Source organism: Oncorhynchus tshawytscha, linkage group LG24 (assembly GCF_018296145.1).
Source record: "Oncorhynchus tshawytscha isolate Ot180627B linkage group LG24, Otsh_v2.0, whole genome shotgun sequence".
Taxonomy (NCBI): Eukaryota; Metazoa; Chordata; class Actinopteri; order Salmoniformes; family Salmonidae; genus Oncorhynchus; species Oncorhynchus tshawytscha.
This window is the reverse complement of record NC_056452.1, coordinates 8,022,937-8,095,025: the sequence shown is the minus strand read 5'-3', so window position 1 is coordinate 8,095,025 and position 72,089 is coordinate 8,022,937. Positions and strand designations below refer to the sequence as shown.

At 43.9% G+C, this 72,089-nt stretch overlaps 2 protein-coding genes across 2 annotated transcripts; both read left to right on the top strand.

Annotated features, from left to right (window-relative positions):
- The first annotated feature begins 7,394 nt into the window (after positions 1 to 7,394).
- Positions 7,395 to 11,106, top strand: neurod2 (neuronal differentiation 2). Its single transcript, XM_024386965.1, has 2 exons — positions 7,395 to 7,636; positions 9,666 to 11,106. Exons 1-2 carry the CDS (start codon positions 7,410 to 7,412, stop codon positions 10,753 to 10,755), a joined length of 1,317 nt encoding a protein of 438 aa, XP_024242733.1. The 5' UTR covers positions 7,395 to 7,409; the 3' UTR covers positions 10,756 to 11,106.
- Positions 11,107 to 39,804: 28,698 nt separating this feature from the next.
- Positions 39,805 to 62,245, top strand: med1 (mediator complex subunit 1). The gene is made up of 16 exons (XM_024386966.2): positions 39,805 to 39,988; positions 41,228 to 41,334; positions 41,654 to 41,732; positions 41,907 to 41,961; positions 42,275 to 42,407; positions 47,556 to 47,584; positions 47,736 to 47,807; positions 47,903 to 47,977; positions 48,176 to 48,339; positions 49,976 to 50,087; positions 50,294 to 50,418; positions 54,630 to 54,754; positions 55,989 to 56,190; positions 56,531 to 56,626; positions 56,965 to 57,070; positions 57,361 to 62,245. Exons 1-16 carry the CDS (start codon positions 39,871 to 39,873, stop codon positions 61,136 to 61,138), a joined length of 5,376 nt encoding a protein of 1,791 aa, XP_024242734.1. The 5' UTR covers positions 39,805 to 39,870; the 3' UTR covers positions 61,139 to 62,245.
- Positions 62,246 to 72,089: the final 9,844 nt, after the last annotated feature.

The window sequence follows — 72,089 nt, the reverse complement described above, 5'->3', positions numbered from 1 at the left end:
TCCCTTATACACACAGCATAGTAATAAAAAAAATGGAATTGCAATGGAAAAACCTATTGCCATGGCAACTATTACTGTACACACTGTGTTGTGTATTAGTGTTACAGCGGCCAGTCCTAATGCCCAGAGGGAGGGATGGAGGGAGGAAGGGAGATGGGGGGTATGGAGAGAGGGAGGAAGGGAGAGAGGCGGGGGTGGAAAGGAGAGAGGGAGGGAATGGGGAAAACAGGGAGGGATGTATAGGAGACAGGGCGAAAGGATTGGAGGGCAGGTTGTGAGAGGGAGAACGGAAGGAGGAGGAGAGGAATCACAGCTCACATGTAAACACAAACAGCTGTGTGCAGTTGGAGTGGCCTCGCACTGTCTGTCTGTCTGTCTGTCTGTCTGTCTGTGTCTGTGTCTGTCTGTCTGTCTGAGCCTAGTGCCAGCCGGAGCTGGACAGGGCAGGGGGTCAGCAGGGCACTGGGCTGCTTACTGACGCGCAGCACTAGCTACACATAAAGTGAGTGAGGGAGGGAGTGGGAGGGAGGGACAGAGAGGTAAATGGAGGGAGGGAGGCGGAGAGTAGAAGAGAGAAGCAGGAAGGAGGGAGGAAAGAGAGGGGTGAAGAGAGGGAGGGATGGATGCAAAAAGGGAAAGAGAGGTGAAAAAATAAATGAGGGGGAGAGAGAGAGGGTGAGTGGGTGAGAGAGAAATAGTAATTATATGGGGGAGGGGTGATAAATTGTTAATACACTTGTAATTTAATGCAAATTAAAGCAGAATCTAGTGTTTTGACCTGCACTACATGCTGATAAATCACACAGGTAAAGATGCAGATGTGAACAGTTCTTTGCTGGTGGAGGCTCCACCTGGGAAATAGGGTGTGAACACAGCCAGTGGACTTAACTGGGGCACCAGAGACTCCAAGAATGTACAATACTGTATTATTCCATCTGCAGTTTTCGGCTTCATCCGCTATAGGCTCTGGTCAAAAGTAATGCACTATGTAGGGGATAGGGCTCCATTTGGGACATAGCCATCTTCTGCATCTCTTCCAACGGCAGGTGATGGTAGCTGGGAGCAGCCTTCTGGTTGCCAGTTCACATAACAGTACTATTGCCAGGCCCGGGATTCAAACTACTCCCATGGGATTGAGATGCACTGTGATTATTGCAGTTGCAAACACGTTTCAAGGTGTCTTCATTTCTACAGTAAATGTGGAACAGACTGCCATGGGAAAAGCTGAAGAATTTGAGAGGATCGTGAAGCTATGCTACTGTAATATAGATGGCGCCCTCTACCTTTCAAGAGTAGAGGTTTGCCATTTTCATAACTAAGATTGGCACAACACACATGCCAGGGCTAGGGGGGGGGGAAAGGTGTGTACACCCAAACAATATGTAATAAGCATGCACACACACACACACACACACACAACCCCCTCCCCCTCCCTCCAAAGAGCCCCTCCCCACCCCTCCTCCCTTAACACACACCCAGGATATGACATAAGCTGATAAGAGCAGGCACCGAGGTTAACGTGGGGGCACGATGAGCAGGTCTCTCTCATCACTCTAAACTAATGGCCAAATACAGAGATTACCCCACTGCTGCCACTGCTCCTCCTCCTCCGTCAGTCCTGTGATTATGATGGGTTACGTCCCAAATGGCACCCTATTCCCCATGAAGTGTTCTACTTCTGACCAGGTCCCATAGGGCTCAAGTCAAATTCAGTGCACTACATAGGGAATAGGGTGCCATTTGGGATGCAAACCATGGTGATCTTCACAGATTCACAGACTCTGCTGAATGAGGACAGGAGAGGAGAGAGGCCACAAATTGATGGGATTAATCCACAGAGAGAAGGGGGGGATAGGGAGAGATGGTGAGAGATGGAAAGGGGGTGAAAGATAAGGGTTGGGAGAGAGAGGGGAGAGGGAGAGGGAGGGGGAGAGCGAGAGAGAGGAAAAGAGAGGAGAGAGAGAGAGCGAACAATGTTTAAAAATCATGTGTTCGGTTTGTGTTTATGAACATTCAGGCCTATACAATTCACCATGCAGAAAAATTGAACCGCTGTTAGTCACGGTCATGGTTGGGTTCAATTTCATTTCAATTCAGTCAATTCATGAAATAAACCGAAATTCCAATTCCAATTATCCTCAATGCTTCTGTATGACAAAAATGTGGAATTGCAATTTCAGTTAACCCCAACCCTGGTGGTGGTATCAACCAGTCTTGTTGCCAATGTAAAAAGGGCCTCACAGTGATGGGTGTGTAGGTATACTACTAAAGTACCTGTATACGACCACTAGATGTCACCCATGCATCATATACAGAGTCAGTGCTCAAATGTGCTGATTTAAACACTGAGTGTACAAAACATTAAGAACACCTGCTCTTTCCACGACATAGAATGAACTGGTGAATCCAGGTGAAAGCAATACTGCTATATTGATGTCACTTGTTAAATCCACTTCAATCAGTGTAAATGAAGGGGAGACAGGTTAAAGAAGTGTTTTTAAGCCTTGAGACAATTGAGACATGGATTGTGTACGTGTGCCATTCAGAGGGTGAATGGGCAAGACAAAACATTTAAGTGCCTTTGAACGGGGTATGGTTGTAGGTGCCAGCGCACACCGGTTTGTGTCAAGAACTGCAATGCTGCTGGGTTTTTCACACTCTACAATTTCCAGGTGTGTATCAAGAATGGTCCACCACCCAAAGGACATCCAGCCAACTTTATATAACTGTGGGATAGCATTGGAGTCAACATGGGCCAGCATCCCTGTGGAACGGTTTTGACACCTTGTAGACCCCATGCTCTGACGAATTGTGACTGTTTTGAGGGCTAAAGGGGAGGGGCTCTGCAACTCAATATTAGGAAGGTGTTCTTAATGTTTGGTATACTCAGTGAACACCAACTGGCATATTACACTTTAATGCATTCATAGGCTATTAGAGTCATAGACTATTAGCGCCACATACAGTTGAAGTCAGAAGTTTACATACACTTAGATTGCATTCATTAAAACTCGTTTTTTAACCACTCTACACATTTCTTGTTAACAATCTATAGTTTTGGCAAGTCGGTTAGGACATCTACTTTGTGCATGACACAAGTCATTTTTCCAACAATTGTTTACAGACAGATTATTTCACTTATAATTCACTGTATCACAATTCCAGTGGGTCAGAAGTTTGCATACACTAAGTTGACTGTGCCTACAGCTTGGAAAATTCCAGAAAAGTATGTCATGGCTTTAGAAGCTTCAATTGGAGGTGTACCTGTGGATGTATTTCCAGGCCTACCTTCAAATTCTGTGCCTCTTTGCTTAACATCATGGGAAAATCAAAAGAAATCAGCCAAGACCTCAAAAAATATTGGAGACATCCACAAGTCTGGTTCATCCTTGGGCACAATTTCCAAATGCCTGAAGGTACCACGTTCATCTGTACAAACAATAGTACGCAAGTATAAACACCATGGGACCATGCAGCCGTCATACCACTCAGGAAGAAGACGTGTTCTGTCTCCTAGAGATGAACACACTTTGGTGCGAAAAGTGCAAATCAATCCCAGAACAACAGCAAAGGACCTTGTGAAGATGCTGGAGGAAACAGGTTCAAAAGTATCTATATCCACAATAAAACGAGTCCTATATCGACATAACCTGAAAGGCCGCTCAACAAGGAAGAAGCCACTGCTCCAAAACCGCCATAAAAAAAGCCAGACTACGGTTTGCAACTGCACATGGGGACAAAGATCGTACTTTTTGGAAAATGTCCTCTGGTCTGATGAAACAAAAATATAACTATTTGGCCATAATGACCATCGTTACATTTGGAGGGAAAAGGGGGAGGCTTGCAAGCCGAAGAACACCATCCCAACCATGAAACACAGGGATGGGAGCATCCTGTTTTAGGGGTTCTTTGCTGCAGGAGGGACTGGTGCACTTCACAAAATAGATGGCATCATGAGGTAGGAAAATTATGTGGATATTTTGAAGCAACATCTCAAGACATCAGTTAAAGCTTGGTTGCAAATGGTTCATACAAAATTGACAATGACCCCAAGCATACTTCCAAAGTTGTGGAAAATGGCTTAAGGGCAACAAAGTCAAGGTATTGGAGTGGCCATCACAAAGCCCTGACCTCATCCTATAGAAAATTTGTGGGCAGAACTGAAAAAGCGTGTGAAAGCAAGGAGGACTACAAACCTGACTCAGTTACACCAGCTCTGTCAGGAGGAATGGGCCACAATTCACCCAACATATTGTGGGAAGCTTGTGGAAGGCTACCCAAAACATTTGACCCAAGTTAAACAATTTAAAGGCAATGCTACTAAATACTAATTGAGTGTATGTAAACTTCTTGAACTACTGGGAATGTGATGAAAGAAATCAAATCTGAAATAAATCATTCTCTCTTTTATTAATCTGACATTTCACATTCTTAAAATAAAGCGGTGGTCGTAACTGATCTTAAACAGGGAATTTTTACTAGGATTAAATGTCAGGAATTGTGAAAAACTGAGTTTAAATGTATTTGGCTACGGTGTACGTAAACTTCCTACATCAACTGTATCTTATTTTAGCGTTGGTGATAATGGGTTTGCAGGATAGGTTCTCAACTAGGGGGCCTAGGATCCCAAGACGGCCTCAGAGAGCTTTCAGGTGGTCTCTGAAAAGCCAGGTAGAAAACTAACAAGTAGAAAATAACAGCAGTAAGCCTGAAATATCTCACATTTGATAGGAGAGTACTGTTTAACAGGTATAACCAAATTAAAAGCAATGTTCATTTTGATATTTTGAGTATTGACAACGAATACCGATCACAATTTACTCTTACATAAAAATGTCATCTCTGAAGTAGGGGTTCCCCAGATTTTCTGAAAGCATTTTATGAGGGCCTCGGAACAGAAAAGGTTGAGAACCACCTGCCAAGAGGTTAACCGTTGGACTAGTAACCGGAAGGTTGCAAGTTCAAACCCCCGAGCTGACAAGGTACAAATCTGTCGTTCTGCCCCTGAACAGGCAGCTAACCCACTGTTCCTAGGCCGTCATTGAAAATAAGAATTTGTTCTTACTGACTTGCCTAGTTAAATAAATGTAAAATTAAAAATTTAAAAAAATTAAAGGACCGAGCTTAAAAGCTGAACTCTGGGAACCTGAGGGCTGCTGGTCTCAGATACCATGTACCCTCTCCTGCCGTGGTGGACTTGAGCAAGGCACTTAAGCACTGAAACTGCTCTACATCCTTGAGTGCTGCTCTGTGGTTGACCCTGTGCCACCCCATGTGTGTATATTTGAGGAGGTTTGGTTATGCAGAAGACACATTTCTGTTTCTCAAATGGACAAGGAAGTATATATTCTATTCTATTCTATTTTATTCTAAGAAAAAGTATCCTAAAGCTGGCAGCCGCAGAGTAATCCACTTTTGGGCAGACACTCCCCCCCCACACACAATGACAACCAGCAGAAATTGCCTAGAGGTAAATTGCACCTTGGTCATACCAGCATCTTTGCCATCTATTTAACTTTGCTCCCATCTTGCCCAAAACATAGGCTATAACTAAACTTAGTTCAGAATAATGACTAATTCTTCATGAGGTATTTCAATATTCAGCGTCATCTGTTGTAATGGTAATGTAATAAAGCAAAAAGGAAGGTGTTTGGAACTTACAGGCAGACAGGTCTGGAGGATCTACAAAGAGATAACCCAATAAAAACGCAAGTATTGTAGACCCTTAGACATCCATGGTCATCAAGAGCCGGAGTCATTTCCTGCAGGACATGAATCTATACCAGGACAGATATAGGCCTACCCCAAGTATCTAAAACAAGCATTAATCGTTTCATTTGATTTGAGTTATTTAGCCAGGATGGTCCACTCAGTAACAATTGCCACTGTTTTCCAGGGAGTCCTGGAGCATAAGAAATGCTCACTAGTCATAAAAGACGATCAAGCTTGATTTCGCTTTATTTGGTTCTTTCCCCATTGAAGAGTATATATTAACAACATGTCACTTGTTTTCCATACTTAGTGATTCCTGCCGAAACCAGCATCTGGACCTAGACACACTGCTGTGGACAGGTTTCTCATTTTCTTTTCTTTTTTGCTCTGGACTTCCCAGCCTTGTGGTCTGCAGTACTGCTCTGTGTCCTTATTGTCTGGTCGCTAATTGATTGATTGAATGTCTTTGATTGTCCAGGGTCCACTCACCTGGTTTCCCATACAGGCCTGTATCAGTCCCATAATAGAGGGGAAGATTGAAAACCAGCAGTGCTGTGGTCCTCAAAGCCTGTATCTGAGAATATTTGACAATAGCTATAAACCAGATCATTTTGGCATTCATATGATTTCCTTTGAAAATATTTCATGTCAACATTAGCGTAGCACTTCCTGAGTGTCCTGCATTGATGCTACTTATTTATTATGCTCTGTGACATGCTATCATGAAAAGTATATAGGCCATGGCTATTACAACAGAGCATATACAATATTATCACATTGAAATGAATAGAGCTATTGTTGCATTGTTTTTTCACTCACTACGCCATGCATGCTGCCACATATTGGACACCTGGGTCCGTATGTCTCCCTCCCCAATTCAAGATGGATGCCCTGCCCGGTTCAGAGTTTGAACGATCACAAAGAATGCGTGGCTATTGAAGATCTTAATCTTTTCTCAATATATATTCTTCAAATGAACTGCATTGGCGATGAGAAATTAAAGCCACATATCAGTCTCTGAGTGCCCTGTCATTGAGTGACAACGCTAACAGAATGGTCGACTTCTCGCTCTATCTCGGCTCAGTCTTCATTTTGCCCCTCTTTCATTCCACCTTGTCCTCCATCTGCACTCTGGTGAGTCTGTCTGTGTCACCTTGGGCACCACCCATCAGTATCCATGCCCACTAGTCCTGCCAGGCGTGTGGGTATCTCTAAGCTAGGGGGCTCTCTCAGAGCACAGCCCTGATTATCTTGGTTCAATTGACTCATTTAAGTAATTGTACCTTGGTGGTCAATATGGTTTACTCTTTGGTTTGGTGTTCAATTCACATTGATTCTATATTTTATCTGATTTTAAGAAGCAGTGATATATAAAATCCCTGTTATTTAGCCTAAATGCATAGCTAGGCCTAAATAGATTCATAAATGGGTGTCCATTGTTATGCTGTGATAGAAGTGAAATCGGTCTTCAAAACGACATCAAACGAGAACATTTCCTTCCTTCTCTCTCTCCGTTTTTGTTACTCTCTTTCTCCTTCCATTTTCATTGCCTCTCCTTCTCTTTCTGGCTGTGTGAGCGCGAGCGCAGTGACAGATGGCGAATCCCTCTTCCCTCGGGAATGCAATCTCTGTGAATGCGGGCGCATGTCAATCACCCGCGCTCATGTGATGGCTCTTGCCAATGACGTGCCAGCCATATGGCCTGGCATCATAACTGGTATGTAACCCACCCAGCCCTGGTAGAGGATGCCACACTACTGTCTCTGTGCGTTTGGGGTAGGGATAGCACAGCGAAGAAGCATCAAGCTAGGCTACAGCCGCACCTATTGGAGTGTCCGTGCAGGAGGGGTGTGGACTTGGACTGGCCACCCGGAGATGGTGTAAACAAACGCGCTTTCGCCCCTCACCGAGCTCCAAGACGGCGGTAGGTTGCATATTTTGGGATGGTCCGAAACGAATTATGGAATTAACACCAACGAGAGAATTTACACAAATGTCGAATGGAACATTTGTTATTTCATATAATTTATCGTTAGAGAAACAACTGATTATCTTGGGCATTAATCGAATTATATTGTTCAGCGATAAAAGGCTGCTCTCCTCGTTGTTTTATCTCCTATCTAGTGTAGCAGATCTAATCAAAGATACAATTTAATCCTGCTCCCAGCTCTTTATTGGAGCTATCATTTAATGCGAACACGGGAGGGGATTGATCCCACAGCGCGGAAGACTGTATTTAATAACCTAGCTAAGCATTTAATAAACTATCAATTCGACATACATTCTCCTAAAGATCTACACGCATTATTCTACTCATATCGCAGGCGTATCGATGGAGCAGTGTCATTTGCTTTGAGAGGGGGTTGGGACACTTTAAAGACCCTCAAATCTTATCTCCGTTTGAAATGGAGACATTTCGGGACAGAACCTAAAATCGAAATAAAAGGAAATCATGGTGTGTGTGTGTGTGTGTGTGTGTGTGTGTGTGTGTGTGTGTGTGTGTGTGTGTGTGTGTGTGTGTGTGTGTGTGTGTGTGTGTGTGCGTGCGTGTGTGTGTGTCCATGCAGAGCACTATGGGAGTGATTCTCTATAGAGTTACATGTAGGTTAATTGACAGGTATTGGTTTGCGTTAATTACATTGTACTTATATGATTAGAAAAATAAATCCACGCACTAACATGCACAGCTGGGCTCATTAATCTACATTACGTTTTTCTTAACATGATCACAATATTTGGAACTCTAAAAGTGATTTAAGAACTATTTTCTAATATCAAGGTTGAATGATTTATCTAAAATAGATTGATAGATTAATGAATTTATTTGGCATGATGTATTGTGGACTTGGAGCCTGTTGTGCCAAGACCAATAGAATAAATCAGTTGAAATGGAAGCTTCTTGTTTCGAAGTAGAATACTTTTCAGTCTATCAATTCATTAAGGAGCATCGTGATTTTCTATTTATTTCGATCAGTAGAAAATCTGTATTCTTACACATAATTTACCTGTTAGTTGTAATTAGGCCTAACTCTAAGCGTAGTTTTCCCCAGCTGATTTTATCCTCTTTTTCCCAATCCTGATACCCTCCTCCACAAATCTTTTTGAAAACTGAATCTGCTTGATAGTCACATATGCGTGGAAATGGTTCTAACTCAATGCAAATAACAATTAAGTAAAGCGTGACTATTATCAGAAATTAGCTTTCATATATGAGTATATTTGAAAATTCCACAATTTATTCTGCCTGTGTTGGAATGTGGCCAGAAATAGTGGGGGGATGCGGAATGGGGTGAATGGGTCTACCCGACGCCCAATGTGCCCCATGGGACCTTATAATAGGACCAGCACCGCAGAAACATGCTGTGAGAGGGCACGCCAAGGCACGTGCACGGGGAATTGGGGAAGAGCTTTCGTTGGGTCGCGTCTGTCGCCCCTCTATAGCAACAGAAACCCCCCAAATGTGTGAATGTAGGCTACAGCTGTTAGCCTACAACTTTAATTAGCCTACAGGACGAACAAAATTAATTAGGCAACTAAGATTGAAATATTTAATCATATGCTATTTTTGACGAGTAATCAAAGTAATTTTACACTTATGAATGAACAAGATGTCTAAAAGTATTGTTTTTATGCAAATACATTGTATTCTTATTATTACATTGGCATATTATATTACAGGCCTATAGAAGTTGGCTCAAGTGCACACTTAGGTCTAAAGGAATTTAGAACTTTGCATTCAACTATTATAGCTTACATGCCTATAACCCTTATTCTCTCACAGTATTTTTATTCAATCCATTTACTTTTTTTGTTGCATCTCGTCTGTCAATCAAAATCAACATTTGTACAAACAAAAATCTATATTCGGATAATACATAGCCTATACACCTATGCACTGTCTGAAACTGCTTCTCTAGGCCTTTAGTTCTCATCTGTCTTGCGATGTTTTCCAGTGCCACCATGTTGACAAGGCTATTCAGCGAGGTTCTGCCGGATGTCCAGAAGCTCTCGGGTTGGGTGGACGACAGCGAGGGCGAGGACACCAAAACCAAGGAGGACGACCTGGGTCACCTGGAAGACGACGACTTGGATGACGGCGACGCCAGAGAGGGAAGCAGCCGAGATCAGTCCGAGATGGCTGGGGATGACGACGACGACGACGATGACGTCGACGATGAGGACTGCGGGGATGAGAACGAGGGGGGAGACAAACCCAAAAAGCGCGGCCCAAAGAAACGCAAGATGACGCCAGCAAGGATTGAGCGCTCCAAAGTGCGGCGTCAAAAAGCCAATGCACGAGAGAGAACGCGCATGCACGATTTGAACTCTGCACTGGACAATTTGCGTAAAGTAGTCCCATGTTATTCCAAAACGCAAAAACTCTCCAAGATAGAGACGCTGAGACTGGCTAAGAATTACATTTGGGCGCTCGGAGAGATATTGCGCAATGGCAAAAGGCCAGATGTGGTATCCTACGTGCAGACACTGTGCAAGGGCCTATCCCAGCCCACCACGAATCTAGTTGCTGGTTGTCTGCAGCTCAACTCTCGGAACTTCTTGACAGAGCAGTGTCCTGACGGGGCCCGGTTCCATGTCCCCAACTCCTCTTTCTCCGTGCACCCTTACTCCTACCCGTGTCCCCGTCTGTCTAGCCCTCAGTGCCAACCCGGCTCCAGTGGGCATATGAGGACCCATAACTACGGCTATGGTGACGCGGTCTACCCAGGGGCCGTCTCCCCGGAGTACAACAGCCCTGACTACGAGGGCCATCACAGTCCGCCTGTGTGCGTCAACGGCAACTTTTCCGTGAGGCAACAGGAGTCTGTGTCACCGGATGCAGACAGGAACTATCACTATGCTATGCACTATTCTGGACTGTCTGCATCTCGGGCACCTGCTGCCCACGGCCTAGCGTTCGGCCCCTCAGGAGCGCGCAGCGGTTCCGCGCACTCTGAAAACGTGCCGCCGCCGTTTCATGACGTTCACTTACACCATGACAGGGCGCCCGTGTACGAGGAACTGAACGCCTTCTTTCACAACTGAATCCTCCAAAACCCGAACAAACCTAGCGGACCCCTAAATACCCAAATGACAATCCTAATGGTATAATAGTCTACCCATTTTGACACTGGATGAGGTTTTTAGAGGATGGGAGATGAGGTGGCAGGAATTGAGAGAAAAAGCCCTATATTGTCAATGTTGGTCCTCTGTTTTATTGATGTCATTCCTGAACTATCATCATGTACATTTTAAGGTGTGTCAGAAATCAATATCTCCAATCAAATGTCGACCTGTATGCAGAATATGAGTGCAATCAAAACAAATGATGTATAGGCCTACATGAACGAAACATGCTATGATGAAAAAAAAATAAAACGATATTTTATAACTGTCTGACATGCGGTGATTGACCAAAGAAGTTATTTCTGACTTGATACATTGCGGGGTGGGGTAAACTGAAGGGCTCCATAATGGTATCGTCCCAAATAAATTATTTGGGGTACACAGGGTATTCCACGTGAGTAGGCTAATTCATAAGAACTGAGTTAATCAAAACATTATTTCAGTGACAACAACCACTTTCTGCAGCAGATTCGTTTCCAAATCCATTATTGAAACGAATAACAATTTATCATTCAGCTGACCAAACTTGAAATCCATGTTTAAGGAATATGCCTATAGTCTAACCTCGTTTTCATCTAGTTTTTTTCCATCTGTGTTTCCCCCCTCAAATTTAATGAACGAGAGATTCGACCAACCCTTCATGTAAACGTTATTCAGCTAGACACATTTTTGTATACTGTCTGTGGCTTAATCTTTTAATTTGACCACTTACAAGTAAATTGCTCTCAGGCAAATAAGCATTCACAAACATCCCACTTCACGCCTGAACCTATAGCTATGGAGACTGTCCGTGTAACTTTCAATTTTCTTTGAACAAATTTTGGTACCAATTTTGAGCCACTCGCTGCATTCTAAATACGGTTAATCGCCAAATTGTATATGCCTATCCCTCTAAACTAGAGAAGCCATACTAAGTTACTTATAAGTTGACTGATGGAAATTTGACTAATGCTTAATTTATGCTTTGAGTTCCAATATGATCATTATTTTAGAATCAATGTGATCTGGCTACACAATGATGCGACATGGGATATAAATGATAGTAGCCTATTAATCAGATAACACACATTTATGATGGGAACAAAATAGAACAAGTACAATTTTTGGATCATTTAAGGAGTGGAAATTAAATAGGAAACTGATTGAGTCGAGGAAGAAAAATGGCTGATGGGCCTATGATATATACTTGGAGCCTAGTGTTAGACGAGAAATTGCTACACTATTAGACCTACTGCAAAACAAACTCAACCCAATATTTATTTCTAATCATTATCACATTACAAAACTTGATCAGCTGCCTAATGCCCCCCTTCGCCTTTTTCATGTTTATCTTTTCTTTATGACATGTCGCAAATTGCTCTCAGCATACAGATGTGGAGAAATGTTACGGCTTTCCTCTACTATTTTTGGTTTAGGGATAAAAACAACAACATATGTTTAATATATTTCAAACAAACTTATTTCCCCAGTTCATTTAATATATGCAATTCATTGCAGACCTACGTTTATTTGCATATTTGAAAATAAGATGAGTCAAATCTAATCAACGTTTATTTGTCGCGTACACAGATCAGTAGATGTTAAAGCAGGTGCCGCGAAATGCTTGTATTTTATGGATTATATGTATTTTAACACCAGTTGTAACGAATAATTTTATTTGAACAAAATTAAACACTATGCTCAGCTTCTAAAAACGTAGCATTCTCGCCGAGATAACAAATGCAAGACAGATTTATGACAACATGTAGGCAATATCTTTCTTTAGAAATGTGGTGGCCAATGCGAATGATATAATATTGCTTACAATATTCCCATTTTACAGCATAGAACCATGTGTGTTTGTAGATGGTTAGTCCTTTATAAGCATGTTGGATTTAATATTATCAGTGGTGCTGACTTACTGAAAGGACCCGTCACTTTGGACCGCTGCCCCGGGACCCATATGTTCCACCGTCCGTCCGTATGATAAGCAGCGGGCACTGGGGAGCACGAAGAGGGGTCTGGCCCATCAAGGACTGCCCCTTAAACAAAAAGGGAATAATTAGCCTAATAGACTGTGTTGCACAGATATATTTATTTGTAACTTATTTTCTGTTCAAAATCTAGCACCTAAAAGTTTTTATTTTATTTGTTTATATCAAATACAATAGTCCGATTGCTCAGAATATGCAGATAAATAGAGGTGATACATGCTAAAATAATGGCCTACAATAACAGGCAAATGTGGGCCTGTTCAGGCATTAAAACGATCAAATAAGAAGTTCAATAGCCTTTAGTAGCCTATGTGTGAGAGCTCGCCTCGGTCTACCTCTGAAAAATTATATTTGCCTGAAACAAAACATATATTTTTTCGTGCCTAATATTTTAGCGTTTTAACATCAGAGGGGTCAAAGGCACTTTGGCGAGGCAAAGGCCCACCACATTCGAGAAAACAGCTTGCAATGCTACAACTTGGCAGGTCCTCAAATGTAAGTGTCTGGACCAAACAAAAATATCGCACTCCCACCAACAGATATGAATAGTAATTTAATTATATTCATTTACAATGACTTTATAGAATAACCATATTTACAGGCATACTTGTCGTCGATGTGCCTTTCACCTTTCACTATTGAGAAGAATTCACTGAACGTCCTCAACAATGAGAAGGGCGTGCGGCGGGCCACATGTTGCACGCTGATTAGGTCGCGAATGAAAGGGTGTGATTTCAATAGGCCTATCTAAAGTATGTTGTTATCTTTATACATTCCCAAAATAACAGTCGTATAAAGTGAAAAATATCAAACTGCGATGAATTACAACAATATTGCAGCCTAATGACCTGAGCCTCCTTTCCCAGTTGCGATGTAAGCATTATGATGATCGTACCAGTTGCTTCGTTAATTACGAAGAGTTAAATGTCGAAGTGTTTCTCAAACAAGCACGTCGAGAGAGAGAGAGAACGTTCTCTTAAGTGCGTCTTTACACCATGTGTCGATTCTGATAGGATCGAAAGAAAATAAAATATTACCTGAACACTATTGATTCCAGGATACTGACGACGACGACGGATCAGCTCCTAGAGAGACATAACCACCTATGGCTGCAAATATTGAGGCGTCTTATTATGCTTACCTAATATTAGGGCACTAAATCACAGATATGTCATATTTTTACGCAGATATTGTCACACATCATGAAACATATTGATTAAAAAAATGACAGAGTAGCCTACTGGCAAAATCTAACAATATGATTGAAATACACATTCCCATGTTGCCTATTTATCTTTGAAAACAGTCATATCGGCTTTCATTTGAAGCTTCGTTGTATCTTTCACTTGTTTGTAAGATTGGCAAACACTCTGGCCACTTTTTATTTGTTGTCAACTTCCTTGTGAAGTTATCGGCGGTCAGTCACATGAATAACAGCCTAAACATCTCGATTCTACGTTTAGCAGAGATCTTCTGTGAATAAAAAGACGCGGAATGGCAAAAAAAAAACGATGCACTTTGGCTGGTCTAGGACTGGTCTGGATCACTCGTAGATGTGCTAAGGTTTTTAAGAGCAACGTTAATGACGAAAGCTCTGGGAAACAGATCCGCCAGGCCACTAATGATACACCACAAGACGGTTCTAACGATCTTAACGATATGATATGGCTCTGGGAAAAGAGGCCCCGAACAATTTGAATCTAAACTTGAGGCCTATCCTATGGGCTAAATGCTGAACTCAACTATCATTTCGATAGCCACCGCAACCTATAGGCCTATGCCTGGGGCTAGCTGCTAACAAATGCTCTATAACGGTCTCGTCATTTGGAATTCAGTGAAGTGAAGTTTCATTCCACGGTCGAGGGTGAAGGTCGGGCCATATAGGACACATAAGGAAGGAGCGGGGCGTGCACCCCTTTTTGTGCTATCCCTTCACTTTAACTGTAATGGTAGGATACAGTTTTGGGGGCGGGTGGTTGGCATTGGGTGGTGGCGACCGCTGCCAAAACGCTAAATGTCTCAGCACCAGTAGGCTAAGCACGGGAAGAGGAGCCCGCCCTCGCTCTGCCAGCTGTGCCACGTGCCAGCCAGCGCGCCCGGCCAAAGTGGTACTTCTGGGAGGGGCGAGTATTTCTTTCCTAATTCAGCGGCATCTGTTCATTATTCTCAAACGTTATAGGCTTTAAGAATGGTTCATGTGCGGGTTCCCGAACAAAAGTGACCTTAATTTTAATTTTTAATTATATATTTTTTTAAATGACGTCCTTGCACCTTTCACTGTAAACGGCAGAATAGGTGTCTGGGAATTTCTGAAAGGGAGAAAGAGATGTGTTCCGTAGCCATATGGGGTTCTCTCAGTAGGCCTATGGGGCCTGATAAAATACAACCAACCCCATTTTGCTGTGCATAGCCTTCATGACAGGTCAACATAACCAAAATATAAAGTTATTATTTTTAAATACGTAAATTAGACCTACATTAACTGATATTAATGTTAAAGTGATATAAACAAGGAAGCCGGAAGATTTGCAGAGAAACAGATCAAATACGAATAGGATACTCATAATGATTCAAATAATAATACATTATTGCTGTCATCCAATATGTAATATGATTATTATCTTTGCTATTAATTATCAACTATATTGATGTTGGTGTAGATCTAGGCCTACCAATAAAACGTATATGGTCATTATAAAACCATTCATTTGTTTTTAACCAGCCCTTGTGGCACCAAATTAGATGTTATAATTACTTTAAGCAACAGTGTATCGCATCCTGCTTATAACTAAAGGTATGAAATATAATACCAAACCAGTAATATATATATATATAGTTATAAGCAGGGTGCGATACACTTTTGAGAGGAGATAACTAAGAAAATGTGAGTGGACAGACTATAAGGTAACTAAGTGGGCTTACTTTATTCTAGTTCCAGAGAATATTGATTAATGGAATGACAAATCTCTAGTAGCCTAATCCTTATACTAAATAAACGTGTTTTTAGTTTTACACCTGAAGCCAGATGACAGCAAAATAACACAAACGAAAATGCCTATACATGTACAGGCATAAGTAACTGTGTGCTTGTATAATTTCGTTAAAATTGTCATTATCCAGAAACAAAACGTATTCATTTCAGCGAATAGACCTGTTTTAATCTGGCCTAACTAACTATTTTGCAACTGCTGCCAATTTTCACTAATCGGTCACTCTATCCGTGATCCACTGAAATTACGCCACGTGAGGATTGGGACACTGCGTTCCAAATTGGATTTAAAATGCACACTCCCCATCTGTGTAGTTTTATTTCAATTTATCAGATTAAACATTTGTCGGATTAATGTCTTAATTATTTTGGGATTAAATAATCTCTGCGCTAAATTATCACTATGGTTAATCATTTTCATAATACCTTCGAAGCACAAAACATCTATCCCACATTTGGCTTGCTATGTAAAAGAGCAGTCGTCATAATGAAGAGGCATATGCTAGGTTACATATGCAGCACATGCCTCTGGTTTCTAAAACGGATAAATAGTCGAAATCACCATTTCAATAGTAAAAGGTGAGTGACAATATCTTGTCGTGAGACCATAATCACTCAAGCAATGCCTCCTGTGGATACTCCGGCCCATATGCCCCTCCTGTGTGTGACTGACACACACACACACACACACACACACACACACACCACACACACCACACACACCACACACACCACACACACCACACACACACACACACACACACACACACACACACACACACACACACACACACACACACACACACACACACACACACACACACAAATAAACTGTATAAAGTTAGTACGAAGTATTAAACCAATATAAACGACATGGGCACAGCATTGAGACTGACTACACCCACAGAGGTCAGTTTCCTCCGCAGTGGGTACTGGCTGCCACCTCAGCTCTGCCCATCCGCCTGCCCGGCCATCTCACTCTGCCAGACTGTACGCCACGCCCAGTGCCCAGTGCCCAGTGAGGAACAGAATTCCACTGCATCAGTGCACAATGGAGGTGTGTGACTCTCAAATGCTCAAACGCTCACAGGAGACAACGCGGGGAGTTATCTCATGTGTGTGGTCCTGTATGCTACAGTATACCCATACCATGTGTGCTTCAACATTATTGTGCCATTATTGTGCCTCAGTCTGCATATCTCAGATTCCCAATTCAGTCCGATTAAGCTGTCAATATCGTAGACCCATGTAAGTTCATTCTGTCAAGTGTCTTCGTATTGATGAGGTGGACACGTGTGGACCATATCGCAGGTACGTTGCGTGTGCCTGCGATATTTGTGTGTGTTTATACATCAGGAGTGTGTGTATACAGTGTATTATGTGCATGGGAGGGTATAGAATAGAGGTTGTTGCTGGTCTGCACAGATGGTGGGAGTGATTTTTCGGGGGGGGGGCAGCTAGAGGAGAGGGGTGGGCAGCTCTGACGAAGCCATGCCACGGTGGTCACGCAGGCAGCCAGTAATTGGCCCCCATATTGACCAGTTTGTGGTGCTGTGGGGCGGGCAGCCTCCCAGCTGGACCTGTCAGATGGCATCGCATCCAGCTCATTGCCCTCTCCTATCCTCTCTTACTCTCCCCCTCTTCCGTCTCTTCCATCTCTTTCTCTCTTTCTTTCTCGGTCGGCCTCGCTCACACGTGCACGTATGCAGATATGCACATCGTATGCACGCACACACTCCCACACACTTTCTCTCTCGCTGGCTCTTAACTGGAACATTAGCCGATGACATGAATAATATGTTTCAACGCTATTCTTACATCCTCTGATTTGTTATTTTTTCAATCTACTATAAATCTATGTTCATGAGTTTTCATGTATTATCTATGCCAAGGTTTCAGCCTGTAATTATGCAAGGTATCAATAAACATCACATCACAGATTATCATGGCCTCCGACTGAGGCCGTTTGAACTCTTTTGTTGATTTAACCTTTAATTCAAATGGCAAAGCAATTAAGAGTAGATTTTATATTTGCGACGATGAACTGTCGGAGTAGTATGTCCAGATGAGCATATCCTTCGTTTTAATTGTTAAGAAGACTTCCCGAATGTCAGCCAGGAAACATTCCAACCTGGCAACGTGTGGCTCCTAGGAGGAACATTGTGAGACAACATCAGAGGAACATTGCTGAAGTGAAATGAGAGGGGTTAGATAGAATGTGTCAAAAAAGGATCTAATGCATTGTTTTTGTTCTCTGTAAGAGCAGGTGGTTGCCAAGTCAGGGTTCAGCCAAACAGTCTCAGGAATGAATGAATGTGCGTTTGTGTACATGTGTGTATGTGTGCGTGCGTGTATGTGTGTTCGTGGGTGCGCATGTGTGTGCATGCATGTGCATGTGTGTGTGTGCGTGTGTGTGCGCGCGTGTGTGTGTGTGTGTGTGTGTGTGTGTGACAGGGTTGGGGCAGAGTAAGTGTGTATGTGTTGAAATTCAGTGACAGCTGTTCATTAGTACATTACAACCACACTCTGGTTATTTCCGAAACAGGCAGACACACAACCAGATCGCCAGACTGGCCTACTGGCAGCACCACTGGGTATAATGGAATGGCCTGTTTCCTCAATGAATGAAACGAGGAAACAATGGACGCAAAAAGAGGAAGACTGACACTGTCCACTATCCTCTGATTCTGAATGTCCCCAATGCTTTGTTTACTTTAGCATTGGAACTTTTACTCCTGTGACAAAGTCATCTCAAGTACCCCCAGCCCAGAACTACCACACTCAATTCAACTATTAAACAGCTTTAATGATATGTTGATTGGTTGAATCAGGTGTGCTAGTAGTTCTGGGCTAGAACAACAGAGGGATTAGGTCTAATTAATTGAAATTGCCATTTTATTATCATTATCAAGACCTTGGCCCGAGCCAGAATGACCCACAAGGCAGGCAGCTTGATGTACTTGTCCACCCCCTGGAGAGGACGTAAATCTATCGCAAGGCTGCTAGTCTATTTTATCATCATACAATGGCATAGTTGAGATTATTATTGTTATTTGTTATTTTTTTAATGCGGAAACAACAAATTAAAGACCACAGAAGAGCAGAATGGGAACGTCCACACGGTGTATTTGGCATAGCTTTAAGTTTTGAATGTGCACACAGGGTGTTGAGCACATATGGCCCCCGGTGGATGCTTCAATTTCTATGAGCTGTAAGTTAGACTTAAACACCTGGCTGTACCTGCAGTTTCACTAGCACTTCCCTGCAGTGTGTCTTCGGTAGGGTAACGGTTAGCACGCTAGTTCCTGCAGTACCGAGCCGTTGTTGGCAAGGGTTTGCGTCCCGGGTTGGCCCTGGGACGTCAAACTGGTGCATACAGTGCATTCTCCATCTCTCTTGGACCCTCACCTCTCTTTCAGTGCTCTCCTTCTCTATCTTTCCCCTTACCTGCCTGTTGTCATCTCTCTCTTCATTTCTCTCGTGACACCACGAGAGGCGCAAACACACCCATGTGTGTGTGCCTGCCTTCCATTCTCTCTCCGTCTGTCTTTACTCACCACCCCATGTCTCTCTCCCTCCTGGTCTTCCCCTCTCTCATCTCGGTCTTTTCTCGCCTGCATAAGAGGAGTAAACACATCAACGTGTGTGTCCTGATGCGAGGCTTGAGATGCTCGAGATGGAGTGTTGACACAGCAGGCTCTGTTGCTTTTCTCCATCGCCCCCCAGATTAAAAGAGATTAGGACGGGAACGAGCTAGAAGTCTCACGTCAGGAGAGAATCATGGGTCATGCTCAACACGAAACGGAAGAAAATGGGCCGAAACCGAGGAGGCATTATCTGAACTTGTCCAATAAGAAACACTCATTTACGCTTTCCTATCACAACATTTTTTTAAACGTTTTGCGACATTGTGCCCCAATGAATTTACGGCCCAGATTTGAACCTCTGTATTTGATTTCCTCTTCTTCTAAGTAATGCAGACAATTTTCATGATTTCATGTTGTGTTCCCACTTTGTTCGCACACCTGTCTGTGTTTCACACCTGTTTGTCCTAGCTAATCAGCCTCGTAGACAAGGAAACGCCACTCAGCGATGCAAACAACGCATTCTTTATCAGAGCTGTCCGAATATACCCTCCGAAGTGGGAAAAGTGTCACCAAACAGGCAAAGACACAAGTTGGTAAATAAGTTGCACTGTGGGCTAGTTTTATACTGCTAGAAGGAGATCCAATCGAGACACTGTGCTAGTCTTAGAAATCGCCTTCCAAACTTTAATCCTTAGAAGTCAACTAGACTCTTATAAGTCTTTTAGAAAAGTCTCACTTGTATGGCGTTAGAAAACTAGGCCTTTAAACTACTAACTGTTTTCTTGTCACAAATATTCTCTCTACCGCATGCAGTCGAAAATGGCTCCCCCTTACCTGACACACCCACATCCTATATCAACTCAAACCAGTAAGTGACTCAAACCAGGAAGTGAGTGTGTATAGCCCACAGCCTATACACACTCAAGGAATCATGGAACCTTCTTCTTCTTTGGTATCGTGGAATTAGCACATTTTATTTGTTCATGTCGCCTCCTTCTGTGAGGTAGTGTGTTCAATCACATTATATTTGTGATACAAAAATAAAATAGGGTGAAAAAAATCTAAAATTGTACCACCAACACCTACAGTATATACCACTATTTCCCAGAAATACAAATCTCAAAATATCTTATAACACTTTTGTAGTAAAATCTCCTACACCCATGTAGTTCTCTGCAGCTGCCACATACACTCATTAAAAACCCACTACCCCATTCCACTACTTTGACACTATCTGCTCCTGCACCATGCCAACGGCCTGGGAGGACGGGACACCATCCTTCAAGACACCCTGTAACTCTTCTGAAGTCAAATCTGATATACCCAAGTACTTCTCTGCAGCTGCCACCACAACATCTATATTCTGTGATTTTACGTTCCATTTCTGCAGTACAGTTGATAACCATTGTTATGAGCGCTAAGAAGCCAACCTTACTGAAGCATAAATCACTCCCTCAAATATAATGCTCACTGGGATCCTCTCAGCATCCCTCCCCCTTGACCCATCCTCCTCTACTTTCTTCATTGCCTCAGCATACGAAACCTTCAGCACTTCTCTGACTCTGGCCACTTCAACCTGCCTCTCTCGCACCGGACATTTCCGATCCCCAGCAACATGGGCGCCCCTACAGTTGACACACACAACTTTATCCACTGAAACTACACAATCCTCTGTCCCATGCCCTCCTGCACACTTCCGACCACCCCTGCTACACACTTCTGCAACATGACCATTAAAGTCAGCAACAAAAGCTCTAACAGAATAACTAATATATCTTAACACGACGTTGTCGGGTAGAGATTTCTTTATCATGTTTAACGATGCCAAGCTCGGGTTCCGAGCTCTTCACCACACCTTCCACCTCATTTAACTCGCCCTCATTCACTGTCTTCTCATTCCGTTTGCACTCGACACCAATCTTCTTCGACATCCCATCTCCATTTTTAACACCGTCTTTCCTCATTCTCTTCAAACCTCCTCTGCCTCTTTTTCAGCCCCCATTGCCCCTCAGAAATCCACGTTTCTGTGACCCTGTCCCAATATTCCTGCTCTTGTTCCATGATTCCCTCTATGACCTCCTGCATACATGTCTCTCCCTGGGCTTCTCCTCCTGCCTTGCTCTATGATACAGTCATTGCTATTAATTAACGCGAAAGCTTTTTTCTAAAATCTTCCAATCATGGAACCTTGTGGGTTACACTTTTGTTTTATTAGTTACACTGCAGCACTTCTGCAATATGCAGTTGCTAGATACATTTTTTTGACTTTCAAATTAGTGATGTGATTTTTGAAGAATATAACTTACAGATGACTCTCCAATGAGCGAAAACTGGTTGTAATCAATGTCGTTTCGACGTCATTTCAACCAAAACAAGGCATCAACGTATGGGAATTTCATTTCACACAGCTTTTAACCTAAATCCAATGACATTGTGAAATGGTTGGTTGATTTCATGTTGAACTCACGTTAGTTGACAACTCAACCAAATGTAAATCAAAACTAGACGTGTGGTCAGTGGGTCGGTGAGCTAAGTTCATCTGTCATACCCCATCAGAACTCAAATTATAAATAGTTTTACCCCTCTGTTTAAAAACAATGTAATTGTAAACAAACACGGTATATAGCCTCAAAACATGTTTCAAACTATACTTTTGATATCATGGATGGTCAGTCCTTGTATCCATAGCTCTGCCCATGACTTTCAGTGGTTACATTTCTACACCCCCATCCCTCAGCTGTAGACCAAATCAGTGGTGTGGTGTCCCCTTTGTTATTGTTCAAAAGGCAGATTGCCCCTTATAAGGATCACTTTACTTGAAACAAATTTGGGTGCAAATGTCATCATCATCCCAGTTTTTGCTCTGGGCTCTATCTTGAAAACTTGACTGCTGACAATCACCATTTTTGGGGGGGCTAACGAACAAAATAATAAAATATTGTTTTTGAGTGAACTATCACTTTAATTTAAAGGAGGATCACCCCAAAAAATATTGGAAGGACAAACATGAAAAATCACAACTCATAACAGTCAGAATTGATCAGGCGCATCATTGCATTTCCAAACCCACATCACAGTGAATGGGAGAGTGAATCAACATCCACAACAATGAATAAATCACCAGATTCCTGTGAATTAATCTCTCTTAAGTTTGTATTTCATTGCAAATGTGCTCAGACATCTCCATGGTAACAGGAATTCCATGAGCATTCCCAAGTGCATTGGCAACTCACTACAGACGGTCGGTGTGACATGCACTGCGAATATACACCCACACACACACACACTTTGCAAAGATGTGTTCGGACACACACACACACACACACACACGCACACACACACACACACACACATGATTTTAGTATACATAGTGTTGGAATCAACTCTACACAGCCACAGCCCCACCATCCACCAAATACTTCACCAGATTGTCATTTTATGACACACAAACCATCTAGGTCATACTAACCTTGTGTCATTCATACAGACAATATAATATGCAAATTATTTTGTTAACTGTTCAACAGCAGTTTCACAGTATGACAGCATTCCCTGTACCCCTCAAAGAGGGAACCAAAGTGTGATCTACAGTACACACACTTTACACACGTCACACACACTTTACACACGTCACATACACACACACACACACACACACACACACACACACACACACACACACACACACACACACACACACACACACACACACACACACACACACACACACACACACACACACACACGAATACGTAGACCTACAGCACACTATACAATACAGAGGTCTGGGTTTTCCTAGTTTTCCGATTCCTGTATGGCTTTCCACTCGGCAGCTGGCAGACGCGCCAGAGTTGGCACAGTCGGAGCGGCAGTGCCAGGGGGAATGGAGTGCCACATGGCACACCCGTGCAGGGCCAGCTCGGGGAGAGGTAGAAGGGGGGGACTGAGGGGAGGAGGGAGGGGACTTGTGCATCTTAAATTCCACAACATCTGTTCGGTAGGCACTGGCACCATAGTATAGTGAGGATGCTGGTGGGTTTGCAGGCGAGCACTTTCATTGGGGGTTGGTTTATGTGTGTGTGTGTGTGTGTGTGAGAGTGTGTTTGTTGGTGTGTGCATTGAGGGATGGCCGTGTGTGTGAGGAGGGGTGGTTTGAGGATGTAAGGCAAATTTTTTACATTTTTTGGCCTGAAATCTTTACTGTGTTAAAAATGTCTTGAACAAGTGGAAGAAAATCTCTGCATTAGACTTTTTGCATGGAAGGCGTGGCCATTTCTACAGGAATAAGCCTACCAATGAAATCTGACATCAACAGCGCAATTGTTAATGTAATATAACTACTAGGGTGAGAGTGATTTCAATACAAGCTGAGTATGGTTCATTTCCCATAGAAAGTGGCAACATTCTTGCATTGTTGTTTAAGGGGTCATGGTTTTCATCTCTTGTCCACTTGTTCGGATACCGTCAAAGGCCCAAACACTCTTCTTGACTTGAATATATGGAGGGAGGGGAGGGCAGGGCAGGGCAGGGGCATGGGGGCAATGAAGCTTCGACCCTCTCACCCCCCTCCCTTCTCATGCCTGCTGGCACTATGGGGAAAAGTAACCCCCATTTATCTGTGTGCCCCCTACCCCCCTCCGATGCCAGCCGACGGCCCTCGCAGCGTGGTGTGCCATCTGCTGCACCCCCTCCTCTCCCTAAACTCCTCAGCATCCTACCCATAAGCCACCTCTCTAGCCCCGGCTCTGGGCGGCACCAAACAGGAGGCTTTAGTGCGGATCACTTCATCCTCAATACTCCCGCCAGCCAGCACACACGAGCAGGGAGAGAGAGGACCAAATACACACATAGACATAGACGCACACACACACACACACACACACACATACACCTACACACACACACACACACACACACACACACACACACACACACACACACACACACACACACACACACACACACACACGTCTACATGAACACACATGCACATACAATATAATACACAAAGTTGTGTATTAAAGTTGTGCACACACACACAAACACAGCATGACACAAAACTAAGACTTAATACAAGAACATGTATGCCTTCATACACAATGTATGTAGTACACACACACACACACACACACGCACACGCATACGCACAACAGACAACACTGTGTACATTACAACCAAAATGTAAACCGTGCATTTTGACCGTCTACCCCTCTGACTTTGCACACCATCCTATTGTCTTTTAAAACCCACATATGTAATGTATTACAAACCCAGAGTAGAACATGCATGTGGTGTTAGGTGTTGATCAGTCTCATGAATGTTTAATCTGCTAAGCTCTGCTCTAATAAGGGTGCGGTCTTTCAAACCCCCCCCCCAACACCTTGGGGGTAAAAGTGAAGCCGTGCCAAAAGGGTAATTAAATGTTTTTAAACCTGTCCCCTTGGAGGACCCACAGAATGGTGCCGGAGAAATGCATGAGAAATCCAGCTAATGTAAGTGTGAGGGATGTGTTACGTGCGAGGGTTGGGCCTCAAATGTAGCCTTCAAATCAGTCAATTAAGGTGAACTGAAATTCAGAAATAATGTGAAAACCAATCAGGGCGCACGCTCGACATCTGACCAAATAATCGGAATATCTCCCCGTATGTTTCAATGAGAGTAAGCACCAATTGCTTGGCCAGACCACTGGGTACCATACTGTAGCTCGCTTTGTGCGCGTGTGGACGTCTGACAAGGTTGGAAAGGTCATATTCATTTTCCTGCACTAATCCTCAACGCATACAGCATGTGGATGGACTCATCTCGCTGCGTCCTTGTGCTGTGCTGCCTATCCAGCTGTGTTCAGATGGTCATGACAGAAGGGAATGAGGAAAGGAAGCGAAGCAAGACTATTGGGATGGAGCCTCGATTTCCGTGGCAACCAGCACGTTGTCGGGGCGCAAAGGCTCCTGGGAAGACAGGCTGGCTGTGTCGGAAGAGGGGGGGGGTTAGCGAGAGAAAGAGAGATAGAGAAAGAGAGACAGAGAAAGGGAGAGAGAACGAGAGAGAGGGAGAGAGAGACAGAACGAGATCAAGAGAGAGAGCGAGAGAGAGAGAAAGAGAGAGGGGGCAACCCTACAGGACCATTTGTGATGAAGCTCATTTGCACAACAGCACTTAATTGGCTACAACAATTAATTAATGTGTTGGAAAGTTGGCAGAAAAAGTTCATTTAAGAGGGTTTTAATAAGCAATTAGGGGGATATAGCCAGCAAGAGACTAGAGACAATAACCAAAAAGAGCTCACTGAATGAATGCTTGAAGGTTTAGTATTTGAGTATTTTTTGTATTTTTAGGGAATATTTTACTTGGTTGATGTTGTAAATATCAAGTTACTTTGCTGTTGATTAGTATCACTATATACTGTACTATCTATCCCCTATTTTTCCAATCTCCCCTTTCCCAGCCCCCCCCCACCAAAAAATCTCTCTCTCTCTCTCTCTCTCTCTCTCTCTCTCTCTCTCTCTCTCTCTCTCTCTCTCTCTCTCTCTCTCTCTCTCTCTCTCTCTCTCTCTCTCTCTCGGCCTCCCTTTCTCGGCCCCTTTCTCCCTCTTTCCATCCCTCTCTCCCTGCGTATGAAATATCGCATGACTAATGAGCGGAGCAGGTTGGAATCCTGGGGAAGATGTCCTTGGAAGACGAATGCATTTTCAGCAGAATAATTAAGTTAATTAACAAATTCTCATGCATATTCATCAGCCTATTAATGTCTCCTCCGCGCGGCTTGATGAGCAGTGGGGTAATAACCATCTCATTTGCATACGGCATTCACACAACTCTCCGTTAAAAAGAGCGGGGAGAGAGGAAAATGCTAGGGAGAGAAAAAAAAAAACCAAACAAAAACAAAACACGAGGAGACGTGAGAGGAACGCAGCGGGAAAATGACGCTAAGGTGAGGGGGTGATGCCCGTGACACCGTGTGACACGGACCGGTATAAGGCGCGACGGCAATGACGGATGGGTGACATTAGGAGGGACGGTCCACATGAGCCCCCCGACAGATTGACTTTCTGAGACATCTCTGCTGTCGTCTTCTCTCTCCCTCAGTGCTTCTGTCTCTCTCTCTCCTCTCTTTCCTTCTTTCCCCTCCTACACCTCCCACCCACTCGCTGTCTTGTCTCTGTCACATTGGCACACCCACTTTGTCTCCCTCTCTCTCTCTCTCTCTCTGCATGTCATATTTAATTTTTTCTCTCTTTTCTCTGTATGTTTCTCTACCCCTTCCACTGTTCCGGATATGCGTATCGGATGAAAAACATGTAATCACGTGAGGGTGTAGGAGTCGTTTCATTATTCTCTCTCTCTCTCTCTCTCTCTCTCTCTCTCTCTCTCTCTCTCTCTCCCATTTACTATTTTTTCTCTCTTTCTTTCTCTCTTCTGCTCTCCATCCCTCCATCTCTCTCTGGGGACTCTGTTGGCAAACTGGCTCTGCTAGCAACGCCACCTCTCCTTCACACTCCCCTCCTGAACACTAACACACACGCACAGACACACACATGGGCTGAGAAATCCTATCTCACACAGAAACACATCCTCTCACACACACACACACACATGGAGTTCTGGCTGTGGATTGTATAGGCTGCTACCTGGTAGTGTTGTCATTGGTAGTGACTTAGCACCTGGGCAAGTGGGGACCATCGGAGCTGTGCAGTCTGGCGGCGTAGAGTAGTGTTGGCGATCAGGGATGCGGGGACGCAGCGATTGAGATATAGAGCATTAGCCGGTGTCAGGAGGAAATTAAAGGCCAGATCGCTTTCTTAATCAGAGCACAAGCACTGTGTTAGAGGAATTAGGTTGACAGCTGCTGAGTTTCACTCTCTCTCATTCTCTCTCTACCTCTCTTGACTCTCACCACTACACCATCACCTCACTCACTCATCCTCTCTCACCCCCTCCCACTTTTCTCTAATGAGGGAACGACACTCTATGTGTCCCACTGTTTCCGTTACTCTCTTTTATGTTCGGTCAACAACATCCGTTTCTCTCAAACATCATCCCTTACTCTCTATTTCGCTCTCGCCCTCCTGTGTCATCCCCTTTCTTTCTTTCTTTCTTTCTTTCTCCCTCATTGCTGTCCTCCCTCTTTCAACCCTCTCTTCCTCTCATCCCCCCCTCTCTGTATTTCTCTCCCTCTTTGTCTGCCATCCTCTTCCCCCCTCAAGACGATTTGAGGATCCCCCTCTCTCATATTATGTACTTTACAGGTCATTCAAACTTGATACTTTTTTTTTTACCAGGCTTCTTGTTTTTGAGAATGGTTTTATCTCAGAGTTGAGGGTTTCTGTAGCCAAGTCTCATAGCTACAGCTGTAGTGTTTATATTATACATATTTGTCTCTTCAGCTAAGGAAGATTTATGGAAAAGGGGAAAAAAATAATATAATTTTTGAACATTTAGGAAAATCGATGCTGGTGGGTGACAATGTGATGTTTTGTCTTTTATTTTATAGTGGGGGGAGGTGTTATGGTAGGGGGGTTAGTTTAGTGTTAGCACATAGATGGACAGCACACTTTCACTACCACATCCCACCCGCAGACTGCAGCAGACACCGGGTCCAGGTGCTGTGCCAGTGCCTTGATAGGATAATCAGGACGATCGACATTCAGTGAGGGAGAGGAGGCTAGGAGCATGAAACACATTCCAGACACTACAGAGCAGTGTCCCGCACGGACAGTGTTTGTTTTGTGTTAGTTAACCTCTTTAGTTTTGGCATGCCTTTTTGTATTTCCCCTTTTCAATATAATATACACGTATTTGGGTTCGTTACACTAACCCAAACAAATAATAATCCGCTTGGGCTGGCCGACCATAAGGAGTCCTGCCTCAGCTGGCCTGTTGACCCAGGTACGGTTGCTGTCTCCTGGAAACATGCACAGAATATGGTCCGCACACAATTTGACTTCTCATGTAAACACGCACATGAAATCAGGTTACAGACCATTTAGCTAGGCCTTGGTACCCTGTACATAACCGAGTGTGGCTAAATCAGGTTACAGACCATTTAGCTAGGCCTTGGTACCCTGTACATAACCGAGTGTGGCTAAATCAGGTTACAGACCATTTAGCTAGGCCTTGGTACCCTGTACATAACCGAGTGTGGCTAAATCAGGTTACAGACCATTTAGCTAGGCCTTGGTACCCTGTACATAACCGAGTGTGGCTAAATCAGGTTACAGACCATTTAGCTAGGCCTTGGTACCCTGTACATAACCGAGTGTGGCTAAATCAGGTTACAGACCATTTAGCTAGGCCTTGGTACCCTGTACATAACCGAGTGTGGTTAAATCAGTAGGGATAGCTAGTCAGTTTCGTAACACGCCTCTCCCAACGTGATGTTCATCCAATTTCATGACTGTGGGTCAAAAGATTGCTGTAGTTTGCTGTTTCCTTAGTGGGCTGTAACGCGATCAAGTGGCTTGACGCAGCCCGTCTATGAACACAGCGCTTACAGTGACTCATGCTTTGGGGGATGAAATTGATCAGGTATTTGTCTCCTTATTGATGCAAAAGTGACATTGCTAACTGTCAAAATGGAGAGACTTCATTTATGATACCAGGCTGCACCCGCACACACACACACGCACACGCACACACGCACACACACACACACACACACACACACACACACACACACACACACACACACACACACACACACACACACACGCACACACACACGCACACACACACACACAAACACACACACACACACAAACACACACACACACACACACACTGCTGTGTCTAAGTCCTATCTTATCCTATGTTAATAGAGGGATCGCATTGAACAACCCGGAACGCCAGATTTGTCAACACAGAAAAAGACAGAGGGAGGCTAAGAAAGAGCGGGTAATGTGGCAATAACTGGAAAGGAGGGAAGATGGAGGGGTGAATGGTGAATGTGAGGTTTTGGTCTGGCTCCAAGTGTGCAGTGCCACCCATGGCTAATGGATGAGCTGTCAGTGGTTAGACCTCCACATCAACCAGAGATGAATGGAGAAACAGCAGTAGCTCTTTCTCCATCTATCTATCATCCCCCTTTATTTCACACTTTCCCCTTTTCCCCTCTCTCTCTCTCGTTCACTCGCTGTCTCTCTCTCTTATTGAATTTTGCATACGCTCTCTTGCTTTTTCCAACAAAAAAAAATATTTTATTTAGAAATGGTTAACATCACACTCTAGGGCAATGTTTCTCAACATATGGTCCGTGGACTGGTGTCTGTCCGTGAGACACAAACGGACACTAATTGAGTCTACTTTACGGTGAAGTTGTAACAGAGATAAGAAAGTGCTGTAAACTCACTCCACAGCTAGCTTGAAATGGAGCTATAAAATTGAATCCTTTTCCACAGCTCAACTGGTCGGTACGTTGTCAAGGAGGACGGTCACTTGTGTTTGCGAGCAGAGGACCACTAGTTTGAGCCCAGTAAGAGGACAGGTACAGTGGAGGAAGCTATAGTGTTGGCAGCACACGGACGTCAGTTTGACTAGTTATAATGTAAGTGGTCCCCCAAAATAACTTGCCAGTCCCTGGTATAAAACTGTGCTCTAGGATAGCGGGAGGTTTTTATTTCATAAATTGAACCTTTATTTAACTAGGTAAGTCAGTTAAGAACGAATTCTTACTTACAATGACGACCTACCCCGGCCAAACCCTAACAACACTGGGCCAATTGTGCGCCGCCCTACGGGACTCCCTATCACTGCCGGTTGTGATACAGCCTGGAATCGAACCAGGGTCTGTAGTGATGCCTCAAGCACTGAGATGCAGTGCCTTGGACCGCTGCGCCACTCGAGGTTGAGTGGGTCACGGGTGTCTGACTAAAAAACAATAAAGATAGAAAGTGTGTATAAGTGATAATGAACTTACATTTTATAATCATTTTTAAATAATCTCTGAAAAATGTTTCTTCAATCACAGTATTTTCAATATAGAGCTATTAGCAGCACTATTTTGGTTGATTTTGTGGTCTCAAGCCAGTGAGTTTATTCACATTCTTCATCAAGAATATAGGAAAATGTCATTATTGACAATGAAAGAGGTGGGAATGCTGTTCCCTTATCATATAATTGATACATTTACTATCGATTTAAGGATTAAGAATAGTTTTGCTGATTTGTTTTTCGCGTTGCAAATATTGGGTCGCAAGTGAGACAACCTGGTCCTGAAGGAAAAAAACAGTTGAGAACCACTGCTCGAGTGTCACCATCCTTGAAACTAGCAAGAATCGGATTACTAGCTTCCACTTCCACTTTTTTTCAGTTTATAAATTGTTTTCTTTGAAAAACACAAAACAAATACATTTTTATAAATATTTTCACACAGACAGAGGCCGACCTAGCAGAAATATGTCCAACTAGCCCTCTTTGCAGTGGTTCCAAACATTTTGTTCAACCGTGGCACACCTTCATGGGATATAAAAATGATGCGGCACACCTAAGATTTCCCTATTAATTTATTTAATAGGGAAATCGGATCCATACTACAAGCCATCTATTTTCTGTGACAAACTTTTTTTAATAGATTAAATTGGGTTTATTTAAAATATTTTCATAGTTCCCTACTCATGATGGTTCATTTGTGTGTACCCCTTGAAGAGCGTCCCACAAATCTGCACCAGAAATAAGAAAATGTAACTAGTAAAATAGGTATTTTGTTTTTACAGTTTGGGCTATAGATGAGTGGTTTTCTGCATTGTAAAGTTACAACCACAGACACAAAGCCATGCTCCGTTTGTTTTTGTGACAGAGGCTGTGGTATAGCTAAGCCAGATCCAAAATATAAATGCAACATGCATCAATTTGACTGAGATACAGTTAATTTAAGGAAATCAATGAATTTATATAAATTCATTAGGTCCTATTCTATGGATTTCACATGGCTGGTCAGGGGCGCAGCCATGGGTGAGCCTGGGAGGGCATAGGCCCTCCCACTTAGAAGCCAGACCCACCCACTGGGGAGTCAGGCCCAGCAAATCAGAATTAGTTTTCCCCCACAAAGGGGCTTTATTTTATACAGAAATACTCCTCAGTTTCATCAGCTGTCCGATTGGCTGGTCTCAGATGATTCCTCAGGTGAAAAAAACGGATATGGAGGGCCTGGGCTGGAGTGGTTACACGTGGTCTGCGATTGTTAGGCCAGTTAGACGTACTGCCAAATTCTCTAAAGCAACGTGGGAGACGGTTTATGGTAGAGAAATGAACATTCAATTCTCTGGCAAAAGCTCTGGTGGACATTCCTGATGTCAGCATGCCAGTTGCATGCTCCTTGAAAACATGAGACATCTGTGGCCTTGTGTTGTGTGACAAAACTGCATATTTTACAGTGGCCTTTTATTGTCCCCAGCACAATGTGCACCTGTGTAATGATCATGCTGTTTAATCAGCTTCTTGGTATGCCATAACTGTCAAAGGGGATGGATTATCTTGGCAAAGGAGAAATGCTCACTCGCAGGGATGCAAACCAATTTGAGCACAAAATTTGGGAGAAATAAGCTTTGTGCGTGTGGAAAATTTCTGGGATCCTTTATTTTAGCCAATGAAACATGGGACCAACACTTTAGATGTTGCGTTTATATTTTTGTTCCGTATAAGTTGCATATAGTGTTCAGTACAAGGTCAACCTATCCCATTTAAATGACTCTGGTCGAAGCCTAATCAGACTTGCCTGTACTAATGGTTTACACAGACTGAAATGAAATTATACAAATGACTTTGCTCGTGATTGCGCGCCCCTCAAATGATACAAATGTAACAACCTGAGCGCACTGGACATTAAACAACGATAGGCCTACAATTGCAACCGTGTGCCATTTAATGTAATATCTGACCAGCACTTGTGCTCTCAAGTAAAAATTCCAGGTGCATGTGAGTGTTAAAAAAATATATTAGGAAAAGTTTCAAGGCACACCTGAGAGTTCCTCAAGGCACGCCAGTTGGAAACCACTACTCAATTGAGAGTGCTGTGCCTTACCATCCAAAGAAAACACTACATCTTCACGTTTGAAAAAAGTCAAAGACTCCCTCAATTAATTTATCCATCAATCATTGTTTGACCTTTATTTATCCAGATGATTCATATTCTTATTTTCAGAAATGTATGCAAAAAGGTTGGAATTTGTCTCATTGAAAGATTGCTGACCGGCTGCTCAGCTCACACAGGTATATATACGAGTACATTGCAATACATACTATTATGTACAAAATAAATAAAAGAAAACGGAGAACAGTACACCACGTTGTAAATACCCGGGGCTAGAAAAACGATAGGCCTACCACAAAACAAAGACAATAAGTTAGAATGGAGATTTCTTAAATTGCTGATGTTACTGCAAAGCCGTGAAAAGGGCATTTCTACAGCTGGAGTACTAACAATAAAACGTTTTTTTTTTTTCAATTTTATCCCCTTGTCTTTGCTCCTCTACAGTATCAAAAACAAACGGCAAGGACGACAACAAACAGGACATTCTCTCAAAATGGCGGTGGATCGCCGACTGCCGTACTGTACCCACTCTGTGCCTTGCATGCCCACTTGCCACGCTACTCGGTGGCAGTGATACATTGACTAGGAGGTTTAGGGAGGGCTTACCAACTGTGCCAGGCTTACCCCCTCTACCCGTCAGCTCAGAGGGGGTCCCCGCTGGCATGGCAGGGTGAACTACCCCCTGATTGATGGCACGGTTTCAGACCAGTCTGCCCGAGTGGTGCAGCGGCCCGCTCCCCAAGGCCCAGGCCTCCCTTTATCCCGCTGCTGTCTTGGCACCGGGTGCCCATCTCTCCCCTCCCTCTTTCCTCCCCCCATCCCCCTGCCAGCCAGCTAGCTCCTGGTGGGCACATCAATTACAAGCACTGCACATCCCCTCCTCCTCAGTCTGTCTGTCTTCTGTCTACTGTCTCGGACTATGCCAATCTGTTCTCTTCTCTGTTATCCTCTCTCTGTGTGCATCTCTTTCTCTCTCTCTCTCTCTCTCTCTCTCTCTCTCTCTCTCTCTCGTTGTCTCGTCTTTCCTTTTCTTTGTCTCCGTTTGCTTACAGCCCATTGTCAGTTGTCTTTTGCTGTTGCTGATCAGTGTCTAACCATAAATTGCAATAGCACAACACTTCATCCCTCCTCACACCAACACACACACACACACACACACACACACACAAAACACACAGAGACATGAAGTACCACTCACAGTACTGCACACTCCCTTAAACAGGTTATGATGGTTGGTGGGAAAATCTCTCTAGAGACCCCCCATTGCCATAGGCTCAGCTGTCCAGCGAGTCTCAGGTGTGTGTGTTTCAGAGAGAGAGAGAGAGAGAGAGAGAGAGAGATGGCGGGCGGGGGGGGGCTCAGATTTTCGGCCTCTTAGCCCTTGCTGTTTTTTATGATTTTAGGGTTCAATGCTTCAGTTTAATTTCTAAGAAATGTGTTTCTGTTTCAAATATGGCAGTTTGTTAACTAAAAGTAGCAGCAAAACACTTAAAATCTATTGTCTCATAACTATGGTTGTGACTAGATGGAGTACAGCTACAACTTTTCGTAGCAGGTTATGAGAGCAGTTTAGCCAACCCTAACCCTTTTCCTAACCTTAAACTCAGTCTCCTAACCTGTTACGTTAATTATCCTAACCTGCATTGTAAGTTATCCCACTGTTACGAAAAAGTCCCTTCAGGTCATAGCTGTATTCAACCTAGTCAGAACCATAATTAATGGAAATTGAAAGAGGAAAAAAAGTTAAGTTAAAGAATAATCATCCAAGATATTTGCTTGCTAAGGTCGCCCTCTGGTGTTGATACATAGTCATTACTCTGTAGAAAACCTACATTTCTGTTTTTAAATTTCACCTTTATTTAACCAGGTAGGCTAGTTGAGAACAAGTTCTCATTTGCAACTGTGACATGGCCAAGATAAAGCATAGTAATTCGACACATACAACAACACAGAGTTACACATGGAATAAACAAAACATAGTCAATAATACAGTAGAACAAAAGAAAACAAAAAGTATATTTACAATGAGTGCAAATGAGGTCAGATAAGGGAGTTAAGGCAATACATAGGCCATGGTGGCGAAGTAATTACATTATAGCAATTAAGCACTGGAATGGTAGATGTGCAGAAGATGAATGTGCAAGTAGAGATACTGGGGTGCAAAGGAGCAAGATAAATAAATAAATACTGTACGGGGATGAGGTAGTTAGATAGATGGACTGTTTACAGATGGGCTATGTACAGGTGCAGTGATCTGTGAGCTACTCTGACAGCTGGTGCTTAAAGCTAGTGAGGGAGATATGAGTCTCCAGCTTCAGAGAATTTTTGAAGTTCCTTCCAGTCATTGGCAGCAGAGAACTGGAAGGAAAGACGACCAAAGGAGGAATTGGCTTTGGGGGTGACCAGTGAGATATACCTGCTGGAGCGCATGCTACGAGTGGGTGCTGGTGACCAGTGAGCTGAGATAAGGCGGGGCTTTACCTAGCAGAGACTTGTAGATAACCTGTAGCCAGTGGGTTTGGTGACGAGTATGAAGCGAGGGCCAACCAACGAGAGTGTACAGGTCGCAATGGTTGGTAGTGTATGGGGCTTAGGTGACAAAACCGATGGCACTGTGATAGACTGCATCCAGTTTGTTGAGTAGAGTGTTGGAGGCTATTTTATAGATAACATCACCGAAGTCGAGGATCGGTAGGATGGTCAGTTTTACAAGGGTATGTTTGGCAGCATGAGTGAAGGATGCTTTGTTGCGACATAGGAAGCCACTAGATTTAATTTTGGATTGGAGATGCTTAATGTGATTCTGGAAGGCAAGTTTACAGTCTAACCAGACACCTATGTATTTGTAGTTGTCCGGCTTTGGCAGGTTGCTGTGGAGGGTGCCAGGCAGTTGACCGTGGTAGGGGCAGCCAGGTGGAAAGCATGGCCAGCCGTAGAGAAATGCTTATTGAAATTCTCAATTATAGTAGATTTATCGGTGGTGACAGTGTTTCCAAGCCTTAGAGCAGTGGGCAGCTGGGAGGAGGTGCTCTTATTCTCCATTGACTTTACAGTGGCCCAGAACTTTTTTGAGTTAGTATTACAGGATGCAAATTTCTGTTTGAAAAAAGCTAGCCTTAGCTTTCCTAACTGCCTGTGTATATTTGTTCCTAACTTCCCTGAAAAGTTGCATATCACGGGGACTATTCGATGCTAATGCAGAACGCCACAGGATGTTTTTGTGCTGGTCAAGGGCAGACAGGTCTGGAGTGAACCAAGGACTATCTATTTCTAGTTTTTTTTAATTGAATGGGGCATGCTTATTTAAGATGGTGAGGAAGGCACTTTTAAAGAATAGCCAGGCATCATCTACTGATGGATGAGGTCAATGTCATTCCAGGATACCCCGGCCAGGTCAAATAGAAAGGCCTGCTCGCAGAAGTGTTTTAGGGAGCGTTTGACAGTGATGAGGGGTGGTTGTTTGGTCGCAGACCCATTACGGATGCAGGCAATGAGGCAGTGATCGCTGAGATCTTGAATGAAAACAGCAGAGGTGTATTTGGAGGGCGAGTTAGTTAGAATAACATCTATGAGGGTGCCCGTGTTTACATATTTGGAGTTGTACCTGGTAGGTTCATTGATAATTTGTGTGAGATTGAGGGCATCAAGCTTGGATTGTAGGATGGCCGGGGTGTTAAGCATGTCCCAGTTTAGGTCACCTAGTAGCACGAGCTCAGGAGATAGATGGGGGGCAATAAATTCACATATGGTATCGAGGGCACAGCTGGGGGCAGAGGGAGGTCTATAGCAAGCGGCAATAGTGAGAGACTTGTTTCTGGAAAGGTGCATTTTTAGAAGTATAAGCTCAAATTGTTTGGGTACAGACTTGGATAGGAATACAGAACTCTGCAGGCTATTTTTGCAGTAGATTGCAACACTTCCCCATTTGGCAGTTCTATCTTGGAGGAAAATGTTATAGTTAGCGATGGAGATTTCAAGGTTTTTAGACACGACTAAGACATCCGGGTTGGCAGAGTGTGCTAACGCAGTGAGTAAAACAAACTTAGGGAGTAGACTTCTAATGTTAAGATGCATGAAACCAAGGCTTTTACGGTTACAGAAGTCAACAAATAAGAGCACCTGGGGAGTGGAGCTAGGCACTGCAGGGCCTGGTTTAACCTCTACATCACCAGAGGAACAGAGGAGAAGTAGGATAAGGGTACGGCTAAATGCTATACGAACTGGCCATCTAGCACATTCAGAACAGAGAGTAAAAGGAGCAGGTTTCTGGGAAATATAGCTTAGATTCAAGGCATAGTGTACAGACAAAGGTAAGGTAGGATTTGAGTGCATTGGAGGTAAACCTAGGTAATGAGTAATGATGAGAGAGATACAGTATAGTCTCTAGAGAAGTTTAAACCAGGTGATGTCATCGCATATGTAGGAGGTGGAACAACATGGTCGGTTAAGGCATAATGAGCAGGGCTAGAGGCTCTGCAGTGAATTAAGACTGTAATCACTAACCAGGACAGTAATGGACGAGGCATATTGATATTAGAGAGAGGCATGCGTAGCCAAGTGAACATATGGGTCCAGTAAGTGTTTGGGCTGACTGGGAACATGGCGATTCAGACAGTTAGCAGGCCGGGGCTAAACAAGCTAGCAGTTAGCAGACCGGAGCTGGCCAGCAAGTAGTTAGCAGGGGCTAGCAGTTAGCAGACCGGGGCTGGAAAGCAAGCAGTTAGCAGGGGCTAGCAGTTAGCAGACCGGGGCAGACAAGTTAGCCTTTGGGGGATGTCGCAGTGGGGGTAAGTCTGTTTTTGCCTCTTCGTGTGGTGACGTCAATAGACCAGTCGTGGAGTTAGTAGGGTTCCAAGTAGCTCTAGGTAGCTAGTAGGCCGCCAGCAATGGTTTGCTAACTGATAGCTGGTAGATAGTTAGCTAGTTAGCTAGCTTCAGTTGAGGGACTCCAGTTCGGAGGTAAATAGAAATACTTTAGAAAAAAGCAGATCCACGCCACATTGGGTGAAGCTGGTTGCAGGAGAATATTTAGAAGTTGAGGTTTAGGAAAATATTTTAAAAATATATGTGAAGAAAAAATTGTAAAAAGATATATACAAGGGACACGACAGGACAAAAGACAAAGACATCTGACTGCTACGCCATCTTGGAATCTTGTTTCACTTGGCTTGTGAGATTTTGGTTGTATTTACATTTCATATAAGGCGATACTTCAGTGACCCTATCGTGTTTTTAGCTTGGTGGCTACTACTTACCTGCTGAATTAGTCCTAGGACCAATTTGGCTAAACAAGTCTTCCAACCTGGGACTGAACCACTCCCTCTGCAACTGGATCCTGGACTTCCTGACGGGCAGGCCCCAGGTGGTAAGGGTAGGCAAAAACACCTCCGCCATGCTGACCCTCAACACGGGGGCCCGCTTAATCCTCTCCTGTACTTTCTGTTCACCCACGACTGTGTGGCCACGTACGTCTCAAACACCATCATCAAGTTTGCTGACGACACAATGGTGGTAGGCCTGATAGCAGACGGTGATGAGTCAGCCTACAGCAGCAGTGTCAAACTCATTCCATGGAGGGCCTAGTGTTTGCAAGTTTTTGCTTTTTCCTTTTAATAAAGACCTAGACAACCAGGTGAGGGGAGTTAGTTACTAACTAGTGACCTTAATTCATCAATCAAGTACAAGGGAGGAGAGAAAACCTGCAGATATTCGGCCCCTGTGGAATGAGTTTGACATGTGGCCTACAGGGATGAGGTCAGACACTTAGCAGTGTGGTGCCAGGACCACAACCTCTCCATCAACAGCTGATCGTGGACTACAGGTAAAAAGAGGGGAGAGCACATCCCCATCCACATCGACTGGGCTGTTGTGGAGCGGTCGAGAGCTTCAAGTTCCTTGGCGTCCACATCACTAAGTACTTAACATGGTCCACACACACCCACACAGTCGTGAAGAGGGCACGGCAGTGCCTCTTGCCCCTCAGGGCGCTGAAAAGATTTGGCATTGGCCCTCAGATCCTCAAAAAGTTAAACAACTGCAACATCGAGACAAGAGCATCTTGACTGGCTGCATCAACGCTTGCTATAGCAAATTCTCCATGTCATCTAGGACCTCTTTATCCGGCGGAGTCAGAGGAAGGCCCGAAAAATGGCCAAAGACTCCAGCAACCAAGCTATAGCCTGTACACTCTGGTATCATCTGGCAAACGGTCCAGAGCGTCAGCTCTCGGACCAACAGGCTCCGAAACAGCTTCTACCCCCAAGACATAAGACTGCTAAATAGCCAGACTGCTAAATAGCCAGACTGCTAAATAGTCAATTAATGGTACCCAAACTAGCGGTACTGACTCTATCTTGCACTGACCCTACACATACTCACTAGAATAGACACACCATATACTGTACACACTCACTCACACACTACACTGAAACTCTCACACAAAAATCCCACACATTCACATTCACAAGCATTTTGCTACACCTGCAATAACGTCTGCTAAATATGTTTATGTGATGGATAAAGTTTGAATACATTTGATTTGATACACACGCATATCCACACAACACAAACACACATGCATAAACACACTTTACAGTCATCATTTGCGGCTGCTAATCGGTTATTTTATTTTACTCTTATTATTATTATCAATCCTGATGCCTACTATAGTCCCTTTACCCTGCCTTCATGTACATATCTACCTGAAATACCTCGTACCCCTCACAGTGATTTGGTACTCCCTGTATATAGCTCCATTAATGTGTAGCCTATTTTATTTTAGTTATTACTTTTAATTTTTTAAAATTTTTTTTAACCCTGCATTGTTGGGAAGTGCTCGTGAGCAAGCTTTTCACCGCAAAGTCTGCACCAGTTGTATTCGGCGCATGTGACAAACACAATTTGATGATATAATTTGAACAACGAGACCTCCGACACAGATAGAACAATGAGCCAGATGTTTCAAAGGATAAATACATCTGAAGCATGCGGTTGGCGTTTCCAAGAAGCCCAATAGCCGGCAGTGGGAGTAGATGGAGCGAGATGGATTTTGACCCGATATTCTGCTAAACATTTGATCTCAAAACAGTTTTCTCTTCCCAAAAATAAAACCTGTTACGAACAGAGTGGACTAAGTTTTGTAGATTTGACCTTTGCCAACGTTTTTTTTATTAATTTAATTGCGTTGTTTACGAGTGCAAGGGCTTATTTAGTTATTGCACACGCGCACTTCACAGGGTAGGAGTTCCCAAACGTAAAAACGCAAATACATGCTAGAATGCGCCAATAGGATCTGGCTAGCAGTGCTTGGCTCTGCCCACCTCCTTATCTGCTCGTTCGAAACGGCATGCTGTGGTCTATCTTGGGTTTAGTTATAACATCGTTGACTACGACGTCCCACCCACTACGGAAGTCCAGTGCGAAGCGACAGTGTAGCTAGCAAAAAGACGCTAGCTAGTGAAGATGGCGGCGGTTTCTATGCAGGGCTGTAGCCCAAACCCAGCAAGAGAACTTACCCTTTCAACACAATCTGGGGGAAACCAGGCTCTTGCAGATCGGGTAAAAGCTGAAGAAGGGACAGGTGAGTTGTATCATATCTGGGCAATTGGAGCTAGAATGGTTACGCTAGGGTCAGATATTTGTTGTCAGATCAGTTACAACAAGCTGAGAGCAGGCTAATGCTAGCTAGGGTATTCGTGAGCTATATTAGCTACCTAGCCAGCATTGTAGTTATCATGCTAGCTAGCTACTATAATACACCGTTATGTTTTTCTACGGGAAATTTGTATTTAAAAACAGTTTACTGATACTGACAACTATATTAAATGCACATGGATTAGTTACGCGGACATGAGCTACCTAGCCACTTTCTTGTACTAGATACGTTGTAGTCAATCAAGTCCAAGCCAGTTGACCTAGTAAGCAACACAACCACAGTCCGAGAGTCATGCATATATCTGCACAACTCTTATCAATAGTTAATTATGCAGATATAGACTGTCAGGCTTGGCTATTAATCTATTAATCTCCCATACCCCCCTACTCTAACTTCGATGCAACATTTTTACATTGTGCTGGACCCTCGTGAGAGCGCAATGTAAAAACTCAGTGAAAACTCTCTTGGTTGCATCAAAGCTAAGCCTACTCCATCACTGACTCTACTCCAGCCACTTTAATCATGGGAATTGATGGGAAATGATGTAAATATATCACTAGCCACTTTGAACAATGCTACCTTATATAATGTTACTTACCCTACATTGTTCATCTCATATGCATACGTTGATACTGTACTCTATATCATCGACTGCATCCTTATGTAATACATGTATCACTAGCCACTTTAACTATGCCACTTGGTTTACATACTTATCTCATATGTATATACTGTACTCGATATCATCTACTGTATCTTGCCTATGCTGCTCTGTACCATCACTCATTCATATATCCTTATGTACATATTCTTTATCCCCTTACACTGTGTATGACAGTAGTTTTTTTTTTTGGGGGAATTGTTAGTTAGATTACCTGCTCGTTATTACTGCATTGTCGGAACTAGAAGCACAAGCATTTCGCTACACTCGCATTAACATCTGCTAACCATGTGTATGTGACAAATAAAATTTGATTTGATTTCAATTCCACTGTGTTTTTAGTTTTTTGTAGGACACAATATAAACAAATGATGTAGTTAACTATGTAATAAGGATGTTAAAACTAGCTTATATTGTTCTCTTGGAATGTCAGGCATTGAACACTGAAGTGCTATAGTTCCAATTGAATGTAATGCTCCGTTGTGCACCTTGCTTATTCACAGAAGCCGAGAAGCAGAGTCGCGTGAATGCTCTGCTGGAGAGACTCCATGCCAAACACAATGCCTCACGGCCTTGGCAGGAGACCAGCAAGGTGGTGCGCCAGGCCATGGTGAGAAGATGGAGAGAATGTGTGAATGAAATAATAGGAAAAGCGGAAATGATGGAATGCTAAATATATAGAGTTAGGAAAGCGTGTTAATTGGTCCGGTTGCACGCCTTATAGATTCCGGAAGATACATTCATACAGGTGGAAAAAGAAACTCCGGCTCACTGGCATTCTTGCATGCTCCACAATGTGATTAATGGATCTTAAAACCAACGTTTTAGTCAATAGAACTTCATTGGGGTAAACCCAAATATACATACATTATGAGTTAGAAAATCTTTACTCTCTAATCCTTCCCCCCCCCTTGTTTCGTCGGTCACAGGAGAAACGTGGTCAGATGAATGCGGCTGGACACCAGCTCCTGCTCACCTGTCTAGAGACCCTGCAGAAAGCACTGAAAGGTGAGACGCCAAAGAGAGACAACTGATCACAAAGACAACCTGTCCTATTCATTGAAAGTGTTCCACGGGCACTTCTGCAATTGAATGCCAATAGCAATCGCTCCTGTATCATCAGATTCTTGACAGTTGAAAGACAATCTGCTGAGTTTTTTAATTTGTCTCTCTCGGCTCCAGTGTCCTCCCTGCCGTCCATGACAGATCGCTTGGAGTCCATCGCTCGACAGAACATGTAAGCTCTTCCTTTCTTCTTTTCTCACTCACTTACTCCTTCTTTCCCTTTCCCTCCTTCCTCCCCTCACCAGGTCACCCATCCACTGATTCCTTATTCATACCATTGATAGCGTAACCGTGTGTATTTTATTAAGTGTGTTTATATGTGGTGTATATCTGTTGCATAGTACATTTCTGACTGAACAATGGATTTCCAAACTTGGCAAGAAAGTCATTGTTTGAGGAGGACATGGTTAGCCACATTGAGTCTGATTTGCCTCCCTCTCTTTCTCTCGAACCCCACCCCTACCATCCTCATCCTCTCCCACCAGGCTGGGGTCCCATCTGAGTCCTTCGGGGACAGAATGTTACATCACTTCAGACATGTTCTATGTGGAGGTGCAGCTGGACACGGCTGGTCAGCTGGTGGATGTGAAGGTGGCCCACCACGGAGAGAACCCTGCGGTCAGTACTATCCCTTACCTACAGCACTATTACTCTATGTCTATTCGGGCTGTCCCTGCCTAAAAAAAGCTATTGGTTGACCGAGAGTTGTATGTTTCGACCAATTAATTCCTTTACTTAGATTTGTTTGTATTGGGTATATGTTGTGAAGTTGTTAGATATTACTTGTTAGATATTAATGCACCGTCAGAGCTAGAAACACAAGCATGTCGCTACACTCGCAATAACATCTGCTAAACATGTGTATGTGTCCAATAAAATTTGATTTGTCTTTTTTTTTTTTTCAAAGTGTACTTTTCCATATATATATATGACACGTCCTGTATGTTTCAATCAAGTCAACCTTATGCACTGAGCTGGTCTGATGCTTTAAGCCAGCTATTTGATGAAATAATGAAGACACACAAATGACTAGAGGGAGTCCGACCGCAATTAATTTGATTGTGCCGCCTGGCTCAGACTTGCTGCGCTGTGTAAAATTTTTTTAAAAAAGAGAGAGTGATTTTCTAGCACCCGTTGCCTCTCTCCTCTCTGCTGCAGTGACCACCACAGAACATCAGTGTGTATAGCATTGTCCGTGTTGCTGAAGCTGCAACATAATTACAGCCATTTCTGACTGAGAAGTTCTGTTACTGAAATGGTTACTGGTTGCGCAGGAGGTAAAGGGGAAGTCAGATGTGTGGAATAAATTTGACTAGTTGTGGGGGAAAACTGGAGATCAAGAAAAATAAGGTATTGAGCAAGCGCTGCGTGCATATTAGGCCTACAGTGAGGTGGGAAAAGTATTTGATCCCCTGCTGATTTTGTACGTTTGCCCACTGACAAATAAATTATCAGTCTATAATTTTAATGGTAGGTTTATTTGAACAGTGAAAGACAGAATAACAACAAAAAATCCATGAAAAACACATGTCAAAAATGTTATAAATTAATTTGCATTTTAATGAGGGAAATAAGTATTTGACCCCCTCTCAATCAGAGAGATTTCTGGCTCCCAGGTGTCTTTTATACAAGTAACGAGCTGAGATTAGGAGCACACTCTTAAAGGGAGTGCTCCTAATCTCAGTTTGTTACCTGTATAAAAGACACCTGTCTGCAGAAGCAATCAATCAATCAGATTCCAAACTCTCCACCATGGCCAAGACCAAAGAGCTCTCCAAGGATGTCAGGGACAAGATTGTAGACCTACACAAGGCTGGAATGGGTTACAAGACCATCACTGTATGTGTGCCAAACAGGTGCTGTTAGATTACAATATAAGGCCTGCAGCTCGATGGTGGTTATATAAGGCTGCTATAATAAGCCTACTAATGACAATAACATGACTTATTATTGTGATGATCATAATAGTAATTACAAGAATGAGATCAAGGAAAAGAGAGGGTTAATTATTATGGATATAATTTACCTGACAATTTGGAACATTGTAAACGGCACTAAATACATTATAAATAATACCAGAGAGGCTAGTCTAACGTAAAACGAAATGGGAAGCCTTTATTACAGCATAGCAAGGATTTAAAAACCGCTAATTTGTGAAATTGTTCCGTCATGCTTGCGGCTCACGGAATCCGTAGGCTATCACCCAAACACTGAAACAGGCAACAGAAGCAGGATTTACAGTATTTCTATATATATACACACACACACACTGGGGAGAACAAGTATTTGATACACTGCCGATTTTGCAGGTTTTCCTACACTTCAACTGTGGGAGACGGAATCTAAAACAAAAATCCAGAAATTCACATTGTATGATTTTTAAGTAATTCATTTGCATTTTATTGCATGGTATAAGTATTTGATCACCTACCAACCAGTAAGAATTCCGGCTCTCACAGACCTGTTAGTTTTTCTTTAAGAACCCTTCCTGTTCTCCACTCATTACCTGTATTAACTGCACCTGTTTGAACTCCTTACCTGTATAAAAGACACCTGTCCACACACTCAATCAGACAGACTCCAACCTCTCCACAATGGCCAAGACCAGAGAGCTATGTAAGGACATCAGGGATAAAATTGTAGACCTGCACAAGGCTGGGATGGGCTACAGGACAATAGGCAAGCAGCTTCGTGAGAAGGCACCAACTGTTGGCGCAATTATTAGAAAATGAAAGAAGTTCAAGATGACAGTCAATCACCCTCGGTTTGGGCCTCCATGCAAGATCTCACCTTGTGGGGCATCAATGATCATGAGGAAGGTGAGGGATCAGCCCAGAACTACACGGCAGGACCTGATCAATGACCTGAAGAGAGCTGGGACCACAGTCTCAAAGAAAACAAGTAGTAACACACTACGCCGTCATGGATTAAAATCCTGCAGAGCACGCAAGGTCCCCCTGCTCAAGCCAGCGCATGTTCAGGCCCATCTGAAGTTTGCCAATGACCATCTGGATGATCCAGAGGAGGAATGGGAGAAGGTCATGTGATCTGATGAGACAAAAATATAGCTTTTTGTACTAAACTCCACTCGCCGTGTTTGGAGGAAGAAGAAGGATGAGTACAACCCCAAGAACACCATCCCAACTGTGAAGCATGGAGGTGGAAACATCATTCTTTGGGGATGCTTTTCTTCAAAGGGGACAGGAAGACTGCACTGTATTGAGGGGAGGATGGATGGGGCCATGTATCGCCAACAACCTCCTTCCCGACAATAAGAGCATTGAAGATGGGTCGTGGCTGGGTCTTCCAGTATGACAACGACCCGAAACACACAGCCAGGGCAACTAAGGAGTGGCTCCGTAAGAAGCATCTCAAGGTCCTGGAGTGGCCTAGCCAGTCTCCAGACCTGAACCCAATATAAAATCTTTGGAGGTAGCTGAAAGTCCGTATTTCCTAGCAACAGGCCCGAAACCTGAAGGATCTGGAGAAGGTCTGTATGGAGGAGTGGGCCAAAATCCCTGTTGCAGTGTGTGCAAACCTGGTCAAGAACTACAGGAAACGTATGATCTCTGTAATTGCAAACAAAGGTTTCTGTACCAAATATTAAGTTCTGCTTTTCTGATGTATCAAATACTTGTCATGCAATAAAATGCAAATTAATTACTTAAAAATCATACAATGTGATTTTCTGGATTTTTGTTTTAGATTCCGTCTCTCACAGTTGAAGTGTACCTATGATAAAAAATTACAGACCTCTACATGCTTTGTAAGTAGGAAACACTGCCGATTTTGCAGGTTATAAAATACTTGTTCTCCCCACTGTGTATACACACACACACACACAGTGCATTCGGGAAAGTATTTGACCCCTTTTTCTACATGTTACATTTCAGCTTTATTCTAAAATGGTTTAAATATCCCCCCCATCAATCTACACACAATACCCCTTAATGACAAAGCGAAAACAGGTTTTTAGACATTTTTGCCAATGAATAAAAAATTAAAGATGGATACCTTATATACATAAGTATTCAGACCTTTTGCTTTGAGACTCAAATGAGCTCAGCGGCATCCTGTTTCCATTGATCATCCTTGAGATGTTTCGACAACTTGATTGGAGTCCACCTGTGGTAAATTCTATTGATTGGACATGATTTGGAAAGGCGCGCACACTTGTCCATATAAGGTCCCACATTTGATAGTGCATGTCAGAGCAAAAACCAAGCCATGAGGTCGAAAGAATTGTCCGTAGAGCTCCGAGACAAGATTGTGTCAAGGCACAGATCTGGGGAAGGGTACCAAAAAATGTCTGCACCATTGAAGGTCTCCAAGAACACAGTGGCCTCCATCATTCTTAAATGAAAGACGTATGGAACCACCTACACACTTTCTGGAGCTGGCAACCTAGCCAAACAAGCCAAGCAAGCTGAGCAATCGGGGTACAAGGGCCTTGGTCAGGAATGTGACCAAGAACCTGATGGTCACTCTAACAAAGCTCCAGAGTTCCTCTGTGGTAATAGGAGAACCTTCCAAAAGGACAGCTATCTCTGCAGCACTCTACCAATTAGGCCTTTATGGTAGAGTGGTCAGATGGAAGCCACTCCTCAGTAAGAGGCACATAACAGCCCGCTTGAAGTTTGCCAAAATGCACCTAAAGACTCTGACCATGAGAAACTAAGGTTTGTTTTCAGACCCTTTACTCAGTACTTTGTTGAAGCACCTTTGGCAGCAATTACAGCCTCGAGTCTTCTTGGGTATGACGCTGCAAGCTTGGCACACCTGTATTTGGGGAGTTTCTCCAATTATTCTCGGTAGATCCTCTCAAGCTCTGTCAGGTTGGATGGGGAGCGTCACTGCACAGCTATTTTCAGGTCTCTCCAAAGATGTTCAAGTCCGGGCACTGGCTGGGCCACTCAAGGACATTCAGAGACTTGTCCAAATCCTGCATTATCTTGGCTCTTTGCTTAGGGTCGTTGTCCTGTTGGAAAGTGAACCAATCTGAGGTCCTTGTTTTCCCAGGCTAAACTTGCTGGCTGGCTTAACTGTACTATTTTTCTTACTCATTGCCTTTGCCCGTCATACAATCATGTAGCTAAGAAATTAGCTGGAAAGAAACTTGAAAATGATTTATTGTTTTGTTGAATAGTCATGACTGGTTTGAGATATCTGTTGTAAAACGAAGGTGGCGAAGAATATCTTTGCTACTTAATGCGGATCCAAGATCAGTTTTGAGATCCACCGGCATCATTGGCGTAGGGTTGGCTGGAAGTTTTTGACTGTTCTTGAAACTTGGCCAACACAGACATATGTACCCAGTTTTATACTCTCAACCTTTTTACATTTTTTATTGTATTTGTTGATTTAAAGCAGAGTTTATTAATATAATGAGTAATCCAGGAATGTCACAAGTTAATTGACACGAGAGAACTCGAGAAAATAGCATCTCTACAGAGCGAAGTGACTACAATGAATGGCCAAATTACTTCCGGGACAAAAATTAGGGTCCGCCCGTGGAGCTACTCCTCACCACTCCATAGTCGCAGAATTAAATCATTAGAACATAATTCAACAATATCCAGTAATGTATTGAACTGATAGTTTAGCTTAAGAAGTCTTACGCAGATAAGTTGCCCGTAAGAAGCTTCAGATCGGACGCAATGGCATGTGTGCGACACTCTTTAGCTATAAAATAAGTGATATACGGTAAATATGTTATCCAAGTATTTATGTTCATATTCATTCTTTTTTAAACTTTTTTTTTTACAGAGCTGTCTGGAGCTGATTCAACACCTGAGGTGAGATTTTAGATAAAAGAAATAATAGAAACATAAATATTATGTAATTATTATATAAATAAAGCTAGAAATGTTCGCGGTTCGTTTTTTTTCTCTCATTTCATTCTCATGATGACATCTTGGTTGTAATTTTTTTCCAACCTCTCTAAAGGGATAAGAACTTTGAAGAGTTCTCCAAACATCTTAAGGGCCTAGTCAACCTGTACAAGCTTCCTGGAGACAAGTGAGTTGCTATTAGAGCACTATAAGTGGTTGTGGAATTGAATTACATCAAATGCTGTTATACTTAATTTTTATCTTTATTGCGGTTCCCACCAGTAAGCTGAAAACAAAGATGTACCTGGCACTTCAATCCCTCGAGCTGGATCTTACCAAGATGATGCACATGTTCAGGTATGTACGCATTGCGGTTTGACTAGGTGCATCTCAAAACCTCCCTTTTTACAATGCCCCTGATATGGCCGATCGAAAGAAAATTTCTCCCTCCGTAAAAAAAATGTTTTCCCAGAAGAGCTTTTTGAGTGGTTTCCCCTTTGAGAAAAATATGTTCCTGTCAGAATGAATTCTCACTATTGTGTGTGTGTGTTGCAGGTTAGCCACCAACGCTAACACGGTGGAGACCATCCTTCATGGGAGCGTGGGTCTGCTGACAGCCAGGAGCGGGGGCCATCTTGTCTCCCTCCAGTGCTACGTGTCCCCGTATGATGTGTTCGAGGAAAGGACAGGCTCGCAGCTCAACTTCACCGACACAAATGGTGAGGGGGCGAAAGAAGTTTGCCACAGTGCTGCCCAGAAAGCCAATGCAGTGCTTTCCGCTCGTTGGGGCTAATCCTAAATAGAGATGAACACATATTTTCTTGATTCAGCCATGGTTTAATAAATAAAAATTGTTGAAAAGATATACAGTTGAAGTTGGAAGTTTACATACACTGAGGTTGGAGTCATTAAAACTCGCTTTTCAACCACTCCACAAATTTCTTATTGAACAATAGTTTTGGCAAGTCCGTTAGGACATCTACTGTGTGCATGACACAAGTAATTTTTCCGACAATTGTTTTACAGACAGATTATTTCACTTATAATTCACTGTATCACAATTACAGTGGGTCAGAAGTGTATATACACTAAGTTGACTGTGCCTTTAAACAGCTTGAAAAAATTCCAGAAAATGATGTCATGGCTTTAGAAGCTTCTGATAGGCTAATTGACATCATTTCAGTCAATTGGAGGTGTACCTGTGGATGTATTTCAAGGCCTACCTTCAAACTCAGTGCCTCTTTCCTCTTTGCTTAAAACGAGTCCTATATCGACATAACCTGAAAGGCCGCTCAGCAAGGAAGAAGCCACTGCTCCAAAACCGCCATAAAAAAAGCCAGGTTTGCTACGGTTTGCAACTGCACACGGGGAAAAAGATTGTACTTTTTGGAAAATGTCCTCTGGTCTGATGAAACAAAAATAGAACTATTTGGCCATAATGACCATTGTTTTGTTTGGAGGAAAAAGGGGGAGGCTTGCAAACCGAAGAACACCATCCCAACAGTGAAACATCATGTTGTGGGGGTGCTTTGCTGCAGGAGGGACTGGTGCACTTCACAAAATAGATGGCATCATGGAGGTAGGAAAATGATGTGGATCTATTGAAGCAACATCTCAAGACATCAGTCAGGAAGTTAAAGCTTGGTCGCAAATGGGTCTTCCAAATGGACAATGACCCCAAGCATACTTCCAAAGTTGTGGAAAAATTGCTTATTAAGGACAACAAAGTCAAGGTATTAGAGTGGCCATCACAGAGCCCTGACCTCAATCCCGTAGAAAATTTGTGGGCAGCACTGAAAAAGCTTGTGCGAGCAAGGAGGCCTACAAACCTGACTCAGTTACACCAACTCAGGAGGAATGGCCCACAATTCACCCAATTTATTGTGGGACGCTTGTTTACGGCCACCTAACACGTTTGACCCAAGTTAAACAATTTAAAGGCAATGCTACCAAATACCAATTGAGTGTATGTAAACTTCTGTCCCACTGGGAATGTGATGAAAGAAATAAAAGCTGAAATAAATCATTCTTTCTACTATTATTCTGACATTTCACATTCTTAATATAAAGTGGTGATCCTAACTGACCTAAGACAGGGAATTTTTACAAGAATTAAATGTCAGGAATTGTGAAACTGAGTTTAAATGTAACCTTCCGACTTCAACTGTAGGTTGGCATGCAATACACCTGGCAACTTATAATCATCTAATTTGTTTGGCTGGATTTGCTGACTTGGCTTAAACCGTACAAGATTTTGGAACTAGACTATATGTTAAATAATCAAATGATCGTCCTTTGGCCATCTTTCTCCACTTGTGCATGTCTTAACATGGCCCTACTTTAACTCCTTTACAGTCCCTCGCTCTCTGGGTGTGAGTGTATCTGTGACGGTGGAGGGGACCTCGTCAATCTACAAGCTACCCATCGCCCCCCTCATCACTGGATCTCACCCAGTGGACAACAAGGGGTGAGACCTCTCCCACATTTCAGACATTCAATTTAAGTTCCAGAGCAAAGATTTAGATGGTCTTCAAGATATCTTTTTGGTGAATAAAATACATCAGAAACTTTTATAAATTGTTCATAATAAATGGGTAATAAGTAGTTATTTTGTTGTGGGGGAATAACTGGATAATTTTGAGATTGTGTGTGTCTCTCCTCTCTCTGTTGCAGAACCCCCTCATTCTCGTCTGTGACCAACTCCAACTGTGTGGACCTTCCTGCCTCTTTCTTCCTCAAGATGAACCTGCCCATGCCCTTCTCCCTCTCCTTCATCCAGAGGATGGGCAATGCTACAGGTGGGTGGTCTCAGACGTGTGTATGTGTTTCGGTGTGTGTGTGTGTGTGGACTAGGGTTGGGCGGTATCCAGGTTTTCAAGCCAACATATAGTTTCTGTACCATACTCGGATTATAAGATATTACCGAATGTACGCACAAGGGGTGTTATAAAAATAAAATGAGTGCAAAACGGTTTAGGTTACAGGGATCTTGATCCAGGAGGGGATTGGATGTCTCTGTTCTAACCAAGAAGCTTGATCTTGACATCTAGCCACTTTGCAAACCAAATGCGTAGGTAGAGGCCTGAGCTGGATGTACCGTGCCTTCGGAAAGTATTCACACCCCTTGACTTGATTCCACATTTTGTTGCGTTACAGCATGAACTCAAAATGGATAATCGACACACAATACCCCATAATGACAAAGTGAAAACATGTATTTTTACATTTACAAATAAGTATTCACACCTCTGAGTCAAGAATATAATCACCTTTTGGCAGAGTCTTTCTGGGTAAGTCTGTGTGAGCTTTGCACACCTGGATTGTACAACATTTGCCCATTTTTGTTATTATCAAAATTCTTCAACCTCTGTCAAGTTGGATGTTGATCATTGCTAGACAACCATTTTCAGGTCTTGCCATAGTTTTTCAAGCAGTTTTAAGTCAAAACTGTAACTCTTCTACATTCAGTCTTCTTGGTTAGCAACTCTAGTGTAGATTTGGCCTTGTGTTTTAGGTTATTGTCTTGCTGAAAGGTGAATTCATATCCCAGTGTCTAGTGGAAAGCAGACTGAACCAGGTTTTGCTATAGGTTTTTGCCTGTGCTTAGTTCCGTTTTATTTTTATCATGAAAAACTCCCCATGCATTAATGATTACAAGCATACCCATGTCATGATGCAGCCACCACTATGCTTAAAAATATGGAGAGTGGTACTCAGTAATGTGTTGTATTGGATTTTCCGAAAACATAACATTTTGTATTCAGGACAAAAAGTGAATTGCTTTGTCACTTTTTTGCAGTATTACTTTAATGTCTTGGTGCAAACATGGGGCATGTTTTCAAATAAATTATAATTTTTTTATCTGTTATTTTACCAGGTAAGTTGGCTGAGAACATGTTCTCATTTACAGCAACGACCTGGGGAATAGTTACAGGGGAAGGGAGGGGGATGAATGAGCCAATTGTAAACTGGGGATTATTAGGTGACCGTGATGGTTTGAAGGCCAGATTGGGAATTTAGCCAGGACACCGGGGTTAATACCCCTACTCTTATGATAAGTGCCATGGGATCTTTAATGACCTTAGAGAGTCAGGGCACCTGTTTAACGTCCCATCCGAAAGACGGCACCCTGCACAGGGCAGAGTCCCCAATCACTGCCCTGGGGCATTGGGATATTTTTTTTAGACCCGAGGAAAGAGTGCCTCCTACTGGCCCTCCAACACCACTTCCAGCAGCATCTGGTCTACCAGCCAGGGACTGACCAGGACCAACCCTACTTAGCTTCAGAAGCAAGCCAGCAGTGGTATGCAGGGTGGTATGTTGCTGGCATACCAGCAGCATATGTGTGTTCTGTACAGGCTTCTTTCTTTTCACTCTGTCAATTAGGTTAGTATTGTGGACTAACTACAATGTTGTTGATCCACCCTTAGTTTTCTCCTATCGCAGCCATTCAACTCTGCAACTGTTTTAAAGTCACCATTGGCCTCATGGTGAAATCTCTGTGCGTCATCCTTCCTCTCTGGCAACTGAGTTAGGAAGGACGCCTGTATCTTTGTAGTGACTAGGTGTATTGATACACCATCCAAAGTGTAATTAATGACTTCGCCATGCTCAAAAGGATATTCAATGTCTTCTTTTTTCTTTTTTTACCCACCTGTGTCTTTGTGGTTGAATCTGTTTGAAATGTACTGCTCGACTGGGGGACCTTACAGATAACTATGTGTTAGGGTACAGAAATGAGGTAGTCATTCAAAAATCACGTGAAACACTGTTATTGCACACATGCAACTTATTATGTGACTTGTTAAGCAGATTTTGACTCAACTTATTTAGGCTTGCCATGACAAAGGGGTTGAATACTGATTGACTCGAGACATTTCAGCTTTAACATTTTTAATTAATTTGTAAACATTTCAAAAAACATAATTCCATTTTGACATTATGGGTGTAGGTGTGTAGGCCAGTGACCAAAAAAATTCGCCATTTTAATCCATTTTATATTCAGGCTGTAACACAACAAAATGTGGAAAAAGTCCAGGGGGTGTGAATACTTTCTGAAGGCACTCATTTATTTGACATATCTTAGATTTATTATACTTCTACAGTGCCTTGCGGAAGTATTCGGCCCCCTTGAACTTTGCGACCTTTTGCCACATTTCAGGCTTCAAACATAAATATATAAAACTGTATTTTTTTGTGAAGAATCAACAACAAGTGGGACACAATCATGAAGTCGAACGACATTTATTGGAAATTTCAAACTTTTTTAACAAATCAAAAACTGAAAAATTGGGCGTGCAAAATTATTCAGCCCCCTTAAGTTAATACTTTGTAGCGCCACCTTTTGCTGCGATTACAGCTGTAAGTCGCTTGGGGTATGTCTCTATCAGTTTTGCACATCGAGAGACTGACATTTTTTCCCATTCCTCCTTGCAAAACAGCTCGAGCTCAGTGAGGTTGGATGGAGAGCATTTGTGAACAGCAGTTTTCAGTTCTTTCCACAGATTCTCGATTGGATTCAGGTCTGGACTTTGACTTGGCCATTCTAACACCTGGATATGTTTATTTTTGAACCATACCATTGTAGATGTTACTTTATGTTTTGGATCATTGTCTTGTTGGAAGACAAATCTCCATCCCAGTCTCAGGTCTTTTGCAGACTCCATCAGGTTCTCTTCCAGAATGGTCCTGTATTTGGCTCCATCCATCTTCCCATCAATTTTAACCATCTTCCCTGTCCCTGCTGAACAAAAGCATTCCCAAACCATGATGCTGCCACCACCATGTTTGACAGTGGGGATGGTGTGTTCAGGGTGATGAGCTGTGTTGCTTTTACGCCAAACATAACGTTTTGCATTGTTGCCAAAAAGTTCAATTTTGGTTTCATCTGACCAGAGCACCTTCTTCCACATGTTTGGTGTGTCTCCCAGGTGGCTTGTGGCAAACTTTAAACGACACTTTTTATGGATATCTTTAAGAAATGGCTTTCTTCTTGCCACTCTTCCATAAAGGCCAGATTTGTGCAATATACGACTGATTTTTGTCCTATGGACAGAGTCTCCCACCTCAGCTGTAGATCTCTGCAGTTCATCCAGAGTGATCATGGGCCTCTTGGCTGCATCTCTGATCAGTCTTCTCCTTGTATGAGCTGAAAGTTTAGAGGGACGGCCAGGTCTTGGTAGATTTGCAGTGGTCTGATACTCCTTCCATTTCAATATTATCGCTTGCACAGTGCTCCTTGGGATGTTTAAAGCTTGGGAAATCTTTTTGTATCCAAATCCGGCTTTAAACTTCTTCACAACAGTATCTCGGACCTGCCTGGTGTGTTCCTTGTTCTTCATGATGCTCTCTGCGCTTTTAACAGACCTCTGAGACTATCACAGTGCAGGTGCATTTATATGGAGACTTGATTACACACAGGTGGATTGTATTTATCATCATTAGTCATTTAGGTCAACATTGGATCATTCAGAGATCCTCACTGAACTTCTGGAGAGAGTTTGCTGCACTGAAAGTAAAGGGGCTGAATAATTTTGCATGCCCGATTTTTCAGTTTTTGATTTGTTAAAAAAGTTTGAAATATCCAATAAATGTCGTTCCACTTCATGATTGTGTCCCACTTGTTGTTGATTCTTCACAAAAAAAGACAGTTTTATATCTTTGTTTGAAGCCTGAAATGTGGCAAAAGGTCGCAAAGTTCAAGGGGGCCGAATACTTTCGCAAGGCACTGTAGTTGTAAGCAGTGGGGTAACACGCACCCCTGCACCCACCCCCTTCAAAAAATACAAAGAAATTACGTTGAAACAGTATTGAAAATCATACCGTCTGTATTTCGAAATACCCCTATAGTTGGTATATCGCCCAAGTCTAGTGTGGTGTATCTATGGGTTTGTATGTTTTGCATTAGTTGCTTTTTGTTTTCGCCCCTGTGTAAAAGTGTGAAGATGTGTGCAAAAACACCCACGTCTGTGTGTGTCAGTTTAACCCCCCGCCCCCTCCCTCCTACCAGGGATTCCTGTGTTTGAGACACCCCCCACCCTGTTGCCCCTCTACGAGCTCATCGTCCAGAATCAACTCCAGGAGGAGGGGGGGAACCCCCTGACCACCCCCACACACGCCATGCGCTTCTACGCTGTGAGTAGCCTCCTCTCACTCCCCTTTTAGACCAGCTTCCTGTGTGTGTGTGTGTGTGTGGAAGAAATAGGTGAAATATGAACTGTTGCTTACATCTATCCGCTCTTCTCAGATCGACTACAGAAGTGCAATGAAGGGCGATTTTTAGTTTATTTTCATTTCAATCGTCAGATGACGTCAAGCGCTCCGTCACGTTAGCACGAGAGTGCACGCAACTGCTTCTTGAGGGCTGCGGTGTGTGGCGCTGCTTTTCTTGTCGTCCCGATCCTCAGTGTGACCTGTGAATGTCAAGTGTTCGGCCGGGAAGTCTCAGGTTTGACTCGGTCCAGTGAAAGGAAGAGCCTGTATGAACGGGTTGTGAGCTACACATACCTCTTCTAACATCTCAAACAAGACAAGTGAAACGCAGCAGTACAGTTTATTTGAAGTGGGGCAAAAAAATTGACTATCTTTTTAATTTGGCTCAACCATAAAGAGCTTACCAGTGTATTGGAATTCAGTAGTTTTAAACACTGAATTAATTCTGTCTCTGGGGGAAAAAACAAGGCTCTCCCATAGAGTTAGCGGGCTCGTCTTTTGTATTTGTCCTGTTATGGCATCTGTGAGAGCACGGGCAGTGCCATAGAGCCCCACAGTGGAGGTGTCATGATACACAAGCATTTCGCTACGCCCGCAATAACATCTGCTAAATATGTGTATGTGACCAATACAATTAAGTTTGATTCGATACCCATAAAACCTAGCGGTCAAACGGGTAAATGGTTCCAATCGTTTTTCCAACAGGGGATTTTAGAAACACTTAAAATAAGGGCTCTGTCACCTTGTCTGAAAGAGGGTAAGGGTAAGCCTACACGGAACACAGCCCTTAATGGAAGTGTTTCTAAAAATCCCCTATAGGAAAAATGAATGGTGGAAAAACGTTTGGAACCGTTTCCCTGTTTGACCACTAAGCTTTATGGGTATTATGACTCATACTGTGGTACTCTGTTGAGGCCATCTCCGTTTAGAAGTAGTACATTTTCTTCTTCTTTTGGGTTCTAGCTAATATTGGTGACTTACCGCCACCTGCAGTGCTAGAGATCTGAACCATATCTTGTCATTCATTCATTTAAAATAGTGGGAGCCCTCAGTGGCAGCGTCCATGCAAAAAAAAATGGTTAAATCCGTGATGAGTCCTAACAATCTCTATGGGCTCTCCATCTTACCTTTTCCTTTCTCCGCTCCCTCTGCTCAGTCGTTGCCCGACCAGCAGCACTGCTACTTCCTGAATGGCGACGCCCCGGTGCAGGACGGGCACTCGCTGCAGGGGACGCTGGTGTCCAAGATCCCCTTCCGCCACCCAGCCCAGGTGCCCGCCCTACTGGATGTTATCAGGCACCAGGCAGCCGCCAACACACTGATTGGCAGCTGCGTCAAGCGCACCTTCATCAAGGATGGTGCGTAGTAGTGGTAGTGGTTGTAGTTGTTGACCAACTGAAACAGGGAGGGGCCTGCTCTTGTCCAATAAGAACGGCTAACTAATGAACACAACTGGTCCTGGAGAACTGCAGTGTACAGGGCTGTTCCATCTCAACCCGAAATACAAAATCATTTTCATATTGTTACTCTAGTCAGCATAATACAGTACATGCCAACACATTGTTTGAGCTGTCCGTACTGATGCTGATCAAAACAAATGGAAGCGTTCAACCCACAAAATCAGAAATTGTAATTGACATGAGATGGAATCTTGCGCTATTCAGTGATGTAATATCCTGTTGTGTAATCCCCCTCCAGACACTCCAGGACTGCTACAGTTTGAGGTGTGTCCTCTGACTGACTCCAGCTTCAGCGTCTCCTTCCAGCACCCTGTTAACGAGTCCCTAGTCTGTGGTGAGGACATACGCTGACATTACCATCGAATTAAATGGAACATAATTGAATGTATCCCTATGGACATTACTGCTGTTTCAGTCCGCCAGTCCTCTAACCGGCCCTATGACTTTCACAACAGAATTGACTTTAGATCAACTCTGGCCCTGTTGGTCTGTCATTTTCACTCACTCTTGACTACTTCTTTGCTAGCTCCAGCTCTTTTACCTTGATGTTGAACCTAAAACATTGATACAATTTGCACTGTCCTTGTCAAATAAACTCTCTCGAACTTCTCCTTCTCCTCTCACTCTCCGTCTCTCTCCTCTCCACCATCTCCTTCTCTCTCCCTCTTGCAGTGGTTATGGAGGTGATTGACTCCAGGCAGGTGTCCTGTAAGCTGTACAAAGGCCTATCCGATGCCTTGATCTGCACTGACGATTTTATCACCAAAGTGGTCCAGAGGTGAGCGGCCATTTTCTCTGTTTTAAGTGTCCTTCACGCAATCTGTTTTATGTTGTAGTAGATGCTTCTCAGCCTTTCTTGTTGTTACCCCACTGCAAAGAAACCAACCCGAATGGTTTCATTCAATATGCTTTATTCAACAAAATACAACAATTTTGAAGCCATGTGACCTTCAGTAGAAAATAATTGGTGTTAAAATAAATAAACGTCAGATAAATGACAATTTAAAGTATTTTTTTTAATATATTTTTTTATGTCCGCCCCATCACCATTCGGATCCCTTTCCTCAGGTGCATGTCCATCCCTGTCACCATGCGGGCCATCCGGCGGAAAGCGGAGACCATCCAGGCAGACACGCCAGCCCTCTCCCTGATTGCCGAGACGGTGGAGATCATGGTGAAAAAGAACTTACCCCCTGCTGGAAGCCCCGGGTACGGCATGGGCACAGGGGTTGACCCCACCAACCCCATGGGGCTCCCGGGTGTCGGTGGAGGCAACACTCCCACCGGGAACAGTGGGGGAGGTAACTTTGCCGGCCCAATCACATCTCTGTTCGGGATAAGTCGCAGCCAAAGCCAGGGGGGAGAGTGTACACCCCAGGGTGGGGCAGCTGGACAGCAACTGCAGGGGGGTCAATCAGGGGACGACTTCAGCAAAGTGACCCAGAATCCCATTCTGACCAGCTTGCTGCAGATCACGGGCGCTGTGGGCACTAGCCCCACTCCCCAGAACAGCTCTTCCGGATCGCAACCCCACCAGACTCCGCCTCCCACCTCCTCCCCTGCCACCAACACCAAGAACCACCCCATGTTAATGAACCTGCTGAAAGACAACCCCGCCCAGGACTTTGCTGCCCTCTATGGCTCGAGTCCCCTAGAGAGGCAGAACTCTTCCTCTGGGTCGCCACGCACTGATGGCATGGGTGGCACCTGCCCCGGAGGTGGCACCAAGGGCAAGAAGAAGCGTCCCAGAGGGATGGAGAAGGGTGGGGTGCCTGGGGCAGGAGGAGGGGGGATGGGAGGGATGAACAAGCAGCAGTCGGGGTCCATGCAGCCTCACCACCACCAGCACCAGCCCACCGAGGACGACTTCCACCGCGAGCTCTTCTCCATGGACGTGGACGCCTCCCAGAATCCCATCTTCGACGTCAACCTGCCCGGCGATGGCTTGGACACGCCCCACAGCATCACCCCGGCGCCCAGTCAGTGCGGGACCCCGCCTTCCGGGGCCGGAGTGTCCTACCACTCGCAGTCGCACGTCCAGTCCCAGCAACAGCAGCAACCACCTCCGGGATCATCCTTGCCTCGCATGGTACGCCTATCGAGCTCCGACAGCATCGGCGCGGACATAAACGAGATCTTGTCGGACTTACCCGAGCAGACAGGTAAAGGCAGCAGCGGTTCGCACGGGCAGCACCACCTGGGCAGCGGGGAGGATGGGGGCCCCCTGGGCACCCCGCACCGCGACTCGTCCAGCTCGGGACAGGGCAGCGCCGTGTTCGAGGCGGACATCTTCAACACCAACAGCAATGAGAACCCCTTCACCAACGCCGCCGACCTGATCGCCGAGGCGACCGCCACCACCCCTACTAGCGACTCCTCGTCCACCAACTTCTTCCCCGACACGGTGGACTTCAACCCTGAGCTGCTGACCTCCAGCCACGGCTTCCCCCAGGCCTACTTCGACGACAGCTCACCCAGCGCCGATGGAGACCTGGACCTGGTCAAAGGCTTCGGTGGGAGCAGCCAGCAGAACACGCCGTCCGGTACCCCCCAGAATCCCACCCCGCACGGCCAGAGCACCCCCGACCCGTCCCTCAAGGACCCCTTCGACATTTCTGGCATAGTGTTCGGGGGCAACAGCGGAGGGGGCAAGCCACTGCTGGGTCAGGCCCTGGATCTAGGGGACTCGCACCCGTCCCACATGGGGGGAGGCCAGAGCCCTCTCATGATGGCCATGGGAGGGGGGAGCAGTGACTTCAAGAGTGGCGAGGCCAAAGCCAAACAGCAGCAGCAGGGACTTATGAGGGCGAAGGATGACAATGGGGGCGGGAGTGGGCGCAGCTCAGGGATGGGGATGACTGGCAGCAGCTCCACTGAGGGGAAGCAGGTGAAGCGAAGCCGCACCCCTTCCAGCGAGGGCAAGTCCAAAGACAAGCCCCCTAAACGCAAAAAGCTCGATCCCGACGGGAAGTCCCCATCTCACAGCACAGGGGGGCGACCCTACACCCCACCCAGCGGAGGCTCGGGATCTGGAGGCAGCATTGGCGGAGGATCCAAGTCTCCCGGTAGCTCCGGGCGGTCGCAAACCCCACCAGGAGGTGCCACACCACCTATCCCTAAGATCACCATTCAGATTCCCAAAGGAACACTGTCTGGTGGGAAAACCTCGTCCCATGGCGGGTACACCTCAAGCAGTTCGGCGGGTGGTGGCACAGGGGGTGCAGGCAGCACTAGCGGAAGCAAGAGCCATCATTCTCACTCCTCGTCTTCCTCAGGCAAGATCAAGAGTAAGGAGGGCACCCTGGGCCAAGGCATCAGCTCCAAGCCTGTGAGCGTGGGAGGGGGTGTTGGAGGTGGACCCCCCCAGATGAAGAGCTCTTCACAGGGAATGGGTGTGGGGAAGCCAGGCTCTTCTCCCATCACCAAACATGGACTCTCCGGGTCGGGAAGCAGTGGTGGCGGGGTTGGAAGTGGGAACAAGATGAAGCCGCAGGGGGGCAAGCCTCCCGGGTCCCTCATGAACCCCAACATCAAGCCCAACATTTCCCCCTCGCACTCTCGCCCCAGTGGCTCTGACAAGCTCTCTTCCACCATGAAGATGCAGCAGTCGCAAGTCCCAGGAACTCCGCCGTCCTCCAAGGCCAAGTCCCCCATGGGCTCAGGGGGCGGCGGCTTGGTAGGGTCCAAGTCGTCCTCCGGTGGGGGGATGGGCTCCCAGAAGCAGCTGGGCGGTGGTGGTTCCTCTTCCGGCTCCTCGTCTTCCACCTCGTCCTCCAGCTCCTCTTCTTCTGGCTCCATGCCCTTTTCCGGAGGCTCCCAGTCTCAGTATGGCTCTGGTGGTGGCGGAGGGAGTGGTTGTGGTGGCGGACAAGGGAACAACGCGAACAACCCCAACGCCAAAGGAAAGTCCCCCAGCCGCAACAAGAAGCCCTCGCTGACTGCAGTCATAGACAAGCTGAAGAGCGTCGGCGGGGGAGGGGGTCCTGAAGACGAGGGAGATCCGCCTGTTGGTGGGACTGGTGTAGGCGGACCAGGGGGCGGGCCACCAAACCTTGGCCCCTCCTCCAAGCACGGAATGTCCTCTCAAGGCGGGGAGTACCCGATCAAACGAGAAAAGTCTGAGAAAGAGGGCAAGTCCAAAGTGTCCGTGTCGGTGGGTGCCAGCGGGGACAAGAAGCTCATAGATCCCAAAACTGGAGGCGTAAGCAGCACTGGCGTGGCCAAGATCATTATCAGCAAGCCGGACGGCGGCTCACCCAGCATCAAGGCCAAGGTGACCCTGCAGAAGCCCGGAGAGGGCTCGGGGGAATCCATGCGCCCCCAGCTTTCCGGTCTCAAAGCCTCACCCCTGTTCAGCGGCTCCACGCCCAAGCACGACCGCTCTTCCCCCAGCCACAGCCGCTCGCCGGGCTACACACCGCTCAACCACGACAGCGAGAGCGAGTCAGGCAGCAGCTCTGTGGCAGAGAAGTCCCACCAGAACAGCCCTAGCTCGGACGACGACCAGTCCATGAGGCCCGTGCCCCCGCAGGACTACATGAGCTCCATGCCGCTCAGCTCAGGGGAGAAGCACAAGAAGCACAAGAAGGAGAAGAAGAAGCAGAAGGAGAGGGAACGCGAGAGGGATAAAGATAGAGAGAGGGAGAAGAAGAAGTCTTCGTCTATGTCAACTGGGAACGTTTCGCACGGCCCCATGAAGGCTGACAGCTGGTCGCGGTCACCCATTTTGGCCTCGGATACGTCTCTCTCTATGATGGGCTCGGACCGTCCCTCCCGCCCCAGTCCTGTCTACATGCGGAATGAGGACGATGACCTCATGGACTCGGCCCTCACTGGCAACCTATAACCCTTTCAATAGACACACATTTGATTTGGATTTTAAAGGCCAGCCTGTAACTTTCATTTCCAATCAAAAGTCACGCCCCTGGGAGTTTAAAGAGACAGACCAATAATGTGAAGGTTGCTGGTTCAAATCCCGGGCCAGGCAATGAAAAGTGGGAGATTAGCATACAGATTGCTGTAACAGATTCCAGGTGTACCATCTTCTGCCGTTGTGCCCTTGTGCAAGCAAGGCCCTTTACCCATAAATAGCACGAGTATTGCTAGTGGCAGCACTTTTGACATGAAATGAGAACTTACAGAATGTGCCTTTTCATAATCTTGACTGCAACTCTTCCCTTGGTGTCCATGCCATATTTGCAAAGACTGGCAGCACTAGCAGTAGGCCATTTATCAAGCAGATCTTTGAAATGCGGTCTGAAGCTCTACCAGTGTACCTGTTTTCTTTTTTTTAATGTGTCTTTTTTTTAACGTATCAGTATATGTCCAAGAATGACAAATACAGCAGGATTCAACTTTGAAATCCAAGTGTGTTCTACAGCCATATTGTTACCTCGACCTAGACATGGAGATGCCAATTTCTACTGTGATGTGGGTGGAGGGTGAGGCATTTTGGAATTAAAGGGATAGTTCACCCATCACCTAATTTGGGTGAACTATCCCTTTAAGAAAGTCCACACGTACCCAACGACACACGGTATCTGTTTCAGTCTGTACGGTTTATTTGAGCTACGATGTTGGTTTTATTTTAAGTTAGAATATCTTTTTACTCTAGCAGCACCAAACATAGAAGATTGCGGCTCTGTTTTTGATTGGGGTGGGGGCGGGGTTAAAAAGAGTTAAGACTGTAGCATTGCACCATGTTTAAAAAGAAAAAATAACAACATGTAAAAAAATATATATATATATTTTAAATATTTTGTTTTTACAAAGTATCATTCGGCAAGGGTTGTAACATCTTGTGTGTTTAAATGCCTTAAATGTGGATTTAGAATATTGTGAATTTTAGATTTTGATACCTCTTTTAACATGTAATGGGCAGGTTAGTGTTGAGATGTAGAACTTTTTTTGCAGAGAAGTTTGGCAAGCTTAAAATAAATATTTAAATGCTGAATGTTTTCTCTCCTCTGTGTACACCTTTTCATATTTGTTGAGAGTTAACTATTAGTCGACTAGCTCCAGGCTTGATATTTTATAGAATTGAGTTATCGATCCATAATCTTGTTTAATCACAAAAAAACACAAAGGCAAAGTGCAGTTACTAGTAAGTAATATATAAGAACAAAGTGTTAATACAATGTAAGTAGTGCCATTACAGCGTTACTACACAGGTAACAACATATTCTAGATACTTTCTTTTGAAATTACAATTGAACAGCTTCCCAAATCCCAGACTAGCTTTTAGGATTTCTAGTGCGCCCGAAGGGGCACTGCAGTTGCATCCATCTCCTGCAGATGTCAGCATCGAGTCGTGCTGCAAAATCCTCATAACCATATAATAACCATGAAACAAACATTTCCTTGCAGGATGGAATTCCTGTGGTTATGATTAGAGGGTAAAAATAAATTCCATGACTTGATTCACTATTCTATTAGCAAAAATACAAGTAGTGGAAAAATATTGGGGACCAAGGCAATAATACACATTCTAATGAGTGAACCAGAATGTGTTTAGTGATTAATATGCAAATAAATGGGATTGGTTGACCTTGTACTGAACACTACATACAACTTATACTGAACAAAAATATAAACGCAACATGTAAAGTGTGTTGGTCCCATGTTTCTTGAGCTGAAATAAAACATCCCAGGAATTTTCCTTAAGCACAAAATGCTTATTTCTCTCATTTTGTGCACAAATTTGTTTACAACCCTGTTAGTGAGCATTTCTTCTTTGACAAGATAATCCATCCACCTGACAGGTGTGGCATATCAAGATTCTGATTAAACAGCATGATCATTATAAAGGTGCACCTTGTTCTGTGGACAATAAATGGCCACTCTAAAATGTGCAGTTTGGTCACACAACACAATGCCACAGATGTCTCAAGTTTAGAGGGAGCATGGAATTGGCATGCAGAGAATTGAATGTTAATTTCTCTACCATGAGATGGTAGTACGTCCAACCGGCCTCACAACAGCAGACCACGTGCAACCACGCCAGGCCTGGTCCTCCACATCCGGCTTCTACACCTGCGCGATCGTCTGAGACCAACCAGCCGGACAGCTAATGAAACTGTGGGCTTGCACAACAGAATAATTTCTGCACAAACTCAGAAATCGTCTCAGGGAAGCTCATCTGCGTGCTCGTCGTCCTCACCAGGGTCTTGACTGCAGTTCAGTGTTGTAACTGACTAAAGTGGGCAAATGCTCACCTTGGATGACCAATGACACGCTGGAGAAATATGCTCTTCACGGTTTCAACTGTACCGGGCAGATGGCAGACAGCCAGTATGGTGTCATGTGGGCAAGCGGTTTGCTGATGTCAACGTTGTGAACAGAGTGCCCCATGGTGGTGTTGGGATTATGGTATGTGCATGCTTGAGCTACAGACAACGAACACAATTGCATTTTATCGTTGGCAATATGAATGCACAGAGATACCGTGCACAGAGATCCTGAGGCCCATTGTAAATGCAATTAGCCGCATGTTTCAGCGTGATATGCACGGCACCATGTCGCAAGAATCTGTACACAATTCCTGGAAGCTGAAAATGTCACAGTTCTTCCATGGCCTGCATAATCACCAGACACGTCACAAATTGAGCATGTTTGGGATGCTCTGGATGTGTAGGACAGCGTGTTCCAGTTCCCGCCAATGTCCAGCAACTTCGCACAGCCATTGAAGAGGAGTGGAACAACATTCCACAGGCCTCAATCAACAGCCTGATCAACTTTATGCTTGCTGCATGAGGCAAATGGTGGTCACACCAGATACTGAATGGTTTTCTGGGATTTTTTTTTTAAAGGTATCTGTGGTTAACAGATGCATATCTGTATTCCCAGTCGTGAAATCCATGTATTTATTTCAATTCACTGATTTCCTTATATGAACTGTAACTCAGTAACTTCTTTGAAATTGTTACATCATGGCTTATAGTGCACTCTACCACAATATCTCGTGAATTCTGTTAAAATATTTGTATAATGTATCTTTCCTCTCACTTCTTTGAAGTTTTCACTGATCTGGCATGATGTGATTGGAAATGATGTTGTGACTTTGATTTTGCTTATCCAATCATGTTTGATCTAGTGATGACCTCAATGAATGGAGGAAGAGAAGAGGAAGTGAAAGTACTGGAATGGGCCTCTGGCCCTGCATTCTGCCATTTAGATCGTAATGAAAATGTTTGTGGACAGGGGATCTGATCCTAGATCAGCACTCATGTTCTGAGATGCATGTTTGAATGTGGGCCCTGGCCTCTAACCTTCCCAATAGAGTCAGCTGAATTTTTGACCTTTTACCCTACCTCAAATATTTGTTTGGAGTAGGGTGAAAATTTTCACCTAAAATGACATACCTAAACCTAACTGCCTGTAGCTCAGGACCTGAAGCAAGTGTATGCATATTCTTGATACCATTTGAAAGGAAACACTTTGAAGTTTGTGGAAATGTCAAATTAATGTCGGAGAATATAACACATTAGATCTGGTAAAAGATGATACAAAGAAAAAAACTTGCGTTTTTTTGTAGCATCATCTTTGAAATGCAAAAGAAAGGCCATAATGTATTATTCCAGCCCAGGTGCAATTTAGATGTTGGCCCCTAGATGGCAGCATTGTATGTACAAAGTTTTAGACTGATCCAATGAACCATTGCCCTGCTGTTCAAAATGTTGTATCAAGACTGTCCAAATGTGCCTAATTGGTTTATTAATAACTTTTCAAGTTCATAACTATGCACTCTCCTCAAACAATAGCATGGTATTATTTCACTGTAATAGCTACTGTAAATTGGACAGTGCAGTTAGATTAAGAAGAATATAAGCTTTCTGCCAATAACAGATACAGTGGGGCAAAAAAGTATTTAGTCAGCCACCAATTGTGCAAGTTCTCCCACTTTAAAAAGATGAGAGGGGCCTGTAATTTTCATCATAGGTACACTTCAACTACGACAGACAAAATGAGAAAAAAAATCCAGAAAATCACATTGTAGGATTTTTAATGATTTTATTTGCAAATTATGGTGGAAAATAAGTATTTTGTCACCTACAAACAAGCAAGATTTCTGGCTCTCACAGACCTGTAACTTCTTCTTTAAGAGGGTCCTCTGTCCTCCACTCGTTACCTGTATTAATGGCACCTGTTTGAACTTGTTATCAGTATAAAAGACACCTGTCCACAACCTCAAACAGTCACACTCCAAACTCCACTATGGCCAAGACCAAAGAGCTGTCAAAGGACACCAGAAACAAAATTGTAGACCTGCACCAGGCTGGGAAGACTGAATCTGCAATAGGTAAGCAGCTTGGTTTGAAGAAATCAACTGTGGGAGCAATTATTAGGAAATGGAAGACATACAAGACCACTGATAATCACCCTCGATCTGGGGCTCCACGCAAGATCTCACCCCGTGGGGTCAAAATGATCACAAGAACGGTGAGCAAAAATCCCAGAACCACACGGGGGGACCTAGTAAATGACCTGCAGAGAGCTGGGACCAAAGTAACAAAGCCTACCATCAGTAACACACTACGCCGCCAGGGACTCAAATCCTGCAGTGCCAGTTGTGTCCCCCTGCTTAAGCCAGTACATGTCCAGGCCCGTCTGAAGTTTGCTAGAGAGCATTTGGATGATCCAGAAGAAGATTGGGAGAATGTCATATGGTCAGATGAAACCAAAATAGAACTTTTTGGTAAAAACTCAACTTGTCGTGTTTGGAGCACAAAGAATGCTGAGTTGCATCCAAAGAACACCATACCTACTGTGAAGCATGGGGGTGGAAACATCATGCTTTGGGGCTGTTTTTCTGCAAAGGGACCAGGACGACTGATCCGTGTAAAGGAAAGAATGAATGGGGCCATGTATCGTGAGGTTTTGAGTGAAAACCTCCTTCCATCAGCAAGGGCATTGAAGATGAAACGTGGCTGGGTCTTTCAGCATGACAATGATCCCAAACACACCGCCTGGGCAACGAAGGAGTGGCTTCGTAAGAAGCATTTCAAGGTCCTGGAGAGGCCTAGCCAGTCTCCAGATCTCAACCCCATAGAAAGTCTTTGGAGGGAGTTGAAAGTCCGTGTTGCCCAGCAACAGCCCCAAAACATCACTGCTCTAGAGGAGATCTGCATGGAGGAATGGGCCAAAATACCAGCAACAGTGTGTGAAAACCTTGTGAAGACTTACAGAAAACGTTTGACCTTTGTCATTGCCAACAAAGGGTATATAACAAAGTATTGAGATAAACTTTTGTTATTGACCAAATACTTATTTTCCACCATAATTTGCAAATAAATTCATAAAAAATCCTACAATGTGATTTTCTGGATTTTTTTTCTCATTTTGTCTGTCATAGTTGAAGTGTACCTATGATGAAAATTACAGGCCTCTCTTATCTTTTTAAGTGGGAGAACTTGCACAATTGGTGGCTGACTAAATACTTTTTTGCCCCACTGTATGTCTATGTCCTGGGAAATGTTCTTGTTACTTACAACCTCATGCTAATCGCATTTGCCTACGTTAGCTCAACCGTCCTCTGGGGGACCCACTAATCCTGTAGAGGACATGAAGTTCAGTCAATCTGGAAAATTTCAAGAACTTTGAAAGTTTCTTCAAGTGCAGTCGCAAAAACCATCAAGCGCTATGATGAAACTGGCTCTCATGAGGACTGCCACATGAAAGGAAGACCAAGAGTTACCTCTGCTGCAGAGGATAAGTTCATTAGAGTTAACTGCACCACAGATTGCAGCCCAAATAAATGCTTCACAGAGTTCAAATAACAGATACATATCAACATCAACTGTTCACAGGAGACTGTGTGAATCAGGCCTTCATGGTCAAATTGCTGTAAAGAAACCACTACTGAAGGACACCAATAAAAATAAGAGATTTGCTTGGGCCAAGAAACACGAGCATTGGACATTAGACCAGTGGAAAACTGTCCTTTGGTCTGATGAGTCCAAATGTGAGATTTTTTGTATCAACCGCCATGTCTTGTGAGACGCAGAGTAGGTGAACGAACGGATGATCTCTGCATGTGTGGATCCCACCGTGAAGCATGGAGGAGGAGGTGTGATGGTGTGGGGGGTGCTTTGCTAGTGACACTGTCAGGGATTTATTTAGAATTCAAGGCACACTTAATCAGCATGGCTACCACAGCATTCTGCAGTGATATGCCATCCCATCTGGTCTGCACTTAGTGGGACTATAATTTGTTTTTCAACCGAACAATGACCCAACACACCTCCAGTCTGTGTAAGGGCTATTTGACCAAGAAGGAGAGTGATGGAGTGCTGCATCAGATGACCTGGCTTCCACAATCATCCGACATCAACCCAATTGAAATGGTTTGGGATGAGTTGGACTGCAGAGTGAAGGAAATGCAGCCAAACAAGTGCTCAGCATATGTGGGAACGCCTTCAAGACTGTTGGAAAAGCATTCCAGATGAAGCTGGTTGAGAGAATGCCAAGAGTGTGCAAAGCTGTCATCAAGGCAAATGGTGGCTACTTTGAAGAATCTAAATTCTAAAATATATTTTGAATTGTTTAACACTTTGTTTGGTTACTACATGATTCCATATGTGTTATTTCATAGTTTTTATGTCTTCACAATTATTCTACAATGTAGAAAATAGTAAAATTATGAAAAAGTCTGAGTATGTGTGTCCCCACTTTCCCCACTTTTAAGTTCAGGCATTAACTCTGATTTCTTAATGTTAGGCATTAATTCTGAAGGGTTAAGGTTTGGTATAGGCATAAATCCAAAAAACATTATATCCCTGGATTCAAACTCGCAACATTTGGAACGCCTTAGCAACACCTTAGCAAAACCGAAACCTACTTGAAGGTAACAGCTTCTCACTGTTGCCCCTAGTGGCCGATTTCCACTAAATCTCCCGATGTCATCAGACAATGGATGGACGTCTGTTACGTTCCCCAGTTTATGCGTTGTAGTTTGTGTATTTGCATGTGTTTATTTCAGGAAATGGCTTCCTGAAATACCTCAAGCAGCTGATTGGTCGACTCCATGGTTAATTGGAGAGCTGACCCCGCCCCCTCGTCAAGACACAGCTGTCTCCAATTACCCATTCCTTCTGAAGCTATATAAAAGCCAGTGTTCTGTTCAGGAGAGAGAGATTTTCTGGGAGGTCATTGCAGAGAGATTTTGCTAGAGGTTGATTTTGCTAGAGGTTGATTTTGCTAGAGGTTGATTTTGCTAGAGGTTGATTTTGCTAGAGGTTGATTTTGCTAGAGGTTGATTTTGCTAGAGGTTGATTTTGCTAGAGGTTGATTTTGCTAGAGGTTGATTTTGCTAGAGGTTGATTTTGCTAGAGGTTGATTTTGCTGGGAGTTCATTGCTGGGAAGTGGTATGTTGCTCAGGTAGAGCATATTTGATGTCCTTTGTTTCTTAGTTTGTTTGTGAAAATTGTTTAATATTCTGTTTCATTTGTTCCCGGGGGGAAGGGGAAGGCACCTAGGGAGTGCTTAGGCAAGAGGCCCGCGGGCATACATATACCCGTAGTATATTCATTGTCTATGCACAATAGGTAAGACCTGGGCGGACCACCCCCTTGTATTTTGGTTAGGGCACCAGGTGGTGCTAAATTTTGAAGTAGTGGGTACGCAGGTAAGATAGGAGAGGGGGGGGGGGCTTTGAGATATACTTTCTTTACTTTGGTACCGTCCAGCCCCTTTTCCCCATATTACCGTGTAAAGGAATAAAGTCCTTGTAAACAGTACCACATTCTGCCTGTTGTCATTCTTACTTGCACCTACAGTCCATACCTTTTTCACTTCACGGAGAGTTTAGTTGTAGCAGGGTGTTGCGTTCCCTCTTCATAGAGGTGTGCGTTACGTCAAATACTGCCTTGTATCAAGGGTGACCTGGCTGGGATAGGAGATTTTATTGCACACACACACCTGTACTTTACTACTGTCCCTCACACACCACTCTGTGGCATTGAGCCAACTAATTTGCAGCACAGCCGTTTGCACTCTGTCAAACCTCAGGGAGATGAAAGAAACCCTGAAACAGCAGCAAGCCTGTCATACTCCTTTCTCCCTCGCTCCTAGACTTTCATTTCTTTCTCCTGTGACCTTTCTAAAACTGCTGAATCCTCTGCTTCTTACACCCATCCAATTTCACAATCATCCCATCCTACCACCCACCTCCGACTCTTTCCTGGTCTGACACCCCTCCCATTTTTTGGCACCCCTCCACTTTTTCCCGTCTTCCCTGACATGTTTTATGCTTTGCGTCCTCTTGCTCCTTTCCATTTATTGACTGCTATTTTTACGCTCTTATCTATTCTACCTTTTCACCCCTGCCATCCCCATCTCCCTTTATCATTGTCCTCTCTAATTCTCTCTCATGTCTCCCGCTCTTACCCTGTCACTCTTACCCCATCTCTCCCTCTCCTTCCTTTGGCACTCACCCCATCTTTCTCCTTCTCTCCCTTTTCCCTCTTTTGGCACTCACCCTCTTTTTTTTCTCCCCCTCTTTTGTTAGTCACTCAACCCCTCTCATTCCCCTTTCCCTCCCTTGTCACTCCGGAGTCAGTTCATGTCATTTAAGCAAACCATGATATCTCCCATTTCAGATTGTCCCCCTTGTTCAGAGAAATTAGTTCATTCAATCTTTATATTATTTTACCAGAAAGTGTAGAAGTACCTAATTTTGACCACTAGATGCCACTGTTCCTGCTATACCGCCACTACTTTATCAATTTTGCAGGGCTCTTGAGTGTTTATAAATGCATCAACAATTTGTTTGCAACTTTGGGTAGAAAACCATTCAATTTCGCTCATGATGAAAATAAATTGTGTGGTCATCCTCACAGTTCAAGCCAGTCCTCCGTGAAAGAAATTCAGTTTTTCCTGCTCTTAGCAACCTAATGCTTCAACCCAGCTCTGCTTGAATAGTCCACGTGTTAACTCTCAGAGGGCTATGGTGCAATTCTCAAAATTTTAATGGAGAAGTAGGCTAGGTACTAAAATGTTGTGACAACCCAAACAAAATAATACATTGCCCGACTTGTGTGTTTTTAAAAAAAAGTGTATATATATATATATAGTACCAGTCAAAAGTTTGGACACCTACTCAATCAAGGTTTTTTTAATTAAAAAAAATATTTTCTACAATGTGGGAAAAATAGTGAAGACATCAAAACTATGAAATAACACATGTAATTATGTAGTAACCAAAAACGTGTTAAACAAATCAAAATATATTTTAGATTCTTCAAAGTAGCCACCCTTTGCCTTGATGACAGCTTTGCACAGTCTTGGCATTCTCTCAACCAGCTTCACCTAGAATGCTTTTCCAACAGTCTTGAAGGAGTTCCCACATATGCTGAGCACTTGTTTGGTTGCTATTCCTTCACTCTGCGGTCCAACTCATCCAAAACCATCTCAATTGGGTTGAGGTCGGGTGATTGTGGAGGCCAGGTCATCTGATGCAGCACTCCACCACTCTCCTTCTTGGTCAAATAGGCCTTACACAGCCTGGAAGTGTGTTGGCTCATTGATCTGTTGAAAAACAAATGATAGTCCCACGAAGTGCAGACCAGATGTGATGGCGTATCACTGCAGAATGCTGTGGTAGCCATGCTGATTAAGTGTGCCTTGAATTCTAAATAAATCACTGACAGTGTCACCAGCAAAGTACCATCACACCTCCTCCATGCTTCACGGTGGGAACCACATATGCAGAGATCATCCGTTCATCTACTGGCAGTTGGAATCAAAAATCTCAAATTTGGACTCATCAGACCAAAGGACAGATTCCCATCTGTCTAATGTCCATTGCACATGTTTTTTGGCCCAAGCAAATATTTTCTTCTTATTGGTGTCCTTTAGTAGTGGTTTCCTAGCAGCAATTCGACCATGAAGGCCTGATTCACACAGTCTCCTGTGAACAGTTGATGTTGAGATGTGTCTGTTACTTGAACTCTGTGAAGCATTTATTTGGGCTGCAATTTCTGAGGTTGGCAACTCTAATGAACTTATCCTTTGTAGCAGAGGTAATTCTGGGTTTTCCTTTCCAGTTGTGGTTTTCATGAGAGCCCGTTTCATCATAGCACTTCATGGTTTTTACAACTGCACTTGAAGAAACTTTCAAAGTTGTTCAAATTTTCCAGATTGACTGACTTTCTCTTTGCTTTTTTGAGCTGTTCTTGCCATAATATGGACTTTGTCTTTTACCAAGTAGGGTTAGCTACTGTATACCACCCCTACCTTGTCACAACACAACAGATTGGCTCAAATGCATTAAGAAGGAAAGAAATTCCACAAATTATCTTACATCAAGTCACACCTGTTCATGGAAATGCATTCCAGGTGACTACATCATTACATCATGAAGCTGGTTGAGAGAATGCCAAGAGTGTGCAAAGCTGTCATCAAGGCAAAAGATGGCTACTTTGAAGAATCTCAATTATAGAATATATTTAAGTCTGTTTAAAATGTTTTGGTTACTACTGTACATGATTCCATATGTTTTATTTCATAGTTTTGATGTCTTCTATTATTTTGCAATGTAGAAAATAGTAAAAACCCTTGAAACGGGTAGGTGTGTCCAAACCTTTGACTGGTACTGTATATATCAGGAATCAGCTCGGATGATTAGTAATATTTAACATTAAGCCCAACCCAATACCATTACCATTGCAAAACACTATACACTGTGTGTTTGTGACTTGTTCATTTGAAGACCATAACATTGAAACCATTAGACCTGCTGTAGCCTAATTTTTTGCTTGTTCACCAGGAGTGGTCTAACTGTAACTTATTCCAGTCCTTT

What these genes read in the sequence shown, in the direction of transcription:
- neurod2 (XM_024386965.1), top strand. Translation starts at nt 7,410, where the DNA reads ATGGCCTGGCATCATAACTGGTATGTAACCCACCCAGCCCTGGTAGAG. An exon ending in CACCGAGCTCCAAGACGGCG is followed by an intron (nt 7,637 to 9,665) that starts GTAGGTTGCATA and finishes GATGTTTTCCAG; the next exon opens with TGCCACCATGTTGACAAGGC.
- med1 (XM_024386966.2), top strand. Translation starts at nt 39,871, where the DNA reads ATGGCGGCGGTTTCTATGCAGGGCTGTAGCCCAAACCCAGCAAGAGAA. An exon ending in TACAAGCTTCCTGGAGACAA is followed by an intron (nt 47,808 to 47,902) that starts GTGAGTTGCTAT and finishes GGTTCCCACCAG; the next exon opens with TAAGCTGAAAACAAAGATGT. An exon ending in CACCCAGTGGACAACAAGGG is followed by an intron (nt 50,088 to 50,293) that starts GTGAGACCTCTC and finishes TCTCTGTTGCAG; the next exon opens with AACCCCCTCATTCTCGTCTG.